General features: G+C 44.5%; 1 protein-coding gene across 1 annotated transcript; it reads right to left on the bottom strand.

Moving 5' to 3' along the window:
• Positions 1–6,948: 6,948 nt before the first annotated feature.
• On the bottom strand, positions 6,949–38,370 carry LOC143158852 (uncharacterized). The gene is made up of 11 exons (XM_076335306.1): positions 38,059–38,370; positions 27,164–27,223; positions 26,057–26,147; positions 24,517–24,585; positions 22,446–22,661; positions 20,896–20,970; positions 19,186–19,284; positions 12,040–12,146; positions 11,207–11,326; positions 9,623–9,752; positions 6,949–9,161 (listed from the first exon to the last, which is right to left on the bottom strand). Exons 1-11 carry the CDS (start codon positions 38,368–38,370, stop codon positions 9,106–9,108), a joined length of 1,335 nt encoding a protein of 444 aa, XP_076191421.1. The 3' UTR covers positions 6,949–9,105.
• Between the last annotated feature and the right edge of the window lie 29,073 nt (positions 38,371–67,443).

The following is a 67,443-nucleotide window of genomic DNA, read 5'->3' as shown; positions in this document are numbered from 1 at the left end:
CCCCCCGCCACAACCCCCTCAGGGCTGGTAGCGCTCCGCATGGCGGACCCCGGAGGGGCAGGCCCCTGGCCGTGCTCCTCTGGCGGCTGGGGCACAGCTCGCGGTGCTTTCCCGCATAGCGTTGCCGGCGGTTGACTGGGGTGAAGAGCCGGTGCTCGGCCTCCAAGCAGGCATCCAAAACCTTACGGGGAAAACTGCATTGTCCAGCGACAACCCTTTCTTCCAAGAAAAACTGGAGTAGGTGCCTCCTTAATAGGGCCCAAAGCAGCCTGCTTTGAGATACTACCAACATCCCACGGCTTTCACTGAAATTCAGCCGGTACTGTAGAGGGTTTGACTCGCTTAAACCCTTTTGCTGTTCTTTTGCATTAATTCCTTGGATTAAATTATTAATATTGTGTGTTACGTGCTAAGAGGATATGTGATAAGAGGGTAAACAGAAGAGGTGAGTTTTAGTCCACAATGATGCTTTACTTTTTTGAGTCAAAGTCCCTGTTTGTGAGTGGAGAATAGTAATACTTCATTAGTCCCACTGAAAATTGCAGGTGCTGTCAGATACGTGTGTTAATTAGAAATAATGGGTATAAATCCAAGTGCTCCCTTCGTATGTGTACATGTAAGAGGCTGCTCCACCACTTAGACACCAGATCTCCTGTTCTGTAAGGAGCGGGACCTATAAGCTTCCTCTGACCCAAGGGCAGCCGGTGGTTTTTGCAGACCTGAGCTGTTGATAAGAGATAGGCACACAGTTTATTTTAACCCTGGTGCAGCTGCAAGTATTTCCTTCTTGGCCGTGTACAACCAATTTGAGACACTCATAGAACCATAAATATTTGCTGTGCATATATATGCCAGGATGCATGTCATATGTTAGTATTAATACTGAGTTTTTTCATTCTGAACAATGAGAAGGTAATGAAGGTGACTGTACTCGTCCTTTTGATATATTCCAGATCCTACAATTAACACATTTTACTGTTTTAGCTATTTAGTCTATTTTTAAGCATGAGCTGTTGCTGAGTTGTTTTAAAGCCTTTAAGTAAATAATTTCAAACTGACCTTTTTGTTTTAAATCCCCTGTGTTCCATAATTGGTGTTTTTCTTCCTTAGGGCATATTTCATTTTTGAATAAACATGTTGTAAGTGCTGCTAAGACTGCTCTAATGATCCTATTATAAACTATTGTTTGTTTAGCGCTCCTAATGTTTTCAGCCCTGTGCACAGACGCTTAATTATCAACACTGATTTAATGTAGCAAAACCAGACTAATTTTAATCAATATACATGCATACATGTAAATAAACAGAAAAGGAACGTGCATTTTGTTGTAATCAGTCATTTCAGAAATCAGTTTTCTCACAGATGGCACGTTGGGAAGCCTAAGCCAACTGTTTCTGCAGTATGCACGCCTGAGTTGATTACTTTGTTCCTGCGGAGTTGAGAGAGGCTCTCCCTCCTGTTGGTCTGTCCCTGTGTGAAAGAGGAATTCACAGAACTGGAGTGAGTCAGGAGAGAAAGCAGGAACCTCCTGCTTGAGTTAGGGCATCCACTTGGAAACACCTAGATTCCATTCTCAATTCAAATGGTTTGTGAAGGCAAGCGTTCCAACGAAGATCCTGCAGTTGCACACTTTGCCTTCACTAGTATCACTGGCAGCTCTCATGTCAGGCTCAGATCTTCAGGGCTATTTTCATGAGATGAAAGAAATCTTAATTAAGTGTTCATATCTTTGTCAGCCAGGCTCAGAATAAAAATTGATGTGATTCCCTTGAGCTTCACTGCTTGTTATACCCTGCAGACAACAAAGATACTGGGAAGAATAATGTGAATGTCATTTAACATCACAAAGCAGCTTTCCACAGCAGGACAGCCTGATGTGGAACTATTGAGTGGGCATAAAAAAACCTCTCCACTTTCCCCCTCCCCTCAAAAAAAAAAAAAATTAAAAGAGTATTTTGAGAATGATTGCATTGTTTCCTGTACTTTGGGGAAGAGAGGATAGGTTAATGATTTTAGTCCTACCCTCTGTGAAAGATTCCAGTTCTTCCATGCCACAAGCAGCCCAGATGACCTCAGGCAAGACAATTCATTCTCTCTGAGCCTTAATTTTCTCCTTTTTGCTAGTTCAGAGAGGATTTGTGAGGCTAAATATTACGAAAAATTCTGAAGGGCTCAGCTTACAGTCATGGCAGCCAGAGCAAAATCTCAGAGACAGAGAGTACTGGTGAGAAACTTTTCTTCCCAAATAGCAAAAAGACCTTGACATTGCAGAAGCAAATCATCCACTTCCACAACAGGAAGAGCAGTAAGCCCTACATATATCTGCAAGTCAGAAGCAGCTGCAAAAGAACGATTCAGATTCCTTTACCAGCATGACACTTAACTCCTTCCCTCTCGGCAGGTAGGGAGGGAAGGAGCTTTGGTATCATGGTGCTCCTCATTAGCCAAACTAGTTAGGTCTTTCAAAACCTATGTCTAGACAGGAGATTTGAACTTCCATCTTGAGAGGGCACGGCAATGTTTTACCAAACGCAAATTACTATTTTTGAATAATCATATTTGAAAATAATATAAAACCACGTGACAGCTGAACAGCTAGGATCGTGTAAACGAGAGGCCAGGTTGCATTCTCTTTCAGCTTCTTCAAAAAATTAAGTTCAACACCTGCAAGATGTCAAAACAATACAGTACTAAGACTGTTTTATGCTGATCTTTGTAGTACCACAGTCTCTCCCTTTTGTGCAGTCTATCCTTGGCTAAAAGTTGTGGGTTTAGACTTACACTGTAATCATTACTTCTCTGCATGCACTGAACTATTGCCAGGTTACATATGAAAGATGAGGTGCTATCCTGCTTCAGCATTTGCTCTCTGTGTGTGTGAGGGGAAACCTACAGACCACGAGCTGATAATCGTATGTAACCTCCACGGGCAGAGTTCATATCACTTTATAATGAAAATATTGTCCTCTTTGGGGTCGGGGAAACTAAGGCACAGTGAGATGAACTGATTTGACCAACACCACAAAAGCTAGTGAAAGTGACAGGAACATCAAGCAAGTCTCCTGTCCGGTGGGTTCTTTGCCAGGGAATAAGAGGTGCAGTGCAGGACATGTTGGAGCTTTTCCTTCCCAAATGAAGGGTACTTGACTATGAGGGCAGTAACAAGCTACCTCTATAATTTTTTCTGTAACTTTATGTGTATGTCTGCTACTCTACATTACAAAATTAAAAAAAAAAAAAAGAGGAAAGGTGACTTTGCTTCTCAGACTTGGTTATTTTCCACACTGAACAACCATTTTTAAATTAAAAACAAAAAGGCAAGGTTTTTCAACATCCCAGAGAAACTAATGTCTTTACATAGATACTGCAGTATAGAACACTGGATCCCTTCAACAGAACTTAGAAAAATCAATAGAACTGGTGCAGACGATGTGAAAAATATCTGGGCTGAGAGCATGGATTGGCTTTTTGCTTCCTTAAAAAAGGTAAGAATGTACTGGAGTAAAAGCAAAGCATTAACACATCAATGAGGGGAAAAAAAACTAAAATGAATTAGCCAGGAGGGAAACTTTCCTGTTGGTGACTCACACAGTGAAATCCTAGATATCCTGAAGTCAGCATTAACATTTTGCCAGCCTTTTTCTCCAAGATGGATTCTGCTGGAAGAAAACAAGCTAATCTGGAGATTCAGTGGTTTCTTGTAAAACAGGTAAGAAAGTAGTAAGAATGTATCACAATGAGTTTTGCGGTTATTGGATTTTACTTTTGTTTATTGAATTAATCAACATCACTTTGAGATTTCTAATGTAATGTTCCAAGCTTCTGTACTTTTTATTCTAGTTGATTGCTGTTAACAATATGAATTATCTTTTACCAGCAAGAGTCAATTTAACTCAGTTCCAAACCTTGTAACAGATGGATCAGAAAGTCAGGGTTAGAAGAGCAGCTAAAATATGACAGCATGACGTAAAACTTTTATTAGCACAAGACTGTGTCTCTGGATTACTCACTGTACGCTCAGGTTTTCTGAATATCAAACACTGAATAAAAATTCTTGCATTCATTTACAGAAACAAAATCTGCTAAACTAAAAGAGCCATGGTTCATTTATATCAGCCTTCATACAGCCGAGGAGCTATAAAAATGTCTAAAAATAACCTACAGCATTTTCCTCCATCTAAAATGGTACTTGCAAGTTGAGAGATCTCCGTACTTTCACATGACTAAAAGTGAGTGCTGGAAAGGGGAAACGTCCTGTACTTACTGGCAGTCTCCCCCTTCCAGCCCTCAGCCTGGACTTGCCTCTCCGTGAATCTTGGCAGGGTGAACAGGAGGAGCCCGAGGACCTGAACGCTACCCACTCAGGGAAGTAGGAAGAGTTACCTTCTGGTAATTGTTATTTCTTTACATGTTGGCTCTTTGAATGGGTTTGTAGCTTGGGACGTCGGTAAAGATTTCCAGAAGGAACACAGTGGCAGGCAGCTAATGCTGCCAAAAGTGCTTGATTAAGTCATTTATCATGCATCTCTGTCACTTACAGTACTCGGAACCACCACCAAAGAAAAACAGTAGATGGATACGGAAATCAAAGTTTGACATAAACTACAGTTTACCAAGTTTCTAATTGTCTCTTGATGGGATGGTACAAGGGTCAGTTATTGTAACAGTGGCTTTTTCCCAAGAAGGCACAGGGCGTGTGTTTCTGAGACCAATGCATTACGGTGTCCTTTCAGTACGGGAGAACGCTTCCTTTGCAGCGGAGTACGTCTGCGGAGCTGAGTATCAGGGATGGCACATACTGGGAAGTTCAATTTGCCTTGAAAAGACCCCTGGGTCTGGTTCAGTACAATCACAGAAGAAGGACAAAATTTCCTATATCTGATCTTTGTTGCCCATGACTGAAAATCCCTCTCTCCTCAGGAGCCAGCATTAGAGCATTTTCAGTATTATGGAGCAGGCCTGTGGTGTTAGCATAGTAAATAAATTATTTTCTGCCAAGTGATTAGCATGTCTACCTGATACTTGGCTCATGCAGTTATGTCAGCTGTGCCACTGATCTGCAGATTGGGTGGAACCTTGGTAATTATAGATAATTACAATGATCAATTACAGATGATTACAGAACAGCATGCCAAATTCCTCTCTGCAGTTGCCCCACTTAACCCTGACGATGTTACACCATAGCTTGAGTGTGAAGCAAAGCTTCAGCCTCTGCATCTGCATACTGCAGTCTGCCTGTGAGTAAACACAGCTTTGTAGGTCAGGAGTTCATCAATTACAGCATCAACCACATCTTAATGCCCGAGATACTCGCGGACCCATCGCTTACGGGTATGGCCCTATTATTAGGGATATAGCCAATGCTTCCCACAAGAAAGAGCATCATTACAAAAACAGAGCAGACTGAGTTGAAAACTCAGTTTTCAAGAGAAAGTTGAAACTTAAAGCAGTGTATTTCATCATTTGCAGCTGCTGCTGTAACAATTAATTGCTTGCTCCTAACCAGATCATAGATGTTTTCCCAGCCATACTTCATCCCACCTCCCACGCTGCGGCTGCACCAGAGGCTTGATTTCCAGCCGCTGGGCCATCTGCAGGCGCAGGGAGAGCTTTTGGCTGTTCCCGAGGCATGTGCCACTCAAGCAACTAATAAATTGCTTTGGGAAAAGGCAGGGGGAGCCAGCTGGATCTGGCCCATGAACTGGCAATTAGACTGCACTGGGTTGATGAATGACCAAAGAGAAGCTACTCTAGATTTACCCTTCTAAGGGATAAGTTATACAGAGAATAAAATCATTCAGTTATAGCACAAGCAATGCTACAACCTGTTGGAGGGAAGCTGAATCTCCTGTCTGAGGACTTACGCTACTCTCCAGCTAGTAAAGATCAGAGACTAGGAGAATGAGCATATCGGGTGCTTTCGTTTAACACTCCTGGTGCCAGAAGCAGCATAGCAGGCTGATGATTTGCGCAGAATGGTCAATTCTCACAGAAGAGAAGGGGAGACATGTCTTAAAAGCATAGAAACCAGGGAGTAGCCTGAACATGCAGTGATGAAAGGAAGGGGAATTTCATAAGGAGCTCAAAGGTCTGCTTTTCAAAGGCACTGGCCATCTGCAAAGACCATTTGTTAAGCTGAGCGATGGTTTTTCAGTCTCTGAGGACTAGGAAGTGAAAGAATGGAACTTAACAGCAGCTGCTGAGTGCTTTGTGTTTTGGTCTGGTTGGTTTTTTGAACTCAGTCCATCCACTGAGGAAGCAGACCCTCAGCACGCTTTCCCATGTGTAGCAGCAGTGCTGGGGGATGTGGCGCAGAAAGGCTCCCGGCACTGCCACAGCCGTATCAACCAAGCGGTACCTGACAGACCCTTCCTAACTACTCGCAGCAATGGTACCCATACAGCAGGTGAATCACACAAACAGTATGTTGCCACCAAATCTGCCCTGAAGAGAGCTTTGCAATTATTTAGGAAAGCCTATGATCAACAGTATTTAGTTGTAGGAGTGTATTTTCTTTGCCTACATTAGAATGTGGTATTAAATAAAGTGCTGCTATAAACTACTGAGCCTATCTGTATTACAGTGATGACTTCCCATCTGTGAAACAGTGGAGCCAGAAGAAAAATACAGCTTTTGTGACACCGCTCATGTCAGTAAGAGTGGTACTGATGAATTTGACAGAAAAACTAGGTAATGTAATATGCTGCTGGTTGTCATCAGCACCGCAGTCAGTGTTACAGGCCTTGATTGTTCTTTTATCCCACAACAGAAGAATGTCATGAGGATTTCCTAAACATAAAAGGGTTCAGATGTAGGAAATATCTTAAAAAACATTTACAGTACCTCGAAAAACCTTGAAAATGAAATGGTTTTAGCCAAAAACACGTGCTCTTTCTCACACACATACAAACTAATTAAATAAAACTGCTCATGAGTGCTGGGCTTTGGGCAAAAGTTTTGATTTTTTATTATAAAACCAATGAACATTTGAAATACTGTAACATGTTGAAATAAAACATAATTACACAGACATCAAAAAGTTTGCAAGCAGATATAGAGAAAAAAGCAGAAGAAATCTGGAGTCTACCAATCTTGTGAGCTGCTCTTTATCTCCTTCATTCTTCTTTTTTTTTTTTTCTCTTGATGACAGAGGTTATCTTCAATGCTAAACAAAGACCTTGGGCAACAACATCCTGGCCCCAATGAGGTCAATGAATGTTTTCCATTGGCTTCAGAGATAGCAGAACTTTGCTCATTACCCACATACTCATTAGCACATCTAAATCCTTGAACTTGCTGTACTTGTTTCTCCAGTGAGGCCATGTATTTTCTTGTTATGCATCTGCTCCAAACCAGTTACTTTCCAGATAAAAGCCCTTTGGTCTATTCAGTCCATTCATAAACTGCCTGTATTTCCCCTACACTGAGACACAAACACCAAGAAGTGCAGATTCTAGACAGTGGGCTGCTAAGTGGCACCAGTTAAGATTAACCCTCACCTGTCTGAAACAATCCTGCTGTGCTAAATTTCAGGGCACATTGTACAGCTAGCTACCCCAAAAATCACAGCACAAGAGAACTGCCCTTTAACATATAGTAGCTAAACTCCAAACACAAATACATTGCTGCCATTAATTGCTTCTCTGAAGGATGCAGCTGCTTTGACAGCTATGCAACAGATGAAGGCTATCAATCATGTAAAGGTGTTGAGCTGCAGGTAAAGCTCAGATATCCAGCATCAAGGACTGGGTGGCTGCCATGGCAGAAGCACGGAGCTCTCCTCTGGCTCAATGATGCAAACAGAAGTGCTGCTGAAGCGATGTAAAGCCATTAGCATCCCTGGTTACTCAGCATCCCACGTGAAATGAGTTTCACAGCATCAGCCCAATGCCTACGAACGTGCATACGTTTAACATGCATTAGTAAGGTAATCTTCCCATACAATCTCCAAAGGCACAAAGTCGAATGCAGATGGAGATTTGACAATCGTTATCTCATCCTTCAAGGCAGCACTTCTACGATGGGTCGGGTAGAGGCACAATCTCAGGACCGTCTAAGAAACCCTCACAGCTACCACCAGAGCTGCTGGTGGTGGGGTTCAGCTTTTAGTGGTGTCAGCTCAGCGCTATTTATAAACCACAGTATTCAACTGTAACACATTCCCTCCTCCATACTATAAGCCCTCTGACAACGAGAAATACACACTCTTCAATAAATACCGAAATGACATTTTTAAAAATTTCGTTCACAAATTTAGTTTATATTAGAATATTTAAGTAACAAATTGATAAAAACTTCCAAACATCAGATTAAGAAAAATTATTTCAAAAAGTTACTTCAGTCTACTATAAGTACAAATGCAACATGCTTTGGACATACAGACTTTAAACTTTAGCCCACCATGAAATCTGAGGAGAAAAAAGGGTTTAGACCACCTTTCCAAATAAGTTTAAAACCTCCTCTAGAAATTTTCCCTTGTGGAGCAAGCTAGCCTGACGTGGGGTGAAAAGTATAAATATGTCAAGGTATGAGGCAAAAGTCTGACTGTAGCAGCCAACAAGGATTTAAAAGATTTAGGAGGTTTGAGAACAATCCATGTTACTCTCCCTTTGTCTCTGAACAGTGCTTCCTTCTGTACATTAGTAGCCTACCGATGAGCACCTCTGCAAAAATGCCAGAGACCAGACTAGCTGGTGGACCCTCCGTGGAACTGAAGTACAATCACGGTCAGGCACGTCCCGACCATTTCTACAATGGCATGTAACACTACAAGTTGACAAACAACATGACAGTGAAAAACTAAGAGGACTTAATGCAACCAGTCAAAACCCATTCAACAGCTTTTAATCAAGGGCAGCAGTTTGTAATGAACAGCCACTCTGTTTCAACGCCACCTCCTGTGCACAGCGTGCTCATTCTCGCCGTTCTCTCACACACTCACGCGCTCTGGCTCACAGCTCCTCTTCTCCTCTTCCTCTTGCTGGGAGGTCTTCTAGAGCCTCTCTTTATTTTGGGCTCAGTGCGGCATCGCAGAAAGCAGAATCCTTGCAGCTCATCAGCATGCCTGCCCCATTGGGTTGTCACTCTGGCAGCCGCACAGCTCCCTCAAGTCTCTTTCTTCATTTTCTTCCTCTTCCTCCTCTCCTTTTTTCCAGGTACATCTGCCATACAAACAACAGGAGCCAGTGCACAAACCTTCCATGTACAATCGCATTCCAGGGAACTGTTGGCTTTTCGCTTGAAGAAGGGTATTTTGGGGTTCCTGGGTGTATTTTACAAAGGCCACCTACTTACAAGGGTAATCCAAAGTCATGGGGAGGGCTCTGAATGTTTTTAGTGGGCTCTGACTCACACATACATTTGCTCCTGTTTCACATTTAAAAGCGCTGTGCAAAAATTACTCCCACTAAATGCAATCGCAGTTTTGCTCATTAACTCTGGCAGGAGCAGGAACAGGTATTTGTCACAGAAAGAAATGTAACAGAGCCTCTCTAAGAATTAACACATACAGCTAAAGGAGAAGCATTTTGCACATTCACTTAAAAATACATTTGTGAACATTTCTCGGATTACGCATTATTCTGAAACCAAAATTCATCAGATGTGCAAAAAAATCACTTACTGTTATTGGATGAATTATTAGCAACATCCAAGGATTTTCTGAAGGAAGCACAGACTGCATCACTGCTATGTTTTGTAGATATCAAGTCCCTTGGGCCTTCTTCCATTCTTGTTTCCAAACCTTGCTGGGGCTTAATTGAAACAATATGCTTCACTAAGCATATGAGTTAAACGAAGCATATGCGAGTACAAAATATGAGAGAAAATGTCATTATTGGAAGGAATTAGGGTATTTAAAGAAACTGCAGGACAAATTAGTTTTTAAATGATTAGAATATTCTGGGATGTCATCTACCTACCTCCTGTTTATTTGTTTTAGAAGGGATCAAAGTACGGAAATTGTCTTTCATTACCGTCTTTCCCCTTGTTTTCCCCCGTGAATAGAAGAACAGCGAGATACATTGAGGTGAAAGTACTGTAATTGTATAGTGAGACTGAAGACTGTGTGCCCAGTGACTGCTAATGACCACAGTCCACAGAAATACTGGAGGTAGCACAGGGCGCGTGATGAGCAACTTTGTATGTCTGGCTTCATAAGTAATTTCATTTTTGTATGTCCATCTCCAAAGTATGAGCTTGCACAGCAGCAGACACCGCCGGCATTTGGGGCTGACGTGCAGTACAAACTCCTTCTGGCCCATCATAAACATGCCAGAAGAAACAATGCTGTCCTGAGGAGTCTGAACAGCACTATTAAGATTATTCATTAAGGTACATACAAAGCTAAAGCAACTAATTGGATGTGCAAGAAAGAGAGTGGCCTGGCAGCACTCCGGTAATGGATGGGCTGTCCTAATGACCATGTGGATTGTGGTCAGTGAGTTAGTTAAAAGCTTTTCCCTTAAAATGGGAGCATCAGGAGTTCAGGGAGCAAAATTGTCCCAAGGATCAGGAGAGACCACAGTGGGTGTGAGCGGAAGACAAACGATACTACACAGCTGTACGAGTCCAGAGCAACATATTCAGTGACAAGTGCATGAAAAACAATTAGGGGTGTCCCCCCCCTATTTCTCATTTCACTGAGCAGCAAGGACATCACAGCCAAGGACTGGTCCAAAACCCAGTCAACACTGTTCCTTTGCACTTCCTATCCCAAATGAGCTGACATTTTCCACAGCCTTCCTCTGTTGCACTCCAAGACATTTTTCTCTCAATAAGCTTTTCACTGATACAACATTGGTCTCGCTTTATCTTCACTGGCTTTTGGGAACCACCTTTGCATTACTGTTAATATCTCCAGGTGACCTTCCGCCATAGATTAAACACAGCCCAGTTGTACACTAAACTTGGAGTGCATTTCCCTGAGAAAGCATTTTTCATTCCATGATTAAAGCCATCTGCTCCTCTCTGCATTGCAAAATCAAACTGTTTTGTAAATATGTCAGGGAATACTGTGTTGCAAAAACCCACTGGTCACTGTGCTCACCCTTCTTTTATGGGAGAGCAGGGAGAAAAGAGAAGAGAAGAGGAAGCCAGAAATGGAGAGGAAGAAAAGCCCCCCTTGGGTCACATCATCCTAATGGAGAAGACATCCCCCTCTGCTCTTGGAAAACCAGACGTTACTCTGGGAATACAAAATACTCACATGCCTCAGTCCAGCTCCACCCCTTGCTTCCTTCACTTCAATTTTCTTCTTCTTCCGCTGCATTTTGCTTTCGAGTCCAGAAAGGCAGAAATGAATGCCTGCTTTGCCTTTCGGCAAATCCTGAAAGCATCAGAGATTTTATAAGAGGAGGCCTGGGATAGCTGATTCATGTTTTTTTCAGGAAAACTGATTACCTCCAAGAGTGTATGCTGACAGTGTACAAGCAGGGCGTCTCTCTGGATAAGGTACATACCTTGGCTTAAGACAGCTGTTTGCAAAAAGCTCAGCACACTCTTCCCACTGCTGCCAAAGAGGGACATTTCCCTGGGCTTCTAGAAAGCATTTAAACAGCAAGCTTTCTGCTTCTACCTCTCCACCCAAGCTATGACTGTATCACTATCAGCAAACCCTCTCACTTAAATCAATACGTCCCAGCTGCCTGGGATGGTGTGAAGGCTGGTGTCAGCTGTGGACTCTACACCTCTTTTAAGGCCCAGGTATTCAGGAAAGTCAGTGGCAGTAGAAAGAGTTCATTCACGCAGAGTGGCAAACACCCAATGTTTGCTGCTCAGGACTGCAATGCCACCCGGATGATGAACTCTCAGAACCAGCCAACTCCCCGAATCCATCTCACATGTCCTCCAGGTGTGTCCCCCAGCTCCAGCTATCTCAGACAGGCCAGGGGAGTGACCACACCAAGCGCCTCCTCCCAGCGTGAGAAAGCCCCCACGACCAGAGGAGTCCAGCTCTAGGGCTGGACTGGACACCCCAGTCTGGCTGAGACTGACCCCAGTGGAGCAGCTCTCCCTTGGTCATCAACGCTGCTGCCTCACCTTCTCCTTCTCGTCCCCTGTCTGATGCTCCTCATCTCCCGTCCAGTTTCCCCACTCTTCCATGGGAGCCTTCCAGTCAGAGTCTAGGTCAATTGCTGAAGGATCATCTAGTAGGACAAGCATATGAATGAGTTATGTTCAAATCCATACTACTTCCCAGGCTCACACTAGTAACACAAATGCTGCAAAGAGTTTCCGTCATCTTCCTGCTTGCCGATGGGATGTGTCGGTGTGCATGTATGCACATGCATTTTAAATGTATTTTAAAAAGTATACATTGACTGCTAATTCACAATTAGTGACTGCACTCTTCAGGACAGGAGGAAAATTAAAGAAGGGCAGAAAAGCACACACAGGAACAAAAGCCCTTCCAGCCCGTGCTTCAATAAAACAAGCTTTACAAAACTAATAGCATGGCTTGTCAAACATTTTCTTTTAATTTCAGGGAGAAGGATTCAGGCATATCCAGAAACACTGGCAGAGAGAGCAGGCTCTTCCACTCACTACAACACACCATCCTCAGGGCGATTATTTGTATGGAGGAGTAATATTAGCAAAGGATTTGTGCATTTGTTAATGCTCTCATTGGCTTTTCTTTCCTATAAAAAAATAGTACCAAGTGCATTCTTGTCTTCATCTTCCTCTTCCATTTTCTTTTCTCGAATGTAAGCCAGAAAGGCACTGACACGGCAGATTTCCAAAGCTCCCTATCATGCAACTCTAAATATGCATGAAATAGGTAACACCTACCCTGCATTGATTCTGATCATTTCATGGGGGCTAGGCAGAAAACTTTTGAAAATCTTTTAGATTTCTGTATCTGCCAGCATCTGGTACCTTTGAAAATCTGGCCACAAGCCCTCAGCTGCCTCTGCACAAAGCACTGGCAAATGATCCTCAGGCAAGAAGGCAAAACAGACCAGCCTAATTTCTTTGTCCAAACTGAATGAGGTGCAAAAAAGCAAATAAATCAGCATAAGATGTTGAAAGGACTACTTGATTATTTTTTAATGGTTTGAATGTAACAATCTTAAGTCTTATCCTAACAGGGAGAAAGACTTTCAAAACACAACATGAAATAATAACTCTTAGCTGATCACATCTCTTAAAATAAAAACAAATATAAAAAAATCCCAGGCTGGATGGAAAAACTTCTAGTTGAAGCAGGGCCAAAACCAAAAGCATGCTGGGGATGATAAAAGAGAACTGTTTCCAAAAAGTTGCTCTGTCCAGTTTGCTGCCAAATGTTATAAACATGATTATAAACATTGCTCAAGTTTCTCAGTTTAAAATCCATGCCCTGTACATAGACAGTATTTCCTTCCTTCTTCAAAAGGGACAGGAACAAGTATTTTCTAATGTATTCCCCAAAAAATTCCGGTCTAAGTATTTTAGGCAAATGAATGCATCTAGATTCAAGAGATGCACAATATTCATGAATGACTCAGATGTCTGAAGAACAGTTTGTGTAAGCTGTAGCATGGGATAGCACCACCAAAAAGCTTCTGCTGCTTCTCCCCAGTTAGGTTATATGAGGGTCTGGCTCACAAATTCTGGAGGATTTAGCTGTTGTGGTTGAAGGCGATATCAACCTGCACTCTCCACCCCGTATCTATGCCAGAAGGTGCACCAGGGTGAGGACACAGCAAGTCCCAGCTCTGCAGACCGTGTGTGCACACTCTGCCTCTGCACTAATATACCCCAAGTGTGCCATGGCAGCAAAAAATATAGGCAAAACCACGCTGCTACTGCTAGAGAGGAGGCAAATTCTGGCTACCAGGAAGGTACACAGCATGATGCAGGGACTGGTGAAATGGCACCGAGACTTCACGAATGACAGTCCCTCCTGAGCTGCACGGCAGCAGCTCTGCTGATGGATGCTCTCGTGGGTGTGGAAGCAGAACGGTCTGTAACTAAAAGAAGGCACACTGGAAGCCATGACTATCGTTTTCACTTATTTAACTTCCGATCTCTCAAACAGTATGTTTAAGTACTTATTTTTAAGCATGAAAATAGTTTTAATGGGTAAATTCCTGCAATGGGCTTAAGTTCATGCTTCGCCCTTGTCATGCAGGTAGGCATGAAGCTCAGCCAGGCAGCAGTGACTCTGCCTCATCTCAGAATTACTCTTCGCAAAGCATTATGTCCCAGGGGTGTTTAAAATCAACTCAGAGTAAAATTAAGTGCAGTGTAAGATCCTTTACAATTTGATGGATTTGATGGGAAGATAGGATTAAATGTACTTATCCTAGAGCTCGGGTTTAAAACCTCTCCTGTTGTGTAGCATTATTTCCCTTCCAGCTACAGTGACATCTCCTGGAATGGCTTTAAACTTTGAATTATCTCTAATATTTTTAAATCAGCAACTGGTCCTCCTTGGGTCACAACTTCTCTCACAGGCTAAAACTGGTCAGTAATTCCTTCAGTAGGAGAAAACCATGAGCACAAAAAGGAATGTGCCATGCAGCAGCAAGTACTCCTGCTTCCTTGGTGGGTTTAGCACTAAGGGAGGTAATCTCTCCCAGCGCCTCTACAGACCAACATCTTGATAATTCCTGCTGTTCATTTTTACAAAAGCAGTGCTGTTAAATGCCATTTGCCAACTAGATCCTTGCATGCAGCCCACCTCAGTCCCCCAGCAGCTCCACCCAGACAAAGCTGTGCTTTTCTGTTCCCTGCTAGCAGCAAACATGTCCCATTTGCAGTGTGCATTTCAGGGCCAAGGTGACTTCCACATACCCCGTGTAATGAAGATACTTTAAGATCCTGAAGGGCACTACTTTGAAGGTGTCTTCAGAAATCAGGGAGGATGCCAGCACTTCTGCAGGCAGAAAGTCCATCCCAGCGCTGACCACCCAAATGCCCTTGGTCTCCAGCTGCCTCGGCAATGCTGGGGAGCAGCCAGCTGTGCCCTGGGAGGTGTCGGGGAACAGGCAAACAGGGCCCCACAGCAGCAGGGTCTGGTCAAAGGGGACAGTCAGCAGGCTCCCTATGCCGGCTGATAGAGAGGGTAGAGTAGAGTACTCTACAGGCTGAACCTAATTATCTGGCCTGGAAAACGAAGCTGGAAAGTACTGCAGCAAAAATCAGTCTGTCACCAAGAAGGGGATTAAAAAATTTCTAGTCCAGAGCTGTAGGTTTGGATCCTATGCTATCAGCATCCCTCTTTGGCATGATCTCCCCTGATATGGTCAGCAGAAACCTAAGGGAGAGCAGCCCTTCATCTGGCAGAGCAAAATCCTCAGTGGACTGCATATTGTCTATGGTGCTGAGTCCTCCTGTGGCTGCTGTAGAAAACCTGTCCCTTTGCAAAGGGCAGGTGGCTGTGTAATGAGCACGGTCCTAACCCAAATCCTTGCTGAGCCCTCACTTGTAGGCCACATGGAATGCATTCAGTGCAAATGGATAGGCAATTTCCAGTCTAAAGCTTGCATTTAGGTGTTACAGGTCAAAATTATTGCTACCAACAGTTGGGTGTAGGAGTCCCTCATTTGGCACCTTCCTCTAGCATAATTCAGTAGATGCAAAAATATCAAATAAATCCCAGACTGAAGACTTCTTTTAATCGAAAGAAGCTGCTTATTCCCATGAAACAAAGGAATTAAAATTCATTTTAACCCCAGGACAGAAGGAAGGATGGGAGTCATGAGACACGGGTGCTTTCTGAAGGCTCCAGGGAAAATCTGCTTTGGCAATCAAGAAGGATTCATTGGGAAGATGCCAAGTCACAGGTAAAAAGACAGCCCTTGTGGTCATGAGACAAACTGCATTTGTGAAGCAGAATGTGGGTCTTCTGAGACTGCCCTGCGCTGCCGCCAGAGCATAGGCCCACTGTGCTTGGAAGCAGACGCATGGCATAAAATCTGTATTTGTTTGCCTTGGAACCAGACACAAGTGCTCTAAAACAGCCCAGCCGGCCGCACTGTGCAGGTTACACATTTTGTAACAGCAAAACCAGCCACAGCCTATAGTGCATTTTGTGAGACAGCTAAGCGTAAGTACAGAAATGTCACCAAAGGGGCAGCAGCAGACGTGTGGTATAGTTGCACAAAGGCAGTATTGGGAAACACGTGCAAGCAGTTAAGCCATCGAGGTACAGCACAGGAGGTAGAGCAGGCAAGAGATGTCTGGTGGATCCAGAACAACCCTGCAGAAAAAGCAAGAAAGGTGCCTGGCAAAACCAGCGCAGCTCCCGGGCCCGAAAGTAAAGGGAACTATGCCAGAAGCACCAGAGATTTTCTCTTTGTGGCAGGGCTGAAAAGCATGCAAACAGTAACAATGAGAAGGGAAAAATAGGGATGAAAGAAGTTGCCCACTTTGGAGCCCCCTTCCCTCATGAGGGACTGCAGCCATCAGTGCTAACCATGTGGCTTCAGCTCCGAGACACTGAATACCCCTAGCTAACGAAAGCTTAAGATTATTATTAATTATTATTAATAATAATTATTAAAATTATTATTAAGGACCAATTGTTTGAATATGCAGAGACAATGACTGATGACAGAATGAGGATTACAGAATCACTGAGGTTGGAAGGGGCCTCTGGAGATTGTCTAGTCCCACCCCGCTACTCACAGCGGGCTCAGCTACAGTAGGTTGCTCAGGGATGTAGCCATGTGGGTTTTGAGTATCTCCAAGGATGGAGACTCTGCAACCTCTCTGGGCAACCTGTTCTGCTGCCTGACCGTCCTCACCATAAAAAAAAAAAGCTTTTTCTTATGTGTACATGGAATTTCCCATACTTCACTTCATGCCTGTTGCCTCTTGTCCGCTCACTGGGCAGACCAGAGGCAACCACCCCATCAGGTGTTCATGCACGCGGATGGACTCTGCTGGACCCACTCCAGTATGTCCATGCCCATCTTGTACTGGGGAATCCAGAACTGGGCGCAGCACTCCAGATGTGACAATGACTAAGAATTAACCATCAGCAATGTGTATCATTAATGAATGTCAACATAGCAGCGTGTTGTTTTGAAACCAGCCTGATTTATCAGTCTTTTAGACACTCCCATATCACACTCCCATATGCTTTGACCGCTCAGTTCGTAACTACTAACTCCCTCTCTCCCTCTATGTACATATGCTTTCAGTTGCAACAACACTTAAGCCTCAAACTTTTTGTGAGTTAGGCTGTTATTATTACTGGTACTTCACAAAAAGATAACCTGATGCGGCACGAGGAGCCAGACAAGGCTGCTCCGCGAGCCGGGGCAGAGGCAGGAGTCCAGCATCCAGCTCCTTCTTCTGCACCAGCCCATCACAGAACAAAGAGACTCATTAAATGTACTGATCTGTATTTGATAAAATGACCCCAGCTCATATTCAGGTTATAAATGGCTTTTTTTTAGTTCACAGGCCCGCAAGAGCTAACAGGCCTTGTTTAACTGTCAAAGAGCTCATTTTGCCTGCAGCGCAGACCTTAATGCCAACCATTACCTCATCTAAACTCAGGGAATACATGTTCGTGAGACTCCTCTCTGCATCAATATCAAGGCTGATGATTCAAAGGAAAAAACCTACTACTACTAAGAAGTAAGCTGTAAGGCAGGCAGAAATCCTTCCATTTCTGCTTTCAATCAAAATGCATCTGCTCTGATGTTTGCAAGAACAAGCTGCTGAATTTGCTCCTATCTGTTCTGCTCTCAGACAGACACGGCACCAAAAAAAGAGGAGCTCTGCCCAGCTTTGCAACTGCAGATCAAATCCAGAGCGTGCCAAGTGTGACATGTGCTAAACGCAACGCAAGGAAACGCTGCTGAAGAGCCACCTATGTTGCCTCCCTCCCTCCTGCGCCACCGAGCCTGGGCTCAGAAGTTACAAAGGGCCCCGCGCTCATCAGCAGCAACGTGAGGGTAAACAAACACAGCACTAAGGGAGAGGAATGCTTGGGGCTGGTTTTTTTTTTCCCTAAAGCAAACTATTCTATTTATAAAATCCTCTGATGGCCAAGCTGATGCATCTGCTGCAGAGTCTCAGTTACCGCTGGGCAGAGAAGCAAGACGACCGCAGTCTCTTCTCCTCAATGCATTCAACCACTCTGGGTTCTCCTGTAGTTAAGGCAATCAGAGCAGCTAGAGCAAGAAGGGATCTGCTCGGCTCGTCAGACATCATCCCTGCAAGAGCAGGGTAAGGCCTCCCAACAACAGGGGTATAAATAGATACTTCACTCGATTCTGACCAAAAGGTCAAGAGAAAAGGCCATTTAATACCCACACTGTTCATGCCAAATTATTCCAGCCACTCAGGACCCACGCTGGCCTTTCAAGCAGATTTTAAAAGTTGAAAAAAAAACATTATCAGCCATAAAAAGACTGAAATCCTGATTGCCACAGTCCACTGGAGTTTGATTCTGCACCTGCGTTCTGGGTATTACAGAGGACATTTTAAGTTTTGTCAAAGGTACCCCGAGCTCTAGCAGCGCCCTGTCCTTCCCACGGCTCTTCCCCAAGCCACCCACTGAGCCTGGGCTGGGGGCTGCCTGGAAAGGGGCCACTCAGCTCCACCTTCCCCACCCAACAATGGGAGGGAGGGGAACACAATGCTTCAGTTATGAAAACCAAACCCAACTTTGAATTTGTTTTGCAAATTTAGTAATCTGAGATGATTGCTAACACATGATTTTTTTGAAGCACAGAGCCCATAGTGCTGCCTCTGGCTCAGGAAGTCCCTGACCCACTCTCTGCTGGGTGTGGGGAGGGACATGGGGGGATCGCCCTGCGCTTGCCCTGTTCCTTTGCTTATCTACCAGCAACTGCTATGTGCAACTGCTGGAGAGAGGACCCCAGGCTATGGGAGCCTTTAGACAGCCTCCCTACGGCTGGCCTTGCTGCCCAGAAGCTCTAATTACACTTTGCACAGCACTATGTATGCACCGAACAGGACTGCACCTACTGCATCCCTTTTTTTGTCGCCTTCTAAGTAAAAACAAGGGTCCCATGCAGGGCGCCTGCTGCTCTGACCGAGCTCGCAGCAGCTTTGGGTACCTGCCTAAAACCAGACCCAAACTGAGTTTCTCCCTTACCTCTGCCAGCCTTGTACCAGGTGGGAAGTGGACCCTGATTTTTGAGGCTTAAAAAACAGACTGAAAAGGGTGTCCGCATTAGTACATTTGTCTTTCAATAGAAAATGAGCGAAGAGACGTACCCTGCCCCTGCCATGCATTGTCTGCGGGGAGGAACGTCGAGCTGGTGTGCCAACAGCATCTGGAAGGACTGTCCTCAGATGATCTACTCTTCATGTTATCTGCATACAGGAAAAGCATCTTTTTTAAAATAAAAACACACACCCCCCCCCCAAACCTAAAAGAGAATCACATAGGTATATTCACATTATTAAAAGCAATTAATCATGCCTTTATCTGCTCGCTATGTCATGATGCCTGGACGTTATGTAATTTAAGCCACACATTCATCTATGCTGCTCATCGCAGTGGATTTATTAACGAAGGCTGGACGAGGACACTACATGCATAAGTTATTAAAAACAACCCACTCAGGAGTGGCTACACTAACGATATTCAGAGATGTAAACCTCCGACACATCACTGTTGGGGATGTAAGAAGGGAGCTATAGTTCCTGCAGAACAAAAGCAACATCCAGTGTATCCAGCTCCAGCTGACTTCAGTGAGAAAGCTTCTGCTCATTCTAACAGAAATCCGTAATTACCAAATTAGTTACTCCAAGAAAGAGCACGGATGAGAGAGAGCTGCTGGAGGAAAAGGAAGAGTTAAAGTTTTTCTGATCATTATTTTCAACAACTAAAGTAACCAGTAGGATTCACATGCCTCCCTGAATGACTCCCCTTAGCCCCTTTCTAAGGCCTGTACATAACAGACTAGTGTTTTCTTAATTTCTTTCATACACAACAGATTTTTTTTCATATCCGATTTTTCCTTTCTTCCTTTCACCTAAAGAACTCCTTTGTTTATACAGTTGTGCTCTGTATCAGCTTGATTTTTTGCTGCATAAATGCAGATGTTAACAAATATTTCTCCCTGTCTAGCACTTGTACATTAGGAACTGCTTCAATCCACTGATGCAGTGTTGGAAAATAGATGATAAAATATGGCATGTATTACATTGACTACATCTGGCTTTAGAAGCGGATTTCAGCATTCTGGCTTACACCACCCATGCTGTTTTGTGCACGGATGTCTATCTATATGTATCTATGCTTGCCTTTAGCATCTCTAAAAGATTCAGGACTAGACTTCGCATTCATCAGCCAGTTCGACCTCCAGACAAATTTGAGTTTCTGGTAGGCAGAAAGTGTGTGAACCAGGAGCGCTCAGAGCCAGGCAGTGAGAAGGACTGACAGTTGCAGAGAGGCGAAGTAAAAGTCAGAAACAAGGCTCAAGATTAATGCAAAACCAGAAGATGCTCCATCCTTCTCGAGGCCATGCATGGAGAGGCTCAAGCTGAAAATCCCTCGCTGTGCTAGAGAGAATGAAGCTTCTGGCTCGCAGCCTCTAACAGGGCCTCTCCAACCTGGGCGTTTGCTCCCTCCCTCGGTCTGAAATTCTCTGAATTTGTTGGTCATCAGAACACAACAGAAACCTTCTGTGCAAGAAAACCTAACAGAGAAAGAATTTGCTGGGGAGGCAATATTTTTTTTATTTAGTCCAAGATGAGACACGCGTTTGGAAAGTGCTCAATAAAACTTTCTGATGTCACTCCTTAAAATGCTGGTAGCGCTGGATTGCAGATGCGAGCAAGCTCTACAAGGGAGAGTGACTAATGAAATGTGGCTCCAAGGGAAAAGACCCATATGTAAGCGATGAGAGTACTTTTAGGCCAAGCATCTAAGAAAGTGATAGAAGAATTGAGATAGAAGTCCAAAGAGAGACCACTCACCTAACTCCCTGGACAGCTCTGATAATGTCCCAAAGGTCACAGGACAGGATTTTACTTCTGCAATATCCCATGTTCCTGTATTTAAAAAGCAAACAAACAGTAACCCATAATGCGATGTCACATTCACAGCTGGCGACTGCAGTTTCTACCTGACACTCCCAATCTCATTGCAGCCCTTCCATGTTCTCTCCATCCCAAGCCTGCAGCCACTGCTGTTGCTGGAGAAGAATCAAGCAAGGAGACATTATCTTCTATGGACAGAGAGAGTCCAGCCCAGTCGCCATGTACACCTTCTCAGCCCTTCAAAGTGCACGTCACACCAGCACGGCACTTCTCTGGACTTAATCAAATTCCTCACTCATCTGAACTGATGTCCCCTTTTTGCACAACTGGCAGAAGTTGTCAGCCTGTATCAGCTTGGAATTTGGTCTTTTGAAAGCATTAGAGTAAAAAATGGTACTAATGTCCTCCCCCCATCAACCCTATACTTTGCAAAAAAAGAACTCTAGCAGAGAAAGCAACTCATGTAAGGGCAACCTAAGACCATTTTCTGAATCACCAGAGTACTGGATTACTGCTACTGAAGGTGAGTCATCATATGGTCTTATATACCAATCAATCCAGCCATCAAGCTCGATTAATCAGTGAGATTGTAATGAAAATCAAATGCTTTTGAAAATTAACCAAAAAGCAGTATTAACCACTATACCTTTTAACTCGTAACTCTCCCACCACACCAAGATGTCAGGAAGAGAAATACAAAGATAGATATAAAAGGTCCAATTACCACCTAGTTATTAATTATTGGTATTGCTCTACAGTATCACCCACAGTAGAAATACAATGTGAGACATAACTGCCATAAAAATTAAACCATGATGGAAACGAAAAGTCATCAAATACCAGTGAGAGAGCTGATATCAGCATCTCCTCATCTTTAGCCTAATGGCCTGGCAGTCCATCCCTTCACTGCTTTAAAGGTGTCTGAGGTTTAGGAGATGCAGTTTTCCACCTCCAGCTTATGTTACACAGAGAATGTACGAGCAGCACAACTGAGACCCAAAGTAGCTCTAAATGACCTTGTTTGGACACCAACAAGGGGTGAATCAGCTGCGAAACTGGGCAAACTGTGTAGGTACAGCACAGCACTGACATGAACAGACTACTTCAACTGTCAAATACCCAAACTGATTTAGGAATACCCTGCCTCATACTGCTTTGAAATGCACAGATATACCCTGAAGCTTAACTCTGACTGTGTGTGAGCATCCTCGGAAGGAAAGGCTTTGGCTCCTTTGCAAAGGAACCAAACACTAAATACCTGTAGGTAGAAAACAACTTGCACCCAACAGGTAGTCTGCAACACAGAAGAAATTCCTGCCATAAAGACCCCTCTTTTCACATTGCTGGAAATAAACGATAGCTAGCAGGGTTCAAAGGGGGTGGACAACACTGCGTGGGTGCAGGACGAATGTCGGTGGGGCTGTATGCTGCTGGACACAGTAATTCATTAAGCTTTCCCTCTGCAACGCTTGAACGTTGACACTCACCTACGTTGCAGAAAACATCCTCTTCTGACGGGGAGGGCACCGATTCTTCCCGTATGGCTCCTGAGGCCTTCAGCATGGTCCCACACTCTGCCTTGGCAATGAGAGCACCTTTTCCACCGCCACTGGTGTCCTCTGTGAGTGGCCATACTGCTCCCTTCTCATCCCAGCCAAAGGCTGGCTCAACCGGTGAGCTACCCAGGGATGCTCTGCTGGGGTCTTCTCGGGAATAAACATTATCACAGGGTCATCCTTATTTTTAATTACAATGAAGAGTTTGTACAGGGGAAACAACAGAGCAAAGCCTGACCTAAACCCATCAGATGTAATGGCTATAATCCAACTGAAATTATTTACAGATACAATGACAGTAAAGCAGAGCCCCTGGGATGGGACACAGCAGCAAACGTGAAGGCCATGTGAGAAGGAAGGCACCACCCAGTCCAGCAATGAGTCCCACAGGAGATGATGCCGCACCGCAGAGGCCTTGGGCATCCCTCCCTGACTGCAATGGTGGCTCAAGGCCTCCAGAGTCCAGCTGGGGACCCACAGCAGTAAAGGGAGAGAAAGAGGACAGCAGGACCTCCAAGGAAAAAGAAAACAAACCTCTTGGATGTTGGCAGTTCAAGGCTGCTACAGAAATCAATGCTGGGCATATGGATATTATAAATAATGAAAATTACTTCCAACATCTTTTGTTCCGAAGGACTCCCAAAGCACTTTAGGACTCCATTTTCTTGTGACTGGTGGGGAGGAGAGCACTGCTGGCATCAACCCCACCTTCACACACCTTAATGCTGCTGCTTCTTCCCTTCTAGAAAACAGCAGTAAGCACTTGGCAGGGTTAGGGCTTCTTCCTGGAAGAGCACATTTCACTGCTCTGTAAATGTCCATACTAAACAGGACCACCATGATCACGTGGTTGAGCCTCCTGCACAACCCAGGCTCCAGTACTGCATCAAGGACTTCTGGTGCTTCAACTGCAATTTAGTCTGCTGAGCTTCCTTGCCCTGGGCCAGCAAAGCATTTACTGCCTGCATGGGCTTAGTGTTAAATCATGCGTGGTTAACCTTCTGCACATGCAGCTGGCACCACCGATGCCAACAGGCCAACGCACATGAATAAAGCCAAATGCGCACCCATCTACTTTGCTGGAGAGCAAGTAGAGACCTCAGCACCTTAAGCCCTTAGAGACTGTCACGCAGATATTTAACTCTTGATTTATAGAATCCAAATGATAGAGAAAGTGGTCCCAAAATGCCTGTATATTTTTAGATTAAAATTTGCTGTTCACTTACCCCAATCTTCAATTTTAGTAGAGCATCTGAGAGCACTTTAAGATAGTCTTATTGCAGACAGCGCACAAACACCCACATTCATCTAGCTGTGTCTCCCAATCCCAAACTTCCATCTTAGCTTCTAAATTACTCTAATATATTAAACTTACAGGTTTGTCTATTATATTAATAATTTTATCACAGGTAATTAAAACATTTCCAAATGCCTTAATTCCATGACCTGCTTTCATACAGCGGTTATAATAACATAATTAGTAGAAATGTATATAGGCATAAGTGCATGGCAGACACTTTGAGATCCCCAGAGGAAAAATGTGGAGTGAGCACAAAGCATTGTTTCATTTTGTCTCATTAGGGTAAGAGTATATCCTCCCTTTATAGCTGTTTACTCTGGGCAGGCCTGGATTAAAGAACCTGTTCGGAACTGAGCAAATTACACAGGTTTTTATACAACCCTTATCAGAAAACTTCTTCTGTCAAGTCACGCAAAAGTAACTAATCCTCATTACGCCAAACCTTTAGTAGATCTCAGATCTAATAGATGTTTGCTTTCAAAGTCCTATGGGTAATACTATGTGTTTTAATGAAAGCCTGGAGTAAAAGGCAAGCTCCCAACTAAGACCTCCCTAAGCTGTCTTTTCCTAAGTAAATAGCCTAAGTAAGTGCAAAGATTTTGTTGCTGAATGACAAACAGAGCAAACAGAAAGATGCTGGGAAGGGAGAAGGGGTGACAAGCCCAGCCAGATCAGGTGTGTAAACTGAGCCTGTACATTTACCTTTTTGTTTCAGCCTTTCCTTCCTTAAGTTTCTCTTTTCTCGGCTGCTGATTTTGGTCTGCCAAACTCCTACAACACAGAGCAAAGTTCATTTTTAAGCTAACAAGAAACTTCCTTTACTGCCTTTATTGCTTAGCACAAAGGTAAATAGCTATCTGGTAGTTTCCGATGCTGGCTGCAAAAGTGGCACCAGGGCAGCAAGCGCTGCCCCGGTCTCGTGCAGCATCTCCCCTGGGTGCAGCGTTTGCTGCCTCTGCAGAAATGTGTTACATAAGAAATCCCCATCACAAACCTGTCTGTCATGTGTCCTGACTCATGTAACTGCACATATTCTTCTGGCCTTTGTGTCAGCTGGATGTGACACCCCTTTCCCTTGGGGGAGATGTCACAACAGAGCATCAACCGCCTTGTACATCGAACAGCAGAGAGAAGCTCATGAAAATCTTAACCATCAAAGAAAGCTTCAATTTACTGGCTTTCTCTAGCCCTGAACATACCCTAAGACTTGTTCTGCGATGTGGAGACCCTCTGCCACACAGCTGATTTCCACACACATTCATTCACACTGACAGGGCCACGTTCTGCCTCCATCCATGCTCTCCAAGACCCAAGAAGTCAGGGGAGGGACTGGCACAAATGGTTAATAAAGAAAAAAACACAGTCCACGGATTTCACTTGAGACAAACATCTTCTTTCTCTGAACCATCCCTGAATACTGTGTGAAACAGTCCAGCTGGCTCATCCGTTCAAAAAACTAAACATCTGTTTGAAGAAAGGCTCTGCTGTTTCCCATTCTCCTCCGGCAGCCTTGCAGGCACTCTGCTCCTGACGCAAGGGCCTACAGGGAGGACTCCAGTCCAACAGCAGCGAGGGCTTCTCTTGCTCTCACCACCACACTAATCACTTTATAATCTTTTAAGCCCAGAAAAGCTTAGAATTTGTTGTTTTCAATATGACCCTTGGTGGAGGGAGGCGGAGAGGGGCTCATGGGATACAATGTATTTTCCAATGAAATTCTAGCTGCCTGAGCCTTGCTAGCTTCTGCCAGATTTCTCTGCAGATTTGCTAGCAACCAAAGATCTTGGCCCTGTTCATGGGTGTGCTAGAAATTGGCTGTATATTACCCCAGCGCCTTTACCAGCCTCAATCACGGGCACAACAAAACGCTGCCTGGGAAGACCACCGCTTCAGCTGTGTATCAGCATGGCAGAGGCCACAGAATTAGAGTAAAAGCATGAAGACAGGACCCCGCTACCCACTGGACCTCTAGCCACTTCAGAGATGCCTCCTCATCCGCAGATTTGCCATCTCTGGGAATGCGGTAAGGACCTGAGAAGTGTGGCAGGAAAGCACACGGTCCCTGTCCGCGTAGTTACACATGGTGAGGAGCAGATGATAGAAATAGCTCTCAAACTGGCAATTTTTCCCAATAACACAGAACACTAGAATAGGAGAGAAGACCTCCCTTTTGAAATATTTCATCCCATGTTATTATTTGGTAATATAAATCAGATAACAGAAGAACCACATCTTTTGTTACCTTCCTCCTCTTGCAGTTTGTCTTTTTCCACAGACAGCAGATCTTTTGGCACCTCCTTGTCTGAGCACTGGGCCTTCCTCTTCTTCTTAGGCTACAGTATACAGGAGGTACATGGCAGAAAGATAAAACACGTATTTGTTACATTTCATCATGAAGAAAAAGAGTCAGGGCAATAGTTTTGAAATGGAGACCACACGGCGGTACTCAGAGAGAGCAGTAGGTCGCTGGAGTCTTTAAGTGGGTGCAAAAGTCTTTCTGAGCAGGTTTTACTGCAAACTCCAAACCAATGAATGCTATAGCTTTTGGCCTACAAAATTTGACTTATCTGCTAGGTTAGAAAGTTCCCATTCTAATTCAGGCACCTCCTCTATAGTAAGATTTGCATTCATCATTTCTACGTACTAATTTTCTTCCTATAAAGGAGGAAAACCTAAAATTATTTACCCCTTTTACAACCAGAAATGCTGAAATCAAGAGTTAGGACTCTGCCTATGCTTAACCAAAAAAAAAACCCCATAAAACAGCCTATTTTTAATGAAGGTATCTGTAGTTTACACTAATCTGAAAGGGCACAGCAGTGGCTGAGGCCATTTTCATATGGCTTGATGAAACAGTAGAGCTAACCTTAAGTCTTCAATTTTGAATGTTCTAGTTTTAATACAGCGGTTCTTGACTTTTCCAAGGCAGGATGCTCTTGCCAGGAACACGCTTCCCTGCCCAGGCTGGGGGGCTGCTCCTCACTTGGAAGTGTCTGTAAAGCACGGACACTTTCCGCCACACCAGTACAAGTGCTCAATGCCCAAGACAAAACCCTTGCCCAGACCGAAGGAAATGTCCTGTGTCAGAGCTGGAACTGAAATACAGGAGATCCCAGCTCCCGCTTCTGGGCTTGGACCACAAGACTGTCCCACTTGTGGTGGCCGTGACAAGCACCACAGTGTGACTGTGCCAGAGAGTTACTTGGTCTTATGTTCCTATGTCATCTTTTAAGTGCTCCAACAACAGGAACAACAAATTATCTTTAAAAAGGACTACCAAACAGGGAACATTCTTAAAACAAGTGTCTCTTGAAAGACAATATATAAACTCTAAAACTCTTGCTGGTACCTTGAGGAGCTTTTTCTCTCTGATGTTGACTGATGTTATAAGCTGGCCGTTCACTGGAACCTAGAAGATGGACAATAAAAAATGCATTATGGCATATATATGTGCATGTGTGTATATGTGTAAATATACATACAATTATTTCAATACCGTCTTATAATGCATATGATAGGCTGAAAGACACAGCTAAATAACCCCCCATACAAATCTGGGCTAGAATTTGTGTCCTTGTTCCAATTTGAGTTAATTTATTCCAAATTAATTAGTGTTAGCTAAGCCTTTATGAATGTAAATCCAGAAACTCCACATAGATTTATTCCAGAGCAGACATATTTGTGGTTTATCCTAAGATTTGTCTAGGATCAAAGTTGTTTTTCAAATAGGGTAAGTCTGTCTTAAAAAAGCAGCAGAGACAGGAGAAGGCTTATTTTAATTCTTGTTTACTGGTTGGGGTGGACCTTATGTTCCCCCTCAAGTCTATCTAACCAACTAAAAGAACAGCTTTCATCCTACCTAGATCCTGTAAAGTAAACCCTGAAAGTTTAAGGACTTTTCAAATTACAGTTTGATTAATGTCTTGGCTGTCTCAAAATTCACTGGCAATGGCCAACCTCCAGCTACAGGGGTGGGAGGGTGTAAATCTGCAGCTGAGACAGCAGGGGCTGTGCCAGCAAGGGCCACTGCACGCCACAGGGAGGTACCAGCATCCAAGAGAAGGCAGACACCCTTCTACAGGTGCCTCTGTTTCCCCCTGACATGCACAGGAGCACGTTGCTGAATGTATGGCACTCCTCTCCCTTGCCCGGGTTGCCCTCCTCGTGCAATGCAACTCCTGTTCAACGCTGCCCAGGTTTCCTTCAGTCCCATCAGACCTGTTGGGCTGCCAAGCTGAACCCGAAGCTCGTAGCAGGGAGCCTGACCCAGGCTGTCACCACAGTTCCTGATCCATCCTCCACCTCTGCCTGGGGCAAGGGGCGACAGGGAGCCCCGATGCCTGGCAGGTGAAGGCAGCCCTGCAGGGAGCAAAACCCCTGGCTGCAGCCCAGAGCTGTCCCCTCAGCATCAGGAGACAGCGGGCACCCTCTCACAAACTGGTGATGAAGGGGCTTCAGGTGCCCGCAGTCCTCTTGGGGAACGGAAGACTGCTGATGCTTTCCACTGTCTACTCCTCCTCCCCACCCTCAGAAGTCGTCTCTGTCCCCCATTGTGGCAGAGTTTAACCACACACACGCTGGAAGACGAAACCTGCTCTGATTCAGCTGCAGAAGAGCAGTACCTGCTCTGCGCCGTCACAAATGCCGTTAGCAGGGTGAAGAATAACACGTGCAATTAATGAAAAAGAAAGATAGAAATCAGCATGCTCCACAAAACACTGTACGGTAAATCAGGAAAGCTAAAACCTGGGGTTTTTTTAAAAAAAGGCTCACTGGGTGGCTACATCCCTTTAGGCAATGGGGACACCACCCCAGATGTGAGAGGCAAAGACTCAGAGCCACCTTGTGATGGGCAAGATCACAGCTCTCACACGGACACACAGGGACATAAGCAAACTTATTTCCACAGAGCAACAAGTTTTTGTGCGTTATCCCAAAGGCACTCTGAAACATCGTCAGGACTTGAAGCAACTTCTTCTGAGAGATGAACCAGTTATTTCTCAGACACCAAAAAAATAATCCCTGCTGACGTTACCAACAAATAAAATCCTGGGGGTGATTGCCCATGCCTGTCCCCAGCAAACCCATCGGGGCTGCAGTCCTTCAGCCTGTTAATGCTTAGTTCTTTGGTATTTTGAAGACATTTTGGAGCTATTTTTCACAAGTCTCAGAAAGGTCTGATTTGACATGCATGTTAAAGATGGCACGACAGGCACCTGCACACTGGCAAATGGTTCACCCTTGGAGATGCTTGCTTGGGAACCCGGACCAGTTACAAACTCGTGGTGTACAAGGGTGTAGCATTGACCCAGCAGGCTGGTGTTCAACCAACCCCCCACCATTATTCGGAGGAGGAGCCCCAGAATTGCGGATTTTGCAACATACCACTCTCTGAACACACAGACACCACCAATTCTGGGTCTTCCAGTAAAATACCACAGTAACAGGAGCCAAAATATCTGCCTAATTACATAAGTAGTTCCACCAGCTTCAAATTATAAGCTTAAACCAAGTGGTCCGCATCTCTTTCGTCTCCCTTAGCTGTCATTTGGTATGTTTACAGTTACATTCTTCTGAACATTCACTAGCAAAATAATGACTTCTGTGTTAAAACACAGCAACGTTTTGCAGTAGTTAGCAAGGCCATCTTTGGTTTTTCCCACAGGCAGTCATCTCTCTTCTGAGACTCTCAGGTTCATTTACTAGAGGCACTCCATAAACCCCACCACAAAACAGACCGTTTTCCATATCCTGCTCTGCTCAAGGAAAAAATCCCACTGTGCCTGCAGCCGGGAGGGAAGCAGCCTCTCACACAGGATGGGAGACGTAAAATACAAAATCAGGGGAATTTTGGTGAAAATTTGAACCACTTATGACAAGGAAGATCTTGAGCTTCCATGACTCCTTCTTTCTCAGCATATGCTTCTGTCCAATTAAATGTGTGAAAATACAAATAGATCATGTCTTAGTGAACAACAATTCCTATGCAATATAAAATGTTGGGGGGGGGCGGGTGGTTTTCCACTATATGACACAGGACTTCAGGAAAACTGAATTTTATAGCATGAATACAGGAAGGGCTAACTGGGGGAAGCCACACAACATGTAAGCACAATATTCCTTTCCAGTCTCAACAAAGCCTGGTGATTTCCCAGTTCTCACAATGAGATCTTCAACGTTTTCTCAAGGCTTTGCTAACGGACCTCCCAAATTAAGCCACTTTCAGCAAGACTGCCACCATCAGCAACAGAAATGGCAGCACTGACTTACGAAGCAAGGAGGAGGATGCTTTTTTGCCTTCTTTCAGACACACACAGAGGATAAGAGACATCCTACCTCCTATTAGCCTCTCTTTACATCAAGATGCTTCTGCAAGCATGAGGGACTACACGCAGAGAGACAAGGAGGTGTCAAGATTAAGGACACGCAACTGTCTTCCTCCCCCAGGCTGCCATAAGCGAGCACAGCCCGGGGCTGTACAGAGCCCTCACAGAGGCAGGGAAAACTCCAGAGGGAAAATGTTGAGTGCAACAGAGAATTAGGGAAGATGCACACTATATTGGCTCTGACAGACTTGTCTCAGCTGGGGCAGGATCACATTCCTGGACCTTCTCTCCACATAAATGACAGCAAGCAAGAAGCTGGAAAAATTGCAGCACTTTGTTTTAATGCTTTGCCAATCTGACTGCTGTATACTTTTACCAGATGAACACAACATTTCCTACTTAAATGGTATTTCGTCCGCTACGTAAACATCCCTCTCTCTCTCCCTCACTGACTAAGAGGTTAAAAATATACTGTTGACAGTCATTTACTATATCCCAGGGGTCTTCATGCTGACTGACTGACTATTCAGCCCTAAATACCCGCCTGGGACTCCTGAACCTTGCTGCATCCTTCCTCATGAGCAGCTGAGTGCAAGAAAAATACCAAACCTGACCGCCAACTGATGATCACCAAATCGCCCACCACTCCAGTGATGCTCTTCTTTCAAACCTGAAGTATCTGTTGCTTCTCCAACATCCTTCAGTAATAGCGGCAACTCCCTTCCTTTCCTCACCAAGTATTTTTACTGAGTACAACTTCCTTTCAGTGGAAAGGTATTATTCTAGCCTGACCTTTTGTATTAAATCCTACCTTTATCCAGCCCCTTTTCAGGCAGTAAGCTGGCTGAGGAATCCCACCCTACCCTAGTCTTCCCTTTCAAAGCCTTTAGGATATGGGATTAGTCATGCCTCTTTACCATGCTCTTTGGCCATTCTGAAAAGGAGAAAGGAATTTTCATTATTTTATTACACTTAATCTAATGGACTCATTCAAGAGAAATGAATTTTGTCAGGGTAATTTTTTTCTTAATGAAAAATGTAGTTTTGTACAGGGAGAACACATCTAAACCTGCCTCATTAAGTGACTATAGAAAGTCATCAGTGCAACTCCAAATACATTAGATATATGCAGAGAAACAGAATCCAGACTTTTAGTGGAATCAGACTTAGCATATTAATTTCTACTCACATTCTGTGGAACAATAGAAAGATTATTTTTAGTTCATGGCCATTTGGTTCGTGACCCAGTGGAACAGGATTGCTCCCACACCCCCTGCCTTTTTTTCCTTTATAAGTAACCTAAGGTTATATTTCTGATGATTGCTCTGAAACCTTTATTCTCTTGAGCTAGTGTTTAATTTATTTTACGCTGTTAATATAGTTCTACATAAAGTCACAAAGAAAGAAGGCAAAGCGATAGGTCTTCAAATGTTAAAAAATACCGGGTTTAATCATTAATATATAAACCATGTATTTGAAGCCATAAAACTGTACCCCTAGACACTTATCTTTATGCATTTCAATAGTTTCATAAGACTAGTCATTTTTACAAAACCAAACACCTTTGCAAGTGTCTATCAAGTCAGGAAGTCTGCTTTCAAATCTCAGTGCCACCAACTGGTTACAAGATTAATTAAAAATTACGTGAACATTAGCTTCAGGTTCACTAACTGCCCTTTGTGCCACTTGGGGAAGGTGCTTAAAATTGCCTTCCTTAAGAAGGCATGCAAAGGTTTCCCCAGTAGAGGGATACTAGGACAAAATAAACTCAGCATATGAAACCCAAGGGGAGCTATTATATGCTTCATACATTGGAAATCAGGGAATTCATTTAAGAACATGCATAAAGATTCAGAAAATTGTCTTCGGCTACCACTTTCAGAAAACTCCAATTAAGTGGGTTGGACACTGGAAATGAAAGGAAGCGAAAACTACCCCATTCTGGCAGGGGGTCTGTGAACACAAAACCATTTCCAGATTTAAGAAATACTTCAATTAAATTGTTTCCTAGTGCTCATTTCCAGTGCAAAAACTCAAATTTTTTTCACCTTGTGTTACACCACAAGATAAATGTGGTGGACTTAGGCCAAAAGGCTACACTGGTACAGCAAAAGCAACACCAACATGCACTAAATTAAAAAAATAAAAGAAAATTAAAAAAAAAAAAAGATAAAAGAACAAAAAGAAAAGGACTTTCTAACCAGGGCACTAAAGAACCTCCCTGAAACATGCTGTGTTACTACTGAACAACATATCACTGCACTCTTCAGCTTTCTCAGTAGACCTTCAACAAGCTGAAAACTGAGCAGAAAGTCTTAATTTCTCCCAGCATCCTCTGGAAGATCTGGTCTCTGCTCCCTACACTATGCACTATGAGTCGGATGTTTGCAATGCCGCTCGCAGTCCACCTTTTGCTCTCTGAGGAGGGGTTCTTCTCTCCTGTGCACAGAAGCACAGGCTCAGCCACAGGGGAAGCAAACCAGAGTGGTGCTGCGGCCAGCCAACAGCTTGTATTGCTCCATCAGCAGACAATGAGCAATCTGCATGACAAACGCACTGGGAAATAAAGCAGCACACTGAGTTTATTAATTCTGAATCAGATTTTCATAAATGGAAGCAGACATCCTGGCCAGTCTGGCTTTGCCACACGGTCCTGTGCCGATGATGGACTTCAGCCTGGGAGACTTATTTCCCAAACCAATGGGAACCAGGTGATTGGGAAAGGACAAGCTTGCATTTGTCAGAGGAGAAAGGATGGGGTTTAGGTAGAGCAAGAGTCCACCAGAGAGACAGGAAGATGCCAGCTTCAAAGAAAATTACTCATTCAGTCCTAATAGCTAGAGAAAGGGTAACACAATGGCAGTTTCCACTAAGGTGACAATGGGAAGCCACAAAAACATACTGTGTTCATTAGCAAAGGAAACTGAGACGCTCTTCATGCATGGCAGAAGAACATAAAGGAACTTCTTTGGGACATGCCTGCTCACAAGACTACACACATACCTGCAAAGGAGAGGGAAGAAAGAGCAGGATCTTGGTTTGTGATCAGTTTTTAAAATATTAATCACCTTATTATTAATAACTAATATTGATATTGATATGATATGCATTAATACAAAGTCTTCCCTGACAAAACCACTTCAGACAAATGTGTTCCCAGTAGGAAAGAAAAGTCTGTTGGAAGGGAAAATTACATGGGAAACACACACAATGATAAGACAGAATTTTATGGGAAATACGCACTGGGAATACGTGAAATTTTTCCTTTTGTTTAAGGCGCCTGGCAGAGGAACGAGGTGGTGCCCCTGTTGAAGATAATCATAAGTTTTTATTGAATCTTTCTATATTTTGTGTTTGATAGTGAATAAGCAACTGTAAGAACATCTTGATTTAAGAAGTTAGCCTCTAAGTTAACATTATGTATGGGTTGCTGTGCTACTTGTTATCCGAGGCTGTGTTGCTTGAAGTCCCTATTCTCTGGACCATGGTAGCCTTAATCCTTATTTTCTGAACCATAACCAGAGCCCCTAGGTCCTACTGTATGTAGGATGAGTTATTTGACAACCTGGGAAGGTAGATATCTAGCTGGCCAGCTTGGCAACAAAACTTACTTTTAAGGTATCCTGAAGTGAACTGCCTTCATTATAATATTAAAAGACATACCCACAGGTCAAGAAGACCCTTGCCCAGGTGAGGACCCTTCCCCTGCGCAAGCGTAGTAACAGAAGAGAATGACACAACGGATATTATAATTATATGCAAATCACTAACCAATCATTGTAACTGGGAGTGTACTACCTTGTAATTCTCGTGTATAAATGTAATGGTGATCTCGGCATAGGTGTGCTTGATTTGTGGAAATTCCACCTTGCACCCGGCGCCGCAATAAAGAATGCCTGCTTTCTAAAACTCCAAATTGAGTCTTAGAGAGCTCATCATCTGCCGACTTACGGTAACACCCCCATCAAATGGATGCTCCAAGAACCTTGGGGAAAAGGATCTGGGCTATCAGCACAGAAAACCTGTTCCTCTGCACATATTCCCAGGGATGAAGTTGCCAGTAGGAACCGCTTGAGCACTAACAGGTAACAAACACAGGCTGATGACAAGTAGTGGGAGCCAGAACTGCAGTTGTTGCCATTCATATCCAAAGGCAATTCCAACAGAAAAATTAGAGAAGCAGCCCTAAGATGCTGCTGCCTATGTTACGTATCCTCCCGCTGGCCAGCCTTCCCAGGATACACGAGAGGCCATATACAGCAGCCATAAATACAGGGAGCTGATGGGTACCTGCCTCAGCTCAGCTGCTCTTATCATCTGATGAGACGTCTGGGGAAAGACAGAAGAGTTTCCCCTGCATGAGTGGATTAAAACCACTGTTGCAAGGAGGAATGAAGAAATCAGTTTCCTGGGATTTGCTATTCTAATTAATTAGAGCAGCATTACAACAAGGGATCAAGGCTCCATTTTAAGGAGGCAATTACCGAACTCCAACACCTTCCAGGATACTTATGAAATCAATTCTCATCCAAGATAGCTGTATAAAAATAATTGTGCAACTGTGTTGCATTGGCACAAAGAGTACTGTATAACCTGAAAAGGTAGGAGAAAAGGTCTATCTGCATACCTCTGGAGCTGGGGGGATTGATATTTAGTTCTGGTCCTGTTAAGCCATCCCTGCAAGAGGCAAAAAGTATCTCCAGTTTATAAAGACATTTCTGAAAAGCAGAAAGCTGTCTTTTGGGATGTATCAGATAATACATATTTTTATAAGTTGCCTAAGGAAGATTATATCATTGCATTTGTGCAAAAAGCTCTTCTTTTGAACTGACCAATTTGCAGAACAACCCAAAAACTCTGAATAAACAGAAACCCCAAAATTCAACAGCAATCTTGTTCAGATCAGTTGGCTTCCAGCAAGTCGTTAGCAATTTCCTAACAGACTCTTTATCAAGGAAAAGGCTATCCTGAAAAAGACTAAACACCCTCCAGCATAATTTCTAGAGATGTTTTTGTGTGTGACAACAGCCAGAATGTAACTTGTTATGAGTGATGCATAATTGAATGTGAGATCACATTCAAAATGTGCTTGTATGATTGTGTTGAGGCCATGCATCCATTTGAACAGTTTGTTCAACAGACTTGTTTCACATGGGCAATTCAGACTGGGTCTACAGTGCACGGCCTGCTCTGAGACTAGTAATCACTCCATCCTGTTGCTCTGCTACATGCAAAGTTAACAAGTAGTGAGATGAAAGGCTTGAAAGCTGCCTGCCAGCAGCACTGGCACTGGGAGAGACTAACATAGTCGTGCACCGTTGCGTTTTAGTGACTTGGACCTGGGAAGGATTTGGATGGAGGTGGCTGGGAGGGCTGGGCTGCGGCTGGGAGCTGCAGGCTGGGAAGGAGTCCCACAGAGAGCTGAGGGTACGCTGCACCCTCCAGCGAAGGCACCCTGGGCAGGTGCTGGCTGCCTACTGCTATGGGGAATAGGGGCACGCAGAGGAAAGGAGATCAGTCCTACATCAGAGGAACTGCAGCCCTGTAAGAGCAGATTCCCCGGGAAGGCAGTCTCACAGCCCACCCATGGGGCTGCGGCTGGGAATCCCTGGCAAACACGCATTCCCAAACAGAAAAAATAATTAACTGCCTAGTTTCTTTTAATTAAGATCTTGACTTATCCACCACTCCAGGATATGCAGATGTTTAGCTGCTGGGATGTATCAACACACCTGAGCACTGGAGGCGATTCGTCTCTTGGCTTCGTACTTTAGCAGGCGGCAGAGAGGGGCTCCCATCATGTAATACCTGCGCACCCCAGCTTATGGCATTGGCCACGTCTATGGACGGAAGACTTTCTTATTAATAGTATCTCTGATGCTGCCTTGGTAGAGATTTTCATATGCAAATTTCGGCATATTAAAGGTGTTCTGCTGTTCTGGCACCCTTGCATCAGCTGAGTGCCAAAGCACCATGCAGCGTTTTACACTTACGTAAGGAGATAGTTTTTGCCTCAAGGATATGATGTTCCAAAGACAGAGATAACATGATGGGAAATGACAAGGAGCAGTGGAGAAGGGGGGTAGGGAAAAGAAAACAAAAGAGACAAATAGAGAAGAGAAAGGGCAGAGTACTGTCATGGGAGGACAAGCCTGATTTTTTCATTTCAGCATGTAAGATGGTTTTCACAGGTTATCTTTCCTTAGGATCTTTTAAGTTATTTTTCTTGATCATCCTCTTCTCATCCTCCACCTCCTTAGGACCATATTTTGCCTCCTCTGCACTTGCAGAATAATCAGTGGGTCTCACGTAGAGGACGATGCTACTCTCTGTAAATGCGACTGCTAGTCTGGCCCCTAAAGAGTAGGAATCGGCTCAGTGCAGCAAAAGATGAGATTAATGGTAGAAACTGCAGATGGCTGTAAACAAATTTATCCCTTCAGTTTATCTCTTCCTCCTTTTCTTTGGTTTCTGTTATTCAGGCCTGTGAGGTACAGCATCTCTGACCAGAAAATATCTATTTGAATCAATGTCTTCAGCTTGAACTAATAACCCCACCGCTGTTACAGCACCAGGCCTGCCTCTGACCACAAGGTGGGTGTCCACCCCTTTCTGTCCCACACTGCCTCCGATAATTGGTGGCTCTGCAAAATTTTAATTCATTCTGCAGCCAAGTCAAGTATCGATGATTATAAAGCTATAATAAAATTGTTACTGAAATCCCTCTTCATCCCTTGACACAAGCAGTTCTGTTAGGATTGCTTTTTGATTTCGTTGTTCTTTACTAATTCAAGGATACTTACGCTGTCGGGCCAAGATTCTGTTCTCACTGATGAAAGACAAAATACCCTAAAATGGAATAGCCTATTAAAATATAATACAACTAAAAGTTAAGACTTCCATGACAAAGTAATAAAACCCTGAAAACTAGTGTTATGATGGAAAGCCTGACACATTTGTATTCACGAAGAAAAACCCCCACTTATTTTGTAGCCCACCTAAAAAACACTGCAAATCCATTTTGGTTTTGTCTTTCTCAGAATTAAGACCTAGGAGATACTAGTGACAGATAAAAATGTTGATGTATTAATTTTAAATACATACTTACTTATGTTCAGTATGTTCTCCTGAGAGCTTTACTTTCCATACTGCAATACCTTGGTGAAATTGTTTTCTGTAATTTATACTGGGATTTTCTGCTACGGACAGCTTACAGCAAGTCAAAGTGACACAACCATGACAATGTCATACAGAAACTTTATCGCATTTTGATATGATGCATCATATCAAACTCACAACATATATTCAATAAGGTGGCCATGGTCACCAGCTCACAGCTCCTATCACAGATTAATGCAATAATAGCGAAGCTTTGATTCAGAGTAAATATACATTATTAGCACATTGTATTAACACCATAGCAGAGATACTATACTTGGGTCCTCCTTCTTAGTACGATGGACATTAACTGCTGTTTTCCTCATTCCCTGCAAACAGGATCAAGCCCATATGGAGTTACGGTGTTAGACAAAGTGGTGGAAGAAAGCCCGATGCCGGCAATCCCACTCTAGGAGCTCTAGCAACCTGCTGCCTTGCACTGTAAGCTCGGAGAGGGGCTTGATGCCACCACAGGGCTCAGAGAGGAGCGCTGAGCCCCCTAACCCCTAAACCACCCAAAGAGAGGTTTGGGACGCAGCATCTCTAGGCAGGACGGGCTGCCCGGGCGTGCGGGACGGGATGGATGTCTGCAGCCGCTGGGCTGGGAGCAGGGGGTGCACCCCGGGCCGCCCGGCGGGGCTGCAGAGCGCAAGACAGGCAGGGGGAAAAGATGCTGGGGAGGAGAGGGGGAAGGATGCTCGTCCCGGGGAGACCCCCGTGCCGGGGGCGGGCAGGGAGCGACCCCCCCCGCCGCCCTTACCTGCGCCGCGCGCCTTTGTTCCTCCGGCTGCCGCGCCGGCAGCGCCCCGGCCGCTCGGCCGCCGGCTCCCGCGGGGCCATCCTCCTCCTCCTCTTCCTCCTCCTCCTGCGCCTCCCCGGCGGCGCGGCGGCGGCGGCGGCGGCGGGGCCCCGGCGCGGCCCAGCCGCGTCGCAGCCCCCGCAGGACCAGCAGCGCCGCCGCCCCCAGCACCAGCGCCGGCCAGAGGAGGGCCAGCAGCCGCCCCGGCAGCCCCGGGGCCGCCGGCACCGGCTCCCCCGCGCCCAGCGCCAGCCGCACCGCCGGCCCCAGCATGGCCGCCCCCGGGGCCGCCGCCGCTCCCCCCGGGGAGGGGGGGATGCTCCGCTCCGCGCCGCTCCGCTCCGCCGCGCACGGAAAGTTGGTGCCGGAGCCGCGCTCGCCGCCGCAGCCGGCAGCGGGCACCAGCGCGGCTGCGGAGCCGTGCCGGGCGGGGGGACCGGCCGGTCGCGGCGGAGGGAGGGGGATTGACGGGGGGGGCGCGGACACGTCTCTGCTCACGGGAGTCTCGTTGCAAAGGGTTTGGCCGTGAGGTTGCGCCGTGCGGGGCGGGGGGGGGGGGGGGGGGGGCGTGGGACCCCGGGCGCTGCCGGTCGCCGCGTGGTGGGCTCTTCCGTGGGCGAAGGAAGGAGTTAACGCGCTGAATGAATCTTTTCCGTGGGAGAACGAACGTGGCAAATTAAACGCGAGCGCGATGCGGTTCAAAGGAGCGGAGCTGCGGGCATCAGCATTGATTTGAGAGCAGATGTTTGGTCGAGGATCGGGATGCACAGGGATGTTCCCAACCGATGCATTTTTGCAAAATTCTCCAGTCTAGACAGAAGAGTTTTTAGGAATGTACGTCTGTTCTCAGGCACCGTTACAAATATGTCATTATCGAGCAACATCCCTGTGATGATTACAAGAATCGCCTGTGTCATGCAGCGCGTGATGCGTTCTCATCTAGTGCTGATCCTCAGAGAAATAACAGTTTATTACAGCGAGCAGAACTCAAAGCAGAGCGCCTCAAACCACAAACGTCTTTGCTTTGCTGGGTGGAAAATTTCTCCACCCACCTGATGCATAAGTGCAGGTGATGCTCTCAGAAAGTCTTTTTACAAAGTCTTAGACCTTCTTTTAAAGCGACAAGTTGTATTTTGTCCTGGCCAGTCTAGAGGGACAACCTCTGAGAAATAAGCAGTGCAGAGCAGTGAGGGGAAGGAACGAGCCCCTAATTCAGAAGTGTGTCTCTCAGCGTGGCCATGTTTCGCATCTGGCACAAACTCTATGGGACTCACCTGGGCTAGGGAGCATTACTGCAAAGAAGACAGTAAGTAGAGTTTATTTAAATAGAAAGCATAGTCACGTTTGTAGTAAACCCAGTGCAGAGAAGGGGTTGGTAAGGGAGTGGGTTTGTCTGTCTTGGCCTCATTTCACACCCAGTGGGGACTGCTCTCTCCTGAGAGCAGATCCAAGCACTGAAGCTCAAACCCAAACACAGACCCCTGCAAGAGACAGCAATGGGGAAGGCTCATTATCCATCCTTCTGCTGGATTATCAACTCTTCAGGGACAAAAGATTTCTTATTCCCGTGCCCTGGGCCTAATTCCAATTCATCCTCAACAGGTCTAGGTTTGAAAGCACAATAAGGCGTCACAGCACTCTGGCAATTTCAAGACAAAATACAGGAAGATTGTCGATGAAATGATGTGCTGAATGGCTTTACGGGGAGAAGAAGGTTTTGGGAGGGAGGGAGGGAGGGAGAAATGCGTAGTACACAGGAGAGGGCCGCGGTGGTATGGTGGTTCTTCGAATGCTGTTGTTGGGATGGGAAGCTTCAGTTCAAACATGGATCCCACAAATTATCTGTCTTCTGTCTGCCTGTCTCGTCCTGCTTATCTTCTAAATTCTGTTGTTCGGCAGTGACTAATCTTGTGGTCTGAAACCTCAGAAATTTCAGTGTTTCTGTTCCTAGCCCTGATACTGATTTCTTATGAGAATATGCCTGTCTTGTACCTATCTGGAGCCCTAAGCTGGTAACTGGGTAGTCATGTGCAAATGTCAGAGACAGGGGGGCTTCCCCTGAAGTTAAAAGATGGCAGTTATATGATTACTTTTATGACATTTTAATTTGATGTTTGTCTTTTATTTTTTCCCTGCCTTGATTTCTCTGTTTGTAAAATGAAAGTACATCTCTCCAGGTCTGAGCTGTTAAAAAGCATACGATCTATACCTCAGATCATAAATAAATATCACTACTTTCAGCTCATGTGAATTAGTTTGCTTTTCTTTTTCCCAGGGAAACATAAGCTGAAAGACATTTCAAGACTCAGCATTGCTTAATTGACTATGAGATTACTGCTTTGCACCGTTCCTTTCTATTTCTTTTTCTTTTCCTCCACAAAATAAAGGCAATTACTGTGGCTGGTCTGTAGTGGCATTTATTTTCAAAGATAAGCATCACCATATTAGACCTTTTTCTAGTATTAATATAGGCTTATTTAACGGCATATTACTTACAGTATTGGTCTATGAAAATAGCAGAAATTATCATGAAGTCGTATTACATTGAAAGCCTGAAATTTTGTTGCAAGCCTGAGAAGATATTTTTCTATTTATGTGTGACATAAACTAATTGCAAACGTCTGATGGGGAGCTGTTCTCCATTCAGACTCAGAAAGAAAGTCTAATAATCAGGAGCTGGAACCATCTATTTGTTGCAGATCAAAATGCAGTTAATGTACATTGACAAAATAGTGCAGTCGCTAATGCCTGATGGGCCATATTCAAACCTATCTGCTTCTGCATGCAGAGTTAGTCATTCGAGGTGTTGAAATGATGAAGGTAGGATTTGGGAGTTTTTCTGGGGAAAAATCCAGTCTTATTAATGTTTAAATGTTTCATGAAAACAGTTTGATTTTGACAGAAACAGATCACAATTGGAAAAAAATAAAGGAAGAGTCTGTTTTTGACCAATTTTCATGACAAAAGCAAAGCAGAGTTTTCATGCTAAAAGCAAAGCATAAACTTTTATTTCAATTTTCTGTTTTCTGTTGAATTGTGGAAAATGAAAATTTCTGAAAGCATTAGGGAACAAAATAATTGTTTTAGTAGCATTTCACAGAAATTATAAGATCGTGACCTGATGTATTAGCAGTAGACTTAAGGATTCACCCACGGAAGCTAAAGAGCAGTACCCTACCCTGACGCTGAATATCTGTAACCTTCGTGTTTAATCAACAGCAACAGATGCGATAGAAAAATTGGTGATTTCACACAAGTCAGAGAGGTAAAGGGGAAGCTTTTAAACTGCCTCAGCAAAAACACCTCTTGAGGGGCAGCGAGAAGACCTCTTGGCAGTATTTAATACTCTTTAATCAGCTTCCCTGACAGTTCAGAAAACTGTAGCTGAAACAAGGCAGGTGAGTTTTGTTTCTAACAGCTGCTCAGAAAGCCTTGAGTCAGGGGGGAGAACGAGCTGTCCCTTCTTTACTAGAAGGAATCGGTGCTTACCACGTTGTTCGGAACAGACCCTTCTCATAAAATTACAAGGCTTCATCCTCCCCTCTCTGAGATTACGGGAATTTGGGGTAACTACATTGAAAACAGTGGGGTTTTGCACCGGTTTAAGCGACACAGAGCAGCTGTCCTTTCAGCAGCCAGTTTCTGAGCCCTTGGTCAGCAGTCGTTTCTGGTGCAGGCAGGAGGATGTTGGGATGCGGAGGAGATCAAAGCGCAGGTCTCTGTTTCAGGCATTTGCGGGTAATAAAACACAGAGCGAGGACGCGTCCCCCAGGCAGCGACTCCTGCCGCGGGGCCCTGCTCCTGGCTGCAACCCTCTTGCTCTGCTGTAATGAAGCTAATTTACAGGCTGAGATGATCTCACAACCCACGGCTTATTTACAGGCTTGAAGTGACGTTTGCACCAAATCCTGAGGTTCATCTGCTGATGTGCAGGAGATGTATTCATTACATATTTCTGTAATTCACAAACTTTTCCCATTTTTTCTCCTGTCTGAAGCCCTGGTGCACTAGTGATTTTCCATGGACGCACATGAAGCTGACGAACTACGGAGCTTGTTTAGCTTATCGGTGAGGAAACTAAGGCACGTGCTAGCTGCACGCCTGGAAAAGCGTGTCAATAACCAGTAATGAGAGAGGAGTGCTCTGTCTGTTCTGACTATTCAGCTCTTTGCATGGCTGCCCACGTGGCCAGGTATTTGCCATTAAGAAAGATGATTAATTCCTTGACAAGTTGATATCTGGCCTAGCAGTCCAGCATTTCCTTTCGGCATCTGTGGCTGCTTTGAGGAATGCAGCTTTATAGATTTTTACTAATTATCTAATAGTTTTTCAATCTCGTTTCAGTACATGGAACTGGTGTTAATTAATTACAGATCTTCGGCATACCATTCTTAACTGATTCCCCTAGTAAATATGCTTAACACTTGCCTTGGTTTCCTGTACATGATTCATTCGGTTGGTAAGTGATCCATCTTTCTTTGCTGTCAAAGCCTTTGGTTGGAAGAGGACTTTAATCATGTTACTTGGCTTTTCTGAATAGGGAGAAGAAACGGAGTCAAATAAGCACGCAGTGGTAATGCAGTCAGAAAAGAGCCATGGCCTGGGTTTCTTTCACCAATAAAAAGTTGTGCAAGCTTCAATTTCCCTTTCATTTTCATAACGAACATACTGGAAACATCTATTCAGCCAAAGATGTGAAATTAAAACAAAGAAACAAAAACATCTTGAAAGGAGGAAAGAAGGCACTTTCCCAGCTTATGTGTTAATTAAGACCAGTCAAAGAAAACTGCTTCAAAAGGAAGGAGGAAGCCAGCAGTAAGCACGGCTGCAACTGCTTTTAATAGGCTATAGCAATGACATGCATGGTAGACAAAGTCATAGCAGGCATTAATGCAACAATGTCAGTTCAAAGGGTACAGCGAAAAAGTTGGAGGCAAAACTTAAAAAAAAAGAAGTTACTGAATAGTAAAACAGTTTCACTAGCAGATTTGTCAGCAACAGTATGGGACAAAAGAACTTGTTTAGCAGAACACGATCATCTTGAGAACTATAAACACTGCTGGTTTAAAGATAAAATCAAAGGCCTTGAAAGCAAAGCAGGAGTAGACATAAAAATCTGCATAGATGGCTTTCCTGAAGGCGAAGAGGTTTGCATCCCTGTCAAACAATTCAGAAAGAACCTGTTAAGTGCCCCAGGTCACTCTTGCACCCTTAGCACCCGCTCTTCCCCTGGATCAAAGCCTGTGCATAGCTGCATGAATATACAGCAGCACTGGTACGTTTTCTGCACATCCCATCAGCAGTGGAGATCTGGGAATCTGGCAGGAGAATTTATTCCCTTCCCCTCTACAAAAAAGCTGAGTGCAACCTACAACATACTATTATAAATATTTTATACAATAAAAAAATTGATTTGTCTAGCAGCAGAAGACAGGACTGTTACTATGTTCTTTACATGCATATTTGTTCTCAGTGCTGTTCAGCCCGTGTCTCTGATCCAGCTGTCTGGGAAACCAGCTGGTAATTTTCTATTTCTTTTGACAGGCAGTTCAAGCTCTTGCTTTAAAAACTTCCTAGGTCCCTTCATCAGAGATCAGCAGCACGTGTGCATTTTTTCAAGATAATGATGACTACAAGGAAGCCTCCTAAAATCAAGATAAGTGTCTGTCCTTGCTTTATTCCAAACTGGCACACGACACAGTGAACACAGAGTAAATTAGTGATGACACACAGTTTATTGCTATCAAAAACAGCATTCAGAGAGATGCAGCTGACACACTGGAGGGAAGCGATCATTACCCTCAGGGAGGCTTTAGTGTAAAAACTGTATGAATACTTATTCACTGATAAAAGTGTGGCTTACGCTACAGTGTTCAGACAATACCATATTCTTATGCGATCTAGGTATCAAAGGTCACAAAGTTTTCCCTAGGTATGCTCACATAACCTCTGTGTCTGAAGAGGATCTTCCACTTTGGTCTGGAGACATGAAGGTCTTAAAAAATGTACTGCATCCACCATATCGTTCATGGTTTCTTCTCATGTTTGGTCATCCTCCACGTGAAAAAGATATTAAATCTCTTTATAGTTCTCACCAACAGGCATTTCCACCAGGTCTCATGCTATTTTCAGAGGCTCTTATTTTGTACATCCCCTTGACATCCTTTTTCTGCGTTGTCATATAGAGAGGTAATATTCAGCCTCTTGAACCTATTTACCTGTTTCTAGCATATACATTGTGGGATCATTTTAGCTCTCTTTTCTGCACCAATGCATTAGGGGCTCCAGTGAAGCTGCCTGCTCATGTTTTTCCTGCTTCCTAGCCAGTTTACTAATGTCAATTTAAAAATATTTATTTGATACTAGAGTAAATGACATCTACAAACTAGCAGAACTTGTTGGTTGCCAGCAGGTGACTGCCCTGTACTTGGTTCCTTCTTCTGCAAAGGAGAAATAATGTTTCTACAGCACTTAGTCTATCTTGTCAGCTCAGACTAATCTCATCACAACGTTGGGAAGAAGAATAATTTTAATATTTTTGTGATTAACAGGGAATCTGGAGCACTTACAGATAGATCTTTTTGAGGATACTGCAGAGATTTATGGTTTTTGCATAGGCTGGAGGCCTTGGTCAGCATGACAACTTTAGCAGACAAAACCCTGATGCGTTAGTGTTGCTTTCAGTCTGCCCTATCATATCTGTACAGCAGATGTGGTCAGTGGATTAAAATTTACTTCTGCACTGTTCGCAGTATCGCTTTCTGTAATGAAGGATTATTATAAATGCATTTGATTTCTTATATTCCTGGCATACCTTCTGAGAATAAAAGTAGCTTACGGAGGCTGAATTTACATGGCGCTCTGCAGGTACATGCTTATTTGTTCTGCCCACAGTATACATGCAGCTGGTTGCTCAGACCTGGTTTGTGTTCAGTGTTTTCACACTGGAGGCAGAGAAATTGTGAGTCTGGCTGTAAAAGACCACAGTGAAGTACCCGGAGCTGGCTCATCACTGGAGCTCGTGCTCTGGAGGGATGGCCAGGAGAGCTGGGGAGAATCATCTCAGGATGGGGAGTCAGACCTGAGACTTACGGGGCTGCTGCCCCCCAGATCTAACCTGGTTGTAGATGATTTATTGCTTTGTCTTCTCTTCCTTTAATCCCAGGTCTCCTTATACCTGAAGGAGATCATCCTTCTTGGGCATTGCTGTTAAGACAAGCCCAAAAAATTCAGACATTGCAGACTGCCATGGTCACCTGGACCTGCAGAAACAAGTGCCCAGTTCCTAAGTGTCCTATGAGTGAACCCTGTATGCCCAGGGAGCTTGCTGGCCTTTGCGTAAGACAAAATGCGTGACCCTGGTTCTTTCAAAGGAGATGTCACAACAAAGGGCTGATTCCCCTCCATGGTTGGTAGTTGCCTGGGATGCGAGTGTTAACACAAAGCTTTGTTTTATTGAAAGCTCTGTCCTGTGAGCAGCCAGGTTGGAGGCCTGCAGTCATCACGAAGAAGCTTCTGGATCTGGCTCTGCAGAAGAAATCTCTACTAACGACTAAGCCCTGAGGTTTTTCAAACTGCTGTTTTGTCTAGATCCCAGGTTTTTGTCCCTGAGTTGTGCGCTGAGGATCCAGCCAGAGTCAGAGCGACCTGCAGGATTCGCTGAGGTTGCTGCTCCTCTGCTCACCCTGCCCAAAAAACCACAGCCTCTTGGGATGAACCCACATTTTTTGTCTCCTTCCATAACCCAGGGAGCCACGATTTCACCATAAGGCATGTGACAATGCAAGCAATGACGGCAATGGTTTCCCATTTTATAATTGCCATGGCAACTATATTGTAACTTAGACAGGCAACATTTAATTCTGGGGTTGTCTCTCTTAAAACATGACATAATTTAGCATTCAAAGCCATCCCACCACCCCATTCTCGCACCACCCTGCCAGCCATGCTGTACAACAACATTTTGTTGCAGTGGCGCTTTTGGAGACTCCCATGCATAAGGTTACTTGTTCCTCCACATTTCTTCTCAAATAATGCAGCATTTCAGAAGGGAGGGTTGTGTTTGGCAGGTGTTTTTCAGAAGGGAGTACCTTGTAATTTTCCGAGTCTCTGCAGGACCGTGTGTTTAAGCCAACCTCAAGTCCGTTAGCTGTTCCCTACACCCCAGGTTCCTTTCATGTAACATTTTCCTAAATTTAGGGTATTGAGCTTAAATTCATTGTATAAGGCATCTCCAGAGATGAGATGGCTCTTTTCTCAGCTATCGATAACTGTGCTGCCTGCAGCTTACTGTGGTCGTTAGATACCATGCAAAACATGCAGTTCAACACATGCAAAACAGGGAACTAAAATCTGTTTACCCAGCATGGATCAGAGGCCGTCCTATTTTTAAGCCTAGATCAGGAATGTGGGTAGCAAAGTGTCTCAGGAGGAGGGAATCCAGGCTGGAAATGGTAGGCAGCCACGTCAAGGCAGGACAAGCTTTTTGCTTGAGCCGTGCTGCCGCTGGGCAGAGCCGTGGTGGCCTCAGGGCAGGCAGGAGAGGGGCAGGTGGCTCCATGCCAGGGTCCTCCCGCTGAAGAGAAATCAGCAGCGACGGCCGGACCCCAAGGCCTCTCTCCGGGAGGAGCTCGCTTCCCATCACATCTTGCTCTCGCTGGAGCCCTTGTGGTCAAAAAGTCAGAGCTAATTCTGCCTCCTGCTTTCAGCCCTCCTGTTTCATTTGTAGTGCTGCCACTGATCCAAGGCCGGCTCTGAAACCTCCTGAAGTCAGGGAAACTGGGAAAGGTCTTCAGCATCATGTAACCTCTTAACAGCTCTCCTCTAATTAGCCTCAGGTTACAGGCAGTGTGGGGGAAGGCAGCTACCACAGAAAAAGGGGTTGGAGTGGACGGTGTGTCCTGTGGGAAAAGCTCAAGTCCCGGAAGGAAATGCTGGACATTGTTATGTCAAGGGTCTCTGCTGACACTTCATCATGTTTCTTCTGAAAATGAATCATTTGCTGTTACAGGCAAGTTCTAAGATGATTAAATCACGTGGAGGAGGGACAGCAATATTAGCCACATTTTCAGTCTGCAAAAGGGTTTTTTTTTTATGTTCTTGATATTTTCCATTTTACTTCTGAACTAGAAAACATAACCTTCTGGTTTACGTGCCCCTCGGGGGCCATGTTCACCTCCTGGCTCTGCTGGGTAACTCTGGCCAAGCCATTTCGGCTCAGGAGTTAATGGCTTTGCTTTCACATCCTTCATCTGCTTGTCTCCTCAGATCAATGTTCCCCGAACTCCACCAGCCCATGGGCTACAAGGGACAAGTTTTCCAGGCAACACCACATTTTGCTCTCCCCGTGAGCCTCAGTTTTAACTTACGAATTTCCTGTGCTTGTGAGCAGCATCGGGGCAAGTTCCCACGAGCCATGGGCTAGCATGTCCAGCGGGGTGATGTTTCAGTGCAGGAGCTGTTGATGTTAGGATGGACACCTAAAGCCTTGGGGCCAGGTACTTGGAGGCGCACTGGTGTCATGCCAACTGTGAGTATTAATGATGCTTATTGATCTGGGAGTTCTTCATGCTGTAGAGAGAAAAACAAGCCTTAAAAACTGCCTAAATCCTGAAGCAGAATGGGATTTAAGGCATATGTCTCTCAGTATTTCTAACCAGCTTGTTTAAACAGCTTCGTGCATGGTGTGCTGACCTTTCTCAGTTTGATGCCTAGGCATATACCTCCCCCTCATTATACAGTCTAGATGCCAAAGATGCCAGGTCCTACAACTCTGAGTAACAAAATCCTATGAACTAACTGCTGACATAATTCTGTGTCTAAAATGTAAGACATTTCCGTTCCTAATAGTATCAGTAGATAAACATGCTGGTGATGTGAGGCAGTCAGATGTAATTTTAACAGGAACCAGGAGCAGGATTAAAAAGTTCCAGGTCAGTTGTGTCTCTTGAAATATGACTTTGTCCCCCTGGAGAGCTCATCTGTATACCAGCCACCTGATTTCCTGAGCTGCCGTAGACGGGTATGGAGCACAGCATGCCTGTTCTGCAGTGAGTGCCAGGAAGATGTCCCTTGTTGAAGTTTTTAAATTGAAAATACATTTGGGATGATTTCCCTGACCAGTCCTCCCTGGCAGACCTTTGAGCTCAGAAATGCTCCTGCAGAGGATGTGGGTTACCCTTGTGAGAAATCTGACTACGCAAATGCACAGTTGTTTTCAGTTTTCCCAAAGTGGTATTGCTTTCATGTTGTCAGATAAGAGCTACTTGTGGTTAAGAGTGTAATGCAGTTTCAGTAATAAATATCTCTGTTGTTCAGTCTAGTTTTCAATATCTCTGTGATCCCACTAGCATATAAACAATAGGAACTAAAGTATAATATAAGGCAGTGGTCAGTGTTCATTCCTTGTTCTCGATCCTCTCATTCTCATGCACAAGCAGCCCCTCTGAGATGCCGATCTACAAACAATGAGAGTCTTCAACAAGCTCCAAGAACAGAAACTAGTACTTTATTTCAATTCTCAGCAGCTAATTTTCAGACTCATTTTTCACACTGCTGGCCAAACCACCACTGCCGAGTTAGCACTTAGGGGAGGGCATTTGGATGTGATGGATATGGCACCAATCTAAACCCCAACTAAGGTAATACTCACCTGTGCAGAGTGTTTATTCCAAGAACTATTTTTTTCAGAAAACTGATGGCATTTTGAACTTTGCTAGCACTTTTTTACTAGGAATTCAACATGTCGTGATGGTCCAATCCTGCTGTGTGCTATCTGTGTCCAAGCCCTAATAAAAATGATGGTTCCCAGCGGAGGACATTCGGTTCATGTCTCAGCCGCATGATTCATTGCCACGTTAAAGCTATTACAGCTTGCTCTAAATGCACAAATGTGGGGTATATGCAGGAGGGTAAAATGCTGCCCTGAGATACTGCATTGGTACTTCTTACTGTACAACTGTTCCAGCTCTGCACAGTATATACCCTAATTCACTCTGGCTCCCAACAGGACCAATTAGGTTATTTGCTGTACTATGGTGATGTGCCTGTGCTGTTTCCAGATCAAGAAATGGCTTGTTTGGTACTAGCTAGGAGGTCTGCACTGGGCTACCCGAGGAGGTACTCTGTGCTATGTGAAGCCACCAGCAGACAGTACTGCATGTGCCTTAGGGACCAGGTATGTGATGCAGTCAATACATGGTCCTGTGTGAATGCACAGATGAGGGGTCAGAGCATCACAGGCTGTTAAGATGCCATTGCAAGAGCCTGGAAATAACTCTTTGCAAGATCAGATCTTGAAAGCAGAGCATTGCCCGCAACCCCAGACCTCTTGCCTGGCAGAGCCCAAATAACAGCCCTAAGTCAGATGGGAGTTTTGGAACCCTGAGCACCGGACCGCTGTGTGAGACCTAAGAGAGTCCATCTGTGTGATTAGAAATGCAGCTGGACTAACTGTGTTACTAACTTATATACCAAGACAGCTTCCAGACAAAAGCAGGCAGGGCTAATGCAACCCAATGGGCCATATTTTCCTCACCTCGGGAAAACACTTCTGTGAGCAAGTGAATTTCTCGAGTCTCAGGGATGGCAGTAGCTGATCATGAGGACCAGGCAGAGGTGCTGATAGACTAAGCCATGGGACATCCTAAGAAGTATCTTGGTTTGAAACCACTTTTTGAGACCCAGCATCCCCACATTGCTGAGGGGTGCTCCCCACTGCCCTTGAGAAGCTGTAGTGCCCTTTGCTCCTTGTTTTGTGGGGCCAGCCTCCAACATGCCTCTTCCCCTCCCTTCACCTGGAGCTACAGCCTTAGTCAACAGCAATTGCAATGGTACCTAGAGCTAGCAAATATGCTGGGAAGCTGAAATCACCCATTCCTTTGTTGTCTGTGCACCTTCTCTGCTCATGGAACTGAAGAGCAGAAAGGAGGTTCAATTTTCTGTTAAAATTTAATATTGCAGAATATGGCCCTGCATCCTACGTGTGTCGTACCACCTTTGATAAAATTACTTCTGAGTAACAGGGACAAAGGGAGGCCCTTAACATGTCCGTGCTAAAGCAGAGCCCTTCAAAACAGTGGAATAAACGATCCTGGGAAGGTTGAAGCCTCTGATGGGGATGGCAGACAGAGTCAACCTACAACATCTGTCCCTCACATGGGAACAAATCAGAGTCATGTGCGGCCAGACTGTCGGAGCTGGCGGTTGCAGGCTGCACAGACCCAGGGAAATTTGCAATTCCAACAGCAGATGGCACAGTCCTAAAACTAAAATCAGCCTGCAAGGCAGCCACGGGGAAACATTGCTTGGGCTATGAATCTGAAGCTCCTGCAAGAGGATCCTGTGGAGTGAGTCTACTGATTTGTCAACATAAGCAAACTGTTTTTGAAAATAGTGTATTTTCTCCTTAGAAGAAATCATTTATAAAAGAAACTGCATATATGAGACAATCTGGTAGCAGTGGAGTTTAGTTTAAGACTCTCAAGTACAGCTGACAGCTTAAATGCAATTATCAGTTTTTGGCATCCATGCTTCATAAAGCACTCTTTTAATTATCCTTGTATGATCTAGAAACAATTTATAGTGGCCATAGATACAAAGAAATTCTATTTACTAGAAGGAAAGTGAAAATCCAGAACGATTTAATTGAACAGTAATGTCTTAAATTTGCTTTCATGCAGACCTAATCCTTTTGTGTTTCTTAGCCGTCATCCAGAATCTTACAGAATTAGGCATAAAAAACATGTTCTGTTACGTTTGGAATGTTATGAACTAAGTGAGATTTGAGTATATCAACCCCAAAGCCCCCAGCCCTATACATATGAGAAAAGCAGTGCAGCAGACTTGGCACTTTGGTTCCATTAGCATCAACAAGATTGTTGGGCAAATACACTTATTTTGGCACTTTTTCTACAAACTTGCAGAATAAAACCTGGAGATTTTCCCTCAATAGGCAGTATGGTAAGCCTGGATGTATAATCCAGGACAACCATTTCATGAGGTTTAAGGAATTAAGAAACTAATCAATCCTTTTGATGCACTAGAGGAATTGTCTAGTGGTTAGATCAGGAAACTGAGTCAAGGCATCTGTTCCCCCCTTTGTCAGTGAATCATTTCCTCTTCTTCGAGTCCCACAAAACACCCAGACAGAGTCTGTCCCCAAGTAAAATAAACTCTTTACCAGATTCGGTCCCCATGTAGCTCCCAGGCTACTGCTTGTGGTAGAAGCTCTGACATGTGTTAGAACCAGAAAGCTTTAAACATCAAAAGAGAAAGACGTGTTGTGGTCCTGTACGTGAATTTTCCCTCTGCAGGTTTCTCAGTGCCCAGAGCTCTGTTATCAGCTGCCTTGTGATAGCACATAGAAGCAGCAATCTCAGCATGGTCCTCATTTCGGTAGATGTCATAGAAGTGCAGAGAAAAAGACTTTTCCAGTGCTAAGAAGCACATAATTTATATTAGTAACATTTAAGGACTGGATTATCCACCTCGGTTAAGGATCTGGTGACTTCCTGGCAGTTAGAAAGAGGCTGCTATATTCAGAGAGCAATTCAACCCACAAATTTTAAATCGTTTCCTTGGGACAGGATGAATTGTTTTCTGGAGCTGCCTGTCTCCACTTTCATAGAAGGAAATGTCAAGTGATTTTACTCCTAACTTACTGCCTCAGTTCAGTGCTTGAATGGGCATCCTTGACTCCTGCTGTAGGCATCAGATCACATTAAGCACCAACTTCTTAAGTTTAACAGAAGTGTATTTGCTGCTGTGTTGTACTTTCAACAACTACAGTTGCTGCTGCTGTTTTTGCAGTTGCCACACATTCCCTGACCACCCCCACCACCCCCCCCCGGCACACTGGGGGCTGCCGCTGCTCGTCTGTTCAGTGGTGTTTGCCCAAGAACCAGCATTTTCCCAGAGGCAGTCTGCGGTGGGCAGAGAAACAGTGCGATGCTTTACTGCCCAACACGCTAATCGGTCATCCTCTCCCACTGCTAATCAAGCAAACAAAAATATGTGCTCTCAGAGATAACAAGGATTAAAGGTTTTGCAGTTATTTCCCATAGGGATTCCAGGCATTCCCATATTTGCAGTAATTCCCAGAAGTTTACGTCCCAGTTGCCTATGCAGGGAGAGCAGTGGTCTTCAACGTTTAGAGAAACACGAGTTCTGAGTCGAATAACTCTGCAGAAATGTCTTGAATGTTTGGGATTATTCCTCCAAAAATACCTGTCTGACACAAGAGGAGGTTAATCTTACCTAGCTGCAGCTTTCTAGAAGTTAGGCTGGTGAGCAGGAACCTTCAGTAACCGATTTTCAGTTTCATCTCTCTATAAAAATTCAGTTTGCATTTGCCTGATACCTTCCAATTGGTATGGTTTTTTCTACTTATCTGTCATCAGAGGTTGTTGTGGTTCAGGTATATGAATGTAGGTACCTGAATTGTAGATGTTTACATCTGATCTAGCTATTTTAAGCTCTGCTTGCAAACACTTCTACTGAATGGTATTTCTCATTCTAAGCTAGAGTAGGCCTCATGAACAGTACCCCAGAAATGCTTATTTTTCCCCATTAATAATGAGGAGAGCCTGGGGTCGCTAGCTCTGGTGTAGATATCTGCACTGCAAACTTCTAAAATTAGGTGGGATAAATCTCATGCAAGAAGCTTGATACTTTAAGCCCCTGTTCAGCAAAGCACTTACTGACAGCATAAAATGAAGCCTGAGCTTAAATGCTTTGCCGAACTGAAGCCTCAATTACTTAAGGAATGAGAAGACAGTCGTGGGGGATTATAGCAGTTAGACTTGCACGAGGCTTATATTGGATTCCACCATGCAGTCCTACATACCATTCTATTCCCCTACAGAAAACACTTTTCTTCCTTCAATTTCCTCCTCCAAACACATTTATTTCCAACCCGTCCCGGCGCTCACTGTCCCTGGCTGAGTCACACACACGGCGTAACCCAAAACTGGGGCAGGCGAGCAAGAGGCACCGCTGACTCCCGGGATTCACAGCTCTTCGCCACTGGCTCTTTTCCTTTTTTTTTTGTGCTTCAGTGTTTAGCATCAAATTCTTTACCGCATAGCTGAAAACTTTGCTCTAGAGTGGCAAGACTGCATAAATATGTGGTGGTGGGATGAGTGAGCTTCACGTAATTTGGGGCTTGGTTTGTAAAGTGTTGGGGATAGGTAGCCGGAGCTGAAAGCCCGGCCTCGTCAGGCATGTTTGCTCTAGCAAACTCCACGCTTGCAGAGTGCAGGTCCAAGCACAGGTGCCGGTACCCACGTCGCAGTGTTGGCTTGGACCACCATGCCATCCAGCCCCAAAACACCCTCTGCATCCTGCCACCTCCTCCTGGCTACCAGAAGAACCTGGCTTTGGGAGTAAACCTTGAAGTTATACTAATTATTATTTATAGTCATCTTGCACCTTTGAGGCAGAGACCTAATCATCACTTTTATGCAGAAAGACGTTACTACAGTCATCTCCTGAACTTGGCCAAGGCTTTTGAATAGAACAGAATAGAACAGAACAGAACAGAATAGACTAGACTAGACTATTTCAGTTGGCAGGGACCTACAAGGATCGTCTAGTCCAACTGCCTGACCACTTCAGGGCTGACCAAAAGTTAAAGCATGTTATTAAGAGCATTTTCCAAATGCCTCTTAAACACTGACAGTTTGGGTGCAAATAATAAATAATGGTAGTGATTTATTATAGTTGTGCTCATGCTGTAAAGGTGTTAGAGGAGATGTCAAAATACTCAAATCAAATTGACATGCTTTGTTTATACGTGCCATCTCGGTGCTACTGAGAAGCAGAGAAATTAAATTACTAAACTGAGATCAGCCATCAGCAAGAATTGCTGCAACCCTGACGATGTGCAGAGTGCAGACTAGGTGGAAATTTATAACTGTAAAAATACAGGAACACCAATGTGATACTTTTTTTCCCTGTTACCACAATTTAGGCTCTGTAGTCCCTGCTGGTCAATAAAAATGATGGAGATGCAATACTTGGGATTGCAATATTGGTATTGATAATGACAGACACCTGAATTCCACTCTTCGTTTCACACAACTAGTTAACTACCTAATAAACCAAATAGGTAAATTAAACCTAATAGTAGCACACAAATGTAATTGACAATTCTGTTAAGTCCAGTGACTGTCATTGCCATGGGCAAGGTGACTATGTTAAGGGACAAGGGAGACTGGGGTCAGCATTACTTGAAATAATCAGTGATTTTCTGGGCTAAAGTACATTATGTTTCTTTCTATAACTGACTTCCATTTCCTTGTGTCGAGTGCTTATGCCATGTTTACAAATGGAAGTATGAGTCATTATCAAATACATTTTCACTTTTTTTCTTCTGGTATTTTCTATAAAATGAATGGTTGCAGATGTCCGTGTAAAAAATTCAAATCACTGTGTCTTTCACTCCATTAGTGCTGAATGCTTTGGAAGATAATGAGGCATACTTAAGTTTCTGTTTTTCCCTCTTAATGATGCATTTAGAATTTTTAAATGTGAAAAAAATAGCTTTTTCTTTCAATTAATCCATGTGTCAAGTTTTTATTATTAGATTTTTATACATTTAGCAATAAATAATATATTTTTATATTTTCCCCACCTTCTATTTGCAAGAAACTATGTCAGTATTTCCAGCAAATTGCAGGCTGGAAAATAGATGTGTGTGTGTGTGTGTGTGTGTGTTATAACTTTCTGAAATGCTCTTTGGTAACAAATAAATACATTCGGATTTTTTCGAAGTGGGACAACCTCTCTAGTGGAAGTAAAAATGCTGTTACGTGATTGCTGAGAAATGTTTATTTAATCTCTTTGACAAGTTTTCAGGAAGAAATGAGTGAATAAGATTTTGTTTGTTTGTTTTTTTCTGTCAGTATATTATGTATGAATTAAAATATCACTGTAAAATAACCTGTACAGATAAGTTTAATTTTCCATTACTCTAAAAGCAGTATCAAGGACAAATTTACCTGCAGTTCTACTTCTGATTTTCAAGTGCTCAAAATGTAATGAGTAATTAAAAGATACTAGCAGTGCAAAAGAAATCTATAAATTCAATAAAAGTAATTAAACTCCCTCCTTGCATAATTCACAAGGTTTCATAATTCTCTAGCATTTCTCTTTTATGTAAGACAACAACTTGAGTCAGAGACTTCAACATATTTTGTTATAAGCTCATTTGGTGCACAGTCCCTGTTTGCTTTCTGACCATGGTCATAAGATCATCTACATCCAATTAAATCTCTCAGTCTGTGAATTAGATATTCATTACACACCCCTGATGACTGCGTACAGCAAAATTGCATAATGTCTTCGTAAATCTTATTTGAATGAATGAGTTGTTGAATTAAAAAATGATGTAAAGCTTTGTCCTTCCCTTTCATATATTATACTTCACTACACTTTCAAGAATTAGCAGCTCTGCTTTCCCCACGACACCCCAAGAGGTAACGACCAAGCATTCAGGGTCATACTCTGACTCAGTGGTTATTACACAAGGAAGGTACCAGTTAAGGAGCCAGAATTTAGGCCGTTTATATTGAAGCCAGTATTCCCTTGGCATTTGTTTTGTTTTCATAGTATTTATTTTGGGGGCAGTAAGGTTTCTGCCCACAGAAGGGAACTGTTGTAAAATCTAAAAATACAATCTTATGCATGGCAACGTCCTGGCCCTATAAATATAAGGAAAGACTATTTTTTGTGTGAGTTTATGGCACATGCATCGGCTGTGAAACTGTAGTTCTCATGGCATCACGCTGCCATTGAAAACCGGCATGCCTGATGCTGAGATCATGTAAAACTTTTTGTTTTGATGATACTGTAGAGGCAGGAGTGAGCTTTTAATAAAGTAACCTGGCTTCTTCATGCTAGTCTAAATCATCAGGTCCAGTAAATGGCCTGCGGAGTGCTGTACCACATCACTGCATTACATAAAATCTCATCTCTGGCGTTTCTCAGTACATTTCCAAGGGAAGTGAAAATAATGCTCGCTGACATTGGGTGTGAACTGTGCTGAAAGCAGCTACAGCTGTTGACAATGAACCCTTGAAAACCTGTCCCACGCAAAAACCTGTCCCTCGCTTTTCACAAGAGCAAACAGACAGAACAGATAAGGGCAAGGATTTCGGCTTGCCATCCTCTGAGTCTGCAGGAGTGGCGAAATAGTCATAATCCGGCTGATATTACTCACAATAGTGTAACTGATACCCAGTTCAAGAAATTAGACATGCATTTACCTACAGGTACATGCCCTGATACTTAGCTCACCAAAAGTCGTTCGTTAGTGTTTTTTCCTACTTCCTTGGACAGTGAGAGCCTCAAGCCTGGAGGGTAATTTTGTCTTGCTTTCCTCTGGAATTAGTCCACATGAGACTGTGCCACTGTCTTAGATAATTCCTCTGCCACCTCTTTCTCTGTCAGCAGCCTGGTGAGATGCCAGAGGACTGGGAAGTGCACGTGGGCTTGCTGGCAGTGTTCCTGTTCATAAACTGCTCCCACGTGTTGGTCAGGCATTTAATGGGAAAGTAGGTTTGCAATGGAGTTCACCCCTCCTGGGAGGCAGGGCACAGCCCGGCAAGAGCTCTGACCAGAAAACCGATTTCTTGTTTCACCACAGGAGGAAACCACTATTTTTAGAGATGAAAAAAGAATATGAGTGAGGGAGAAGCCCCTCACCGACTCCAGTGTAGCCAAATGGTCAAGGTCCTTATTCCAGGTGTGGTGAGAGAATGTTGAAGCTTTTTACCTTTAATTTTACAAACAGTACTTTTTTTCCTGACCACCCCCCCCCCCCCCTTTAGAAAGACCAAATCTATTTATAGACCTGGGTTAAGTTTGGCCAAAAATATTGACCCTCAAAATGGAGGCATATTTTTTGAAAATATTACTTTGGTATTTCTTCCTGGCATTTGCCAAACATAACTTTTCACTTTTCGTTGCAGAAAGTCATCTTGACTTTTAAAATTATCCTAAATTTACAAAAGAAAGCCTTTGAAGGGTTAAGTTCTATCTCCCCCAAGAATCTTAAGACATTTTGATTTAGATCAAAAATATCTCAGATGGTAACAAAAGTATTTGTCTTCTCCAGAAACCCCAAATTTCTGTTTCTTGGTTCAACCCAAACCAAAATTTCCCCTGTAGCTATTCATTCAACCTCTGACTAAACAGGAAACATTTTTTTTCATACTCAGATTTAGACTGTAGACTGAGGGTCGAGTCCCTGTCCTCATGTCCAGCTATTTGTAGAAAGGACATTTGAACTCTGGTCTAGGCAAAGGTCTCTGACGCTGACCTGTTAGCCACCTTGGTGGAATAAATTTCTCCTGTGTTAAGCAAAAATCTCTCCCTTTTTTCCCCCTCCAAAGGGAATACCCATGTTCTAGCAAACCATTTTGGTTCATATTAACCAAAATCTTCAGATAAAGGAGGTTTCTGGAGGAAACTTTTAACCTCTCTAGCTGCCAGGGTCCTTGTGGGGTGATTTCTTTTCCTTTCACGTTCCACCAAGGGAAGAAGCCGTCACAGAGGCGGTAAATGAAATTGCTCCCCCAAAAGCAGCCTCGCTGGGGCAGGCAGGGATTCAAGCCACGTTGACTCCATGGGAAGGACACAGAGGGGCAGCCTCGGCAGGGACAACACACCGTCCGTCTGTCTGTCCTCACAGCAATGTAATGAGGACTGGCAGGGAGCAGGATTGCTTAAAGCCCCTATAATTCAAAGAAGCGCTTGACATAATAGGTATCCCCATGGGAGTATTTTCCAGAGGTAGTACAATGTGGGAGTTAGGGTGCCCATGCAGTGATAACACATTATATTTCTCAAAGGTTTTGAGAAGCAGTGGGAGATGCAGAAGACAACCTGGGTAGAAGTTAAACCATTTATGGCAAAATCCTCACAATTAAAAAGAGGAATTAATTGCCTCACAGCCAGAAAGGATGAAGAAGATCTCACTTGCTTTCCTCCTACATAGATATCAAAGAGAAATCAGGAAATGAGAATCTGAGAAGGAAATGGCTAAAATGCTAATTTTATTTCACTGAGTTGTTTGTTACTAACTTCAAGCAATGCAGATCCAGTGCACAAGTGAGCTCATCACAGTCGTTCAGGTAGGTAGGTAGGATTTGCCCAGAGTGGTTCTTCTGGTGATAGAGAAGCAGATTTAAATAGGATTTATTTAATGAAGAAGCTCCTTTGAAACAGGAGCCCAAACTGCCAAACTGATATTGCAAAGTCCCAAAATCTCATCTCCACCTGAGGGAGGGAGGGAGGCCCTTTCACCGCATACCCAGGGTGGGTTTTTTGAGTCGTTTTTTTTTTAAAAAGCATTATCTTTGATGTAATGCACTTGAATGCTTGGGTGCTTTGCCCTTCCCTATAAAGTAAGGATGAGTAAAGATCAGCTGTATGTGGTACAGAGAGGACAGATGATGGGAAAACAAAAACAAGACATCCTTTAATTTGTGCCTAAGCACAAAATGGCTGATGCCTCTCCAGCCATGAGGAGGGCTGCTCAAAAATCATGCACAAGTCATAACAGAGCCAAGCTATGCATGTGGCAGCAGATTGATTTTTTAATTTTTTTTTTTAATGTGAACTAGGGCTCTTCCACAGGGAAAGTCTCCGTTTCATCCCACAACTCCTCACTGTCAGCTGCAGGGAATATGACACTGTCGCTCCAGCCGGATGCCCCTCAGGCTGCCGGCGTGTCCCAGGCCCGAGGATGGCCTCTCCCAGCTCCGGGTGCTGAGGACTGTTCTCGTCCTTCTCATCCCGAGTTGTCCTCGGCACTGCTCGGGTATTTCTCTTCTCTGGTGAAACACCGCTGGTTGTTCCCTTGCTCCAAGGAAGGCACAATGTACGTGAGGGAGCTGCCTGCAGAACATGAAAGCCAACGCATTTTTTGCTGCAAGAGGGTGGGGGGAATGTCAAATATTTCACGTTTCCCTTGATTACCGTATCTCCATGAATCACATCCTCAGGAGGGAGGCAGCCTGGCTGGAGGGCACTGGGAAAGGGTGTTCGCAGGGTCCTGCTGCCGGCTTGGTCTGCCATGGCTTTCACCTCCCGACATCTCTCACACTCCATTATCGTACCCAACAGAGACATTTCTCCACTCCTGGGCTGAGCCAGCACCGTTGCCCCTAGCTCAGCTGCAGCTTCAGCCAAGTCAGACCAGCCCGAACTTTGTACCATGTCACTCACGTCTGCCACCCACAGCGTGCTCCGGCTCCACGCCTCCGCACAGGAGGAAACATGCTGAAAGCTACAATGCCCATGGCCCATTTTTAAAAAATTTGACTGCTGTGAAGAGCTCAGTTAACCCTGTGTATGCTGCTATACCGGGAGGGGAGACGGCTCGAAGGGAGTTTCTGTAACACGTAATAAGAGGGAGAATATATCCTGGGACCTGGTAGAAAGGCATTGGAGAGATACAAATATGGATTATAATAGCACTTGGCAAACCTGAACCAAATGCAATTCGTTCCTGATGTAAGGACCTTCAAGGCTAATATCAGTGCCAAAGCATGCTGAGGGGGGAGAAGGAGAGGTACCGGTTGGAAACAAGGATTTCCAGGCTCTTTTGGATGTCACTAGCACTGGTGGCATTGTGGCTGTCCAGGCAGGAGGTGTCCTGGTCTGCAGTCCTGAGCACACAGCATGTGCTGGTAGTGAAGACTTGAAGGGGGAGAAGGAAGAGAGGGGGGTATCCTTAGGGAAGATGGAACATCGTGGGTAGGAAACGGCTGCTCCATGTCTCAGATCGGCTGTTTCTCTGCCTCATCCTGCTCTCCTGCCCCAGCTCACATCATGTGCTCTGCTCATCCTTTTTCCCCCTTGTTGTTCCCTGTGTTTCCCTTCCTTACCCTCCTTTTGCATCATGCTTCCCCCTGTACCTGAGCACGTATCCCTCTTCTCGGGCATCAGAGGGGTGATGGTTATCAACCACATTCTCCATCACAAAGAGGCCAGTGCTTCAACAGTTCACGACCTACACTATTTTTTTTTAGCCCACCTCCCTGTTTGCACTCCCATCACTTTTGCCATTTGGTAGAGTTATAATCCTCTTGTGGACCATGTAGCATTGTATTATTGAAACCATCATTGTTACTTACATTAGTAATAGCTAGAAGCTTTGTATTTTTTGGCCTTGCTACAGTAAAAACACATAGTAGGAGACAACTGCTGCACCCAGAAAGCTTGTAAATATGATGGCTAGGCATCTTCAAAGTTGTGGAGTCCTCTGGCCCCACTGGTGAACCTGGAGAAGAGCCACCCCCAGCTTCCCAAGGGAGCTCCAGCTGGATACGAGCGTGGTGGTGGCACTGACAAGGCGAGGAGGTGGCCTGAGAGACTAATGACTGCAGACAAAGCAGGTCCCCAGCCGTAAGCAAGAGGTGGTACTGCTGAGCTGCAGGGCTCCTGTGAGCCACAGCAGCCCATGGCAAAACCCATGGCATGGAGGCTACCGGGCACCAGTCTGGGGCAACTGGGAGCATCTCCGTAGCCGGGGGGACTCCATGGGGACATCCTTCACCAGCAGCGAGGCTCGGATCATTGTCCATGGGATACTCGCAGCCCTGGAAATGGCCTGACCAGCCACCCCACTGAACCATCCTGAGTACGGGCGTGCTGGAAGGGAAGTACAATCAGGGAGGAGGGCAGCAGCTGTCCCTTCGGCACTGTCACGGCTGCAGGCAGAAAGCTGGGTCCAGGCTAATTCCTTTATAACCACACTGAGGAGCAAGGCTGGGGCTTGCTGACTGTTAATTCAGGTTTCCCAGACTAATGCTTCCTTCTGTTTCTTTCCCTCCCTTCCCTCTAATAAAGTTCTGCTCATTTAAAACACTTCGTTAAAGCTCGCTGCTGTGACCAGGAAAACACTGCTCATCTGGGGTGCACAGCGTTGTTTAGTCTCCCAAGTTTCTGAATGGGAGCTTGAGTCAGGGTTGCTCCAGTTTTCAAGGAGATGTAGTTCAAAATTGGACCCAACTTAGCAGCACATGCTAAAAGTGTTACAAAAGTAAGCAGATGAGACCAAAAAAATGGGATGACGACCAGCAGAGGCACAAAGAGATGAGGAATGCTCCCAGGATCCAGCAGACGCTCAACAGCAGAGTGGAGAAGAGATCTCTGAGTCAGACTCCTCTGCCTGACATGTCCATCATGAGACTGAGCATATAGTGGACATGGACATGTCCTGACAGATGCCAGGTCATATATTTGGGCTCAGTTTGGCAAGCCTGAATACGTCCAGTAAAGTCTTTTACTCGGCCGTTTGCCAAGCCTCTCTCTTCTTGCTACTGCCCCTTCATTTCTTCTGTTGGAAGTTCTCACATTGCAGCATGTCTGTCTGAGAAGACTCACTGTCACTGTTGTAGAGAGGGTGGTAGCAGGGTAGATATGACGTGGAAATTTATTACCACCTTTGCTTTCTATGCTCTATAAAAATATTAAAAATGATAGAGACCAGTGCTGCATCCACAGACATGATCCATCCATGACCTTCTCTAGAAATGCAATACCATCTCACATAGACAAAGTTTCAGTACCTAGAATGGCAGATTGAAGAGTAATACAAAGTATGAAATCCGCACTGGTAGCCCTTGATATCCGTACCTCTCTATGCTTTGAATGGAACAAATAAGAGTAGTATTCTGATTTTTTCTTTATAATAAACTTAATTGACCAATATATGATTTTATTTGTCTGTCTTTTTAAATTAATGAAATTTATTATGAATTTAAAGACTAATCTTTACAAATTAATTAATCTTTAACTTTAGAAAGTTGGGGTAGGTTTCAGCTCTATATTAAGACTCCTGAACTTCATAGAATCATAGACTCATTAAGGTTGGAAAAGACCTCTAAGATCATCGAGTCCAACCGTCAACCCAACACCCCCATGCCCACTAAACCATGTCCCCAAGCGCCTCATCTACACGTCTTTTAAATACTTCCAGGGATGGTGACTCAACCACATCCCTGGGCAGCCTGTTCCAATGTTTAACCACTCTTTCAGCAAAGAAATTTTTCCTCACGTCCAATCTAAACCTCCCCTGACACAACTTGAGGCCATTTCCTCTCGTCCTATCACTTGTTACTTGGGAGAAGAGACCGACCCCACCTCGCTACAACATCCTTTCAGGTAGTTGTAGAGAGCGATGAGGTCTCCCCTCAGCCTCCTTTTCTCCAGGCTGAACAACCCCAGTTCCCTCAGCCGCTCCTCAGAACACTTGTTCTCCAGACCCTTCACCAGCCTCGTTGCCCTTCTCTGGACACGCTCCAGCACCTCAACGTCCTTCTTGGAGTGAGGGGCCCAAAACTGAACACAGTATTCAAGGTGCGGTCTCACCAGGTGTCCTGGTTTCGGCAGGGATAGAGTTAATTTCATTCCTAGTAGCTGGTACAGTGCTGTGTTTTGGATTTAGGGTGAGAACAATGTTGATAACACACCGATGTTTTAGTTGTTGCTAGGTAGTGTTTACACTAGTCAAGGACTTTTCAGCTTCCCATGCTCTACCGACTGAGAAGGCTGGAGGTGCACAAGAAGCTGGGAGGGGGCACAGCCAGGACAGCTGACCCCAACTGACCAAAGGGACATTCCATACCATGTGATGTCATGCTCAGTATATAAAGCTGGGGGAAGAAGGAGGAAGGGGGGGACGTTTGGAGTGATGGCGTTTGTCTTCCCAAGTAACCGTTACGCGTGATGGAGCCCTGCTTTCCTGGAGATGGCTGAACACCTGCCTGCCGATGGGAAGGAGTGAATGAATTCCTTGTTTTGCTTTGCTTGTGTGCGTGGCTTTTGCTTTACCTATTAAACTGTCTTTATCTCAACCCACGAGTTTTTCTCACTTTTACCCCTCTGATTCTCTCCCCCATCCCACCGGGGGGGAGTGAGCGAGCGGCTGCGTGGTGTTCAGTTGCCGACTGAGATTAAACCACGACACCAGGGCCGAGTACAGGGGCACGATCACTTCCCTACTCCTGCTGGCCACACTACTTCTGATACAGGCCAGGATGCCATTGGCCTTCTTGGCCGCCTGGGCACACTGCCGGCTCATGTTCGGCCGGCTGTCGACCAGCACCCCCAGGTCCTTTTCCGACAGGCAGCTTTCCAGCCACTCTTCCCCAAGCCTGTAGCGCTGCAGGGGGTTGTTGTGGCCGAAGTGCAGGACCCGGCACTTGGCCTTGTTGAACCTCATCCAGTTGGCCTGGGCCCATCGATCCAGCCTGTCCAGGTCCCTCTGCAGAGCCTTCCTACCCTCGAGCAGATCAGCACTCCCGCCCAACTTGGTGTCATCTGCAAACTTACTGAGGGTGCACTCAATGCCCTCATCCAGATAATTGATAAAGATATTGAACAAGACCAGCCCCAAAACAGCCCTGGGGAACACCGCTCGTGACCGGCCGCCAACTGGTGTCTGCATGCAAACCACACCTAGTATGCATTTTACATATGAGACCATCATGGTCAGTGGAGAGCTTGTCAGTACAGCCAATGAAGCCCAGTGAACAATTCAGGTCACCAGTCCCCAAGGCTATGGGCTCAGATTGATTGCCCAGAAAAATATCCTGGGATGCACAAGACATTTATGTGGTGCTTTGAGAAATGACACAGCACAGAAAAGACGGAAAGTCTTTTGCACTGTTGTCCAGAAGCCAGAGAGGGCACCAAGGACGTCTCAGGTGGTAAAAACTGAACTGCTCCTTTGCCTCATGTGTTGACACCTAGATGTAGACAACTCAACTTAGTGTCCTAAGTTGAATCTTTACTTTTTTACAGTAACTCACTGCCTCCTGCTAAGTCCTGATGTCTGAAGTGCTGCTGAGAGCCTCATTTGCTCTTGTTCTCTCATGTCCTGGCAGGATAAATCCTAAGATGGCACCATTGTGAATAAAAAATAGTTCAAGGACTGCTTTCTGCCCCGTGGTCTAGAGTCACAGCATGCCTCATGTCCACACAGGTAAGCAACCTTCTCCCCCAAAACTGAGTGGCCACATCCAAAATGCCTGTTGGCAATGGTCCAGCTCCTGAACTGTGCCTGAGCTGCGTCTGCAAGAGTGCAAGCTGGCCCAGGTCGGGGATGAGTGATGGCCAGCCCATGGGCCTCTGCACACTTTGCTAGTATAATTGTATCCTCTGCTCAGAGTGCTGCTTTTCAGTGTTATATCCACTTTTTATGACAACGTAATTTTTTAAGGCCAGGATGAAATGTGACTGGAATTTTCTAAAATATGGGTGTTCTGTATAACAAAGGGAAAATCACAACCACAGTGTTGCTTCACTTAAACCAGAAGCTTTTCACAGATACCCTGCAAATGACAACTTTACTCAGCTAAGGCAAACTTGCAAAGCCCAGGAGTGCCAGGTTTTCTGAGAGCTGACTGGGTTTTGCCCTTTCAGCCCACCTTGGCTTCACATTGTAAAAATGCAGATGCTTAGGAAATTGCGTCCAGGTGTTGAGTGATCTGAGTTTCACAAAAATAATAAACCTTGATCTGAGATAGATGACCTTGTTGTCAGCATAGGATCTTTAGGCTTGCAGAAGAGAACTGAAAAGGGTCTTTTTGCATTCCCTTGCTGCAGCTGTAGTGCTCCTTTGGTGAGACTCAGAGAGACTCAGAATTGCTCAGTTTTCTTGGGCAAGAGAGTGTTGCGATATACACAGAGCACAAGGCTGGTCTGGGTGTTTTGTGGAGATATGTGAACTAATGCTAAACTCCCTCATTCAGACGCTGTCTGCTAAGTTAGTCCTGGCACTGTGGTACTCAGTGTGGAGGAAAACATCTGTTTTGGAGGTATGCAGCGCTCATAAAACTACGTGGTGTTTCTGTACGGCGACCTGCAATGGAGACCTGCCCTTCAGTTCTCTCTGGATGTCTTGTGAACCAAAAGTACCTAGCCTTTCTGTCTTGATTTCTTCAACTAGAAGAAAGGATAATACTATTTCGTTTTCTCTTGGGGGTTCTGTGTCACTTGATTTATGAATGGAGATGAAGTCTGGAAGTCTTTACGTAGAGGCTTGCTATAATGCCAGTCTTTTGTCCCATGTCTCCCAACAGACCAAACTACGCATTAAGGACATTTGATGCGCACAGTGGTAGCCCAGCAACTACTGCCCAACTGTCTTTATGGCCCATACAATATTTACTGTGCTGCCAGCTTCAACAGCGCTGGAAAACATGCATTGTGGATGCAGTTTCACTGTAGAAATTGTTTAGAGCCTGCTAAAGCTTTAGTCGGAGTATATGGGATTTTTTCTTCTATAAAAAGCCTAAGGGTTAGTATCTGTTTAACATTCAGGAGGCAAGAAATGCTTCCAGCACTTGGAAACAGTGAAGAGCATCCTTCTGGGATCCCTGAGATGAGATACTAAATCTTGTAATGAACTTGCACTCCTTGTTTTCCTATTACAGCAGCCATCGAGGGGTAGCAGTTGGGTCCCTGTACATCATCACTGTCAGCAACAAAACACATTAAGTTAATGCTGCTAATGAGCACCGAGTGAGCACTGGAATAGGAAGCTATGTTGACATTTAAAAGATCCCAGTTATCAGGCTCCATGTTGCCTAATTGCGAGGGTTGTGTGGGAAGCACTGCTTCAACGTCTCTATCCAGTACGGACATGACTGGCAGGAATACACTACTCCTATGGAATGTCAGTTACTGCAGGAAACAATTATCCTTTCTGAATATTCAAAATATGTCAAAACATTCTTCATTTTTCCCTTTTAGGGCCCATCGAAGCTGTGAGTGTGTCAACATCATTCCACCTACTTGGAGGCGGCTCTGGAATATCTGATTCACAGGCGTTTCTCTTGCTCGGCATTGAACCTTGTGCAGCTGTAGCCGACTCAAGCCTTTGCAAATAATACAGGCAAAAATGGATTTTGCCAACCAAAGGGTGGTCTGGTCAGCATGTACCACCATTACATTCCTTACCTCTCCAAAATAGGATGCCCATGTCCAAATTTCCGGTAGCCCTGGACTATACTCATTCCCAAACTGTGCTAAGTGTGTCTGGGAGAGGGCTAGTTAACCCAGGCCAACAACACGTGAGGGACTATCCTAACAATTTAATAGCATAGGTGATCATGTTCTGGAGTCTGGGCCTGGGTCCCGACACTTTAATTTACTAGCAGAGATAGAGCCAGTGAGTAACAACAGGATCATCCAGTCAACTGGTCTGATGGTATATCATGGACTATTATGTCTCACCTTGCTTCCTTTTCATAGGGGTTTGCCTAGGGCATCTCTACTAGGAAGACATCCAATCTCAATCTGAAAACATCAAGAGACAGAGAATCCAACCCTACTTTTGGTAAGTAGTTCCCAGGATTAATTGCTCTTACTATTAATAATGCATGCCTTGGTTTCTTTGTATGAATTTGTTTGGCTTCAGCTTCTAGCCGTTGATTCCTGCTATGCTTTCTCCACTAGATGAAGGAGATCTTTTGCATATGGTATTATCTTGTTGTGATGGTACTTGTGCACTTTAATCAAGTCATGTCTCCATCTTTTTGATAAGGTAAGCAGAGAGATCCCTTCCAGGCTTTCACTAGAGAGAGACATTTTCTCTCATCCTCTCTCTGACCTGTCTCCAACTTTTCCCATTTAAAATGTGGGCACCAGAACTTTTTGCACTATGCCAATATTAGTCTTACCAGAGCAGTGGGGAGAGATAAGATCAGCTCCCCACTCCTACTCACTACTTCTTTGTTCATACGTCCATGAATCACATTCTCCCCTTCTGCTTTACACTAGGAGCTCATGTTGCCGCCCTTAAATCCAGTCTGCGGTCCTTGATTTCCATGGCTGCCTGCTATCTACACAATAGGCTTCATTCCCTGTTCCTATAGGAGTGCCTCTACTAAGACACATCTTTAAAATCAGGTCTTCTGCACTGTCTGTGTTACAATGTCCTGGGAGCGTGTTGCAAAGTTAAATCCCTGAGCTGCTCAGGTAAGATTCTTGGGCATGGAATAAAGAAAATAAATAAGAATTGTTCCTTAGAAAATGAATGACAAAATTCCTCTTACTGTCGAGAGGAGTGGGATCAGCTCATGGCATTTGTTCACCAATATGAACCTGTAAGTAAATTTTCCAAGTCTACAAAAGGCGAAATCCATGCTGCTCTAATCCTTTCTTCATATACAAGATCTTGTAACTGCTGTAACCAGTGAACACACGTCGACTCCTTCCCAACGCTACTGACAGTATTTTCTCATCTTAAAAAAAAAAAAAAATCAAGTCTAACCTGTCTTTCCAACAAAGATTTTCTGCTCATTAACATCTGAGAACTGCTGCATGGAT

Source organism: Aptenodytes patagonicus, chromosome 3 (assembly GCF_965638725.1).
Source record: "Aptenodytes patagonicus chromosome 3, bAptPat1.pri.cur, whole genome shotgun sequence".
In the NCBI taxonomy this organism is placed as follows: Eukaryota; Metazoa; Chordata; class Aves; order Sphenisciformes; family Spheniscidae; genus Aptenodytes; species Aptenodytes patagonicus.
This window is presented reverse-complemented; position numbering and strand designations above follow the sequence as displayed.

Excerpts from the sequence above, each read along its gene's own strand:
- LOC143158852 (XM_076335306.1), bottom strand. The coding sequence starts at position 38,370 with ATGCTGGGGCCGGCGGTGCGGCTGGCGCTGGGCGCGGGGGAGCCGGTG. Across the intron at positions 24,586-26,056 it reads CAAACTGCAAGAGGAGGAAG|GAGTTTGGCAGACCAAAATC; the intron begins GTAACAAAAGAT and ends TCTGTGTTGTAG. Across the intron at positions 22,662-24,516 it reads GGAAAGGCTGAAACAAAAAG|ACCCCAGCAGAGCATCCCTG; the intron begins GTAAATGTACAG and ends ATTCCCGAGAAG.